We start from the raw sequence: 72089 nt of genomic DNA on the forward strand, positions 1-72089 counted from the left end.
ATTTTAGAGATTAATCTCATGTCAGTCACTTCATTTACAAATATTTTCACACATTCTGTATTTTGTGTTTTTGTTTTATTTATGGTTTTGACAAGGTTTCAAGTCATAAGGATGATAAGAAAGAAAGCTAAGTTTGGGATCTACTTTAGAAGTTGCCTGTGGAGGATTCATGTTGATGTACGGCAAAACCAATACAATATTGTAAAGTAATTAACCTCCATTAAAATAAATAAATTTATAGTAAAAAAAAAAAAAAGAAGTTGCAGACAATTGTGGTAAGTTTTTAGGGAGTTCTATAGCTGAGTGTCATTCAATAGGTATTTATCTAGAGCCTGTATTGTGCTGCTGCTGCTGCTAAGTCACTTCAGTCATGTCCGACTCTGTGTGACCCCATAGATGACCGCCCACCAGGGTCCTCTGTCCCTGGGATTCTCCAAGCAAGAATACTGGAGAGGGTTGCCATTTCCTTCTCCAATGCATGAAAGTGAAAAGTGAAAGTGAAGTCGTTCAGTTGTGCCGACTCTTCGAGACCCCATGGACTATGGCCTATCAGGCTCCTCTGTCCATGGGATTTTCTAGGCAAGAGTACTAGAGTGGGTTGCCATTGCCTTCTCCTGTCTAGATCAAAACACTAGCCATATGTAGTCTGCCATAATGTTCTGGGCACTTTTCCAAGTTGATAGTGTTATAATAGGTTTTAATCAGCACTACAGAAGGAGAAGTCAGGGAGCATGGCTTCCAACACTGAAGTAAATGAAATGTAAGAGAAGACTCAAAAGAGTCTTAAGGGAGATTGTCTCTTCCAGAACTGGCTATGATCCAGTTAAGGGAAGGAAACAATTAGGCAATGCTTTTAGATAGTGTTAATGATGTAGGGATGGTATTGATTACAAAAAGGAGTCCAAAATTACACAATAAAATATTTGACAGAGAGAAGTAGAGTTTGACCTAAGATGAGAAATACAGAATGTTAGGAATGAAGAGAAAGAGGATATATAAAGAAGGAATACAGAACTCAAAACTAGAACAGGAATAGGAATAGTTTGACACAAATTGTACTTATATTCCCATTTGTGCTTTGAGCTTTGGATTCCTTCTTTATATATCCTCTGTCTCTTCATTCCTGTGTGTGTGCTAGGTCACTTCAGTCATGTCCGACACTTTGCGACCCTATGGACTGTAGCCCTCATTCCTAACATTCTGTATTTCTCATCTTAGTTCAAATCCCACTTCTGATAATCCCACTTCTATGGCCATTAAATGTATGCAATTTATTACAAGAATAAAAGTGAATGGACATTTCTAAAGATGGTATATGGACATTGCCGGCTCCCAGGCAAATCTCAGTTCTTTTTAGTGATTGATTTTCTGCAGTCAGAACCAAAATATCCAGTACTGGCTATCACTGGACTCAAAGAAATATAGAATGCTTTCTGGTATGGAAGAATGCAGTATATGCCTTCATTACTTTGAAGTAACATTTTTTCTCTTTTAAGCTCATAAAAGCAAATGTAATCATCTACAGATTTTACTAAAATTATGAACATTCCAGGTCTTGCATTAAAAAATAATAATTACTAAAGAATGATCACACTTCCTGACTTCAACATTGCCAGAGTACTTTGTTGATGTAACTTTGAAAAGTGATGATCTCAGGGTCTCTTGGTCACTTGGTATCCATCTTCCTCAATGCTGAGAGAAATTAAAATAGATTCAAAACATTAAAGCTAGTATTTTCCTGTAACATATGTACTGCAGTGTATGCAAGGTCATGGTCTTCTTGGGTCCATGTTAAACTTTAAAGTCAAAGAAAACAGCAAATAATGTATGCAAGAGCCTCTTCTCTAAATCTTATATGAGTGAAAATCATTTGCAAAACACAAAGAATAATCTATACCATCAATCCATTTTCCATGCCCTTGATTTGATAGCTTCTGACAATACTGAATTATCTCATGAGTTTTCAGTATACAAGTTCAATGATCGTTGCCTATATTTATCATTAGCCTGTTGATATCTTTTACTTCAAAGAGTCTCAGCCTATAGGTTATTTGCCAATATATCATGGATGTCCATACTTAGTGTTTATACATATTTTACTGGCTGCAATAAATTAGTTGTATTGTTTTATTCACACATGACTGCATTGCAATTCAAAGACCTTGGCAGCATTTTAGAATTGCTATTAAATCATTGTAGGACCAGATATTCATTGTCTTATTTCTCCAAACTGTCACTAAGACATAGCAAGAAGATAGGAGCACACACATAAATACATTTATTAAATATAAACTTATTTCATGTTAACTAGGTGGGGATGTTGTAAATGGTGGACTAGCATCTCAGACTGAGTTTTAAGTAGAAATAAAAGTAAACAAATATGATAACCAAACTTTTACAATTAAAACTTTGTAAGTAGATATAGACAGTGGGAATTTAGAAAAAATATTCTATGGTCCTTAAAAAAAAAATGCTGAATGACAGGAGACCATATGTTATTGTTTTTCAGAGATACTTTCACAAAGTGCTCTGGCAATGTTGAAGCTTCAGTTAAAGTTCTGTAAATGTCCTTTGCTGATGATCTATTTTTAATGCTGAGTTTTGAGAATTTTCAAATATTTTCTAGATACTTGCCCCATGTTGGACAAGGGGCTTGTAAATATTTTTGTACACTCTGGATCTTGTTTCCTTCATTCTTAAAAGGGTCTTTCATGAAGGAGGATTTCTTCATTATTGATGGCATTCAATATATCAAATTTTCCTTTTATGGGTCATATTTTTGGTATTGTATCTAAGAACTCTTTTTCTAATCATAAATCCCCAAGACTTTTTTCTTGACTGTTTTAGATTGTTTACATTTTACTTTTATGCCTACTATCCATTTCGAGATACTTCTTGTGCAAATCATGAGGTTGGGGTTGACATTTGTTGTTTATCTGTGGATGTCCACTTGTTCCAGCTCCATTTGCTGAAGACTCCACTCCATCCATTGAATTGCTTTTACATCTTTGTTGACAATCAGGTGGGCTTTTTGTGTGGTTCTCTTTCTGGGTTCTCTAATCTGTTCCACAGGTTTTGTGTCTATCCCTCTGCCCAAACCACACTTTCTAAATATGGAAAATTCTAAAGTGAATATATTGAATATGTAGATGAATGATGGTCAAATGGATGGATGGATGGAAGGATAAATGAATAAATGTAAATGTCCAGTGGCTTTCTAGGATTTTTAAGATCATCTCTAAACTTCTGAATATAGCTTACAAATTCTTACATTATTCTGCATTTATTTTTCACCTTTCCCACTCATATCCTTACTCTGGTACTCCAATTCCCAGATAAAACAACATATCACTTTTCTTCACTATCTTAAATATTTATCTCTGCTATCTCTCTCTGTAATGTTCTGTTGGCCGATTAACTTGATTCTATTCATTAATATGGTCTCCACTTAGAAATCAGTTCCTTCACAAACCTGATGTACCCAACTTTTAGGTTGTATACACTTGTGTAGACCTATGACACACTAACCTGCTCCATTCACAGAATTTATCACAGTGTAAAAGCAAGTAAAAATATCTGTTTATTCTCTGTATTTTATCATGGGGAGAGTGTCCTCTACTAGGCTCTCACAGATAGAATATATGGCCTTGACTGCTTTCTACCCAAGCCATTTCTTGGAATTTGCAAAGAACCTTGAGGAAGGAAGTAATGTCTCTTTCTAGAGCAAAGAGCAGTTCACATGCTGTTTAGTAATGAAAGACAGAGTATTCCAAGCTCAGCAATGTTCTCATATAATATAGCCCACTGGGTGTGCAGACATCCACCATGTCCACACAGGGCACAAATAGTACCAATGCAGATGTGACAGTCATGGTGCTTCCTTTCTTCTTAGTAACAAAGTCATCTGACTCTCACCCATAAGTTTTGGGTCTTCTGCTGCCACGGATGACACAGCAAGAGGCTAACTCTATGCCTTTTGTGTGGGATAAAATCAAAATTCACATTCAACACAATACTATTCAAAAGTAATTTCAAACATTTGATCATTGGGACATAAATACACAGTCTGCATTTAATTAATGATTTAATAATTAGTGTGTAAAATAATTGGGAAACGATTATTACATGTCCTAAAAATACTTGATAAAGTTAAGAAAGGTCCTTAATCTTACAGAGCTTGCCTGCTGCCCAGACCCCCTCATAGCTTCATCTCCTCCATCTGCTACATCTCCTTGTTTGGGCCTTTCTCCCCAGTATTTGATAAATCAGCTTTAACCACTGCAGCTTTTATTCTACCACTTCATGTTAGGTTCTCATTATGTTTCCAATTACTATCTTACTAGACTTTTTCTGACTAGACTATCTGCTCATTATGGTTCTACATACAACTCCATCTGCAGGCTCTCTCCTAGAGTCATTTTCTTAAAATTAAAGCTTGTCTGTGTTTACTAACAGAGGATAACACCCAAAGAAATATTATGATTTCAATCTGACCACTTTTATGTCTCAAGTGATGGCTACAATTTTGACAAAAAATGACGAGAAGACATCAGCAGATAATACACGAAACTGAAAGTTCCCTTAATGTAATAATATTCATAATTGATAACAGTAGTAATATCTAACATATCTTGTTTAGTCTGCATAATTCCTGTTCTAAGCATTTTTAATGATTAAGATATTTATATCTTAAAATCATTCTGCACAGTATTATTTGTAGTAGTAGAAGTGGTGGTGGTGATAGTAATTGTATTTCCTAGAAGAAAAATACTGAGAAGCAATGTGATTTATATGGGTAAATGGTTACATTGTTCAGTAGACACAGTATATTCTTTGTTGGAGGCAAATTTTCCTTTGCCTTAAATTCGTTCCACAGCCCACAGACACACTGAGGGGGATGAGAACTCCATTGGGTGTTTATAAGAACCCCCAACCCCATAGTCTTAAAACCTTGGACAGGAGGGACTTTGTGCTCCCCGGACTATTCCTGTGAGAGTCTTTAGGGATTCTCACTGCTCACTAGCCCCTGTGAGGATGTGTGAGGATGACCTTAATAAGGGTCATCATCAGGTCATGATCATCATCATGAGGTCATTATCAGGAGCCTGATTCTCCATCACGAGTGCATCGTGCCCTGTGGACATTCACATCTATCATTCTAGTGTGAATGATCATCCACACCAGTCCCAGGTTACTCAAAAGCAAAGGCTTCAGCCTGGAATGCTGCAGGTCATCTCAAAATATCCACCAGGGATCTGACATCTTAAAACTAGGAGGGCCCTCAACCTGCCTGATATTCTTATTCCCACAGAACTGAAGTCTTGTCCAGGTGCACCACTCTGAGGCTTCCTCCAACTCTCCTGAGCTTCCCCAGCAAAGGCAGAACCATCATGGTGTGTATTTAAATTCCCTGCTCTTCATTTGGACTTCTGTCTCCTCTTGTCTCCCTAAGAGAGATCTAATTATATTAAGAAGATAGTGCATCCATAATGAGTCAGGCAATTCCTTCTTTGTCTTCCCATAGAATGTTTTATTTTTAATTAATCATGCCCTTTAACATGATGAATTGTAATTAGTACTTCAAGTGTCTTTCTCAAGAACTCAAATAGAATCTCTCCCAGGCAATGGTGATTTCTAATTGGTCTTAGTCCTCTTAATTCTTAGTACAGCTTCTGGCATATTTTAACTTTTTCCTAAATATTTGACTAGTCATTTCATTAATGGATTATTAAACATGATAGAAAATCTGCTAATTATAAATTCAACCATCATGAGCCAGAATATAATTCTGTACATTTTGGCTGAGATTTGGAGGGTTTTTATTTTTTGTTTTTTGTTTTAACCATATTTGTGCCTATATGATTTTTATGATGGTAAAGAGAATTATCAGCAGTGAGGAATCTGCCTACCAATGTAGGAGATGTAGGTTTGATCCCTGGGTCAGAAAGATCCCCTGGAGAAGGAAATGACAACCTGCTCCAGGATTTTTGCCTGGGAAATCCCATGGTCAGAGTATTCTGACAGATAACAGTCCATGAGATTGCAAAGAGTCAGATACAACTTAGCAACAAAACAATAGCAAAAGATAATTAAATAAAAGAAAATTTTAATAAATTATAAAGTATAAATAAACAACATAATTAAAAATATAATGCCTTTAAATGTAGTATGCATTATTTAAAATTACTTAATCTGTGGAAAGTTGGTTGCAGTTTTAAATTTTTTAAGTAAAACAGTTAACATTAAAAATGTAGGAAGAGAGCATTCCTGACTGTGACTTAAATCGGTTTGACTCTAGATCCATTCATCCTGACAGCATAAAGTTTCATAAGTATAAATATCCTTCGAAAATTAAAAATTTGTGCAACAACTTCTGTTATAAACCTCTAATCATATTGGATAACAAAGTCTATCAGGAATATTTTCCTATTTTAATCAACCTCTTCCCCTGAATTATTTCTCACACCAGTCTCAAGATAATATATCTAACTAAAGTCATCTTATCTATTTGGAAAGAGAGGAATTTGAAAGATTAACTGGAGTGGCTGGAATTTGACACAGGATTGGATAGAAATTAGTTTACTTTTAAAAAGATGCCATTGGGGAGTCTGTTTCTGAATAACAGATCTAAACACTGCTCTCTGAATTATGTTAGGTGTTTCAGCCTGCCCGTTATGACATGATAACTTCATAGCATTAGAAAGTACCCTTTTGATCAGGATTAGTAGTTTAACATCCATGGAGTACCTGACCTGATTGGAGAAGGGGTATGATTCAATGGTTAAGAACTTGGGCTCAGGCATAACATAAATTGAGTTCAAATACTGAGCTCTGAAGAACCTTTTGAAAGATACATATTTCTGTAAATGTTTTCCTATTTGTAAAAACAATATTCTTCTTAGTATTTTATTAACAATGGTGATTAATATTAATTGAGGACTAATTGAATCTCAATTTCATTTTAATCATGTGAAGTTGGCACTATTAGAGTTTTGCCAACAGAACACACTGGTCATTGCAAACACCCTTTTCCAATAACACAAAAGAAGACTCTACACATGAATATCAACAGGTGGTCATACCAAAATCAGATTGATTGTATTCTTTGCAGCCAAAGATGGAGAAGTTCTATATAGTCAGCAAAGAAAAAAAGACAGGGAACTGACTGTGGCTCAGATCATGAACTCCTTATTGCCAAATTCAGACTTAAATAGAAGAAAGTAGGGAAAAACACTAGACCATTCATGTATGGCCTAAATCAAACCCTTACAATTAAACAGTGAAGGTGACAAATAGATTCAAGGGATTAGATCTGATAGACGAGCGCTGGAAGAACTATGGATGAAGGTTCGTGACACTGTAAAAGAGGTAGTGATCAAGACCACCCCAAGAAAAAGAAATACAAGAAGACAAAATGATTGTCTGAGGAGGCCTTACAAATAGCTATGAAAAGAAGAGAAGCAAAAGGCAAAGGAGAAAAGGAAAGATATACCCACTTGAATGCAGAGTTCCAAAGAATAGCAAGGATAGATAAGAAAGCCTTCCTCAGTGATCAGTGCAAAGATATAGCAGAAAACAATAGAATGGGAATGACTATAGATCTCTTCAAGAAAGCATTGGGATGATCCAGAGGAATGGGATGAGGAAGGAGGTGGGAGGGAGGTTCAGGATGGGGAACACATGTAAACCCGTGGCTTATTCATGTCAATGTATGGCAAAAGCCACTACAATATTGTAAAGTAATTAGCCTCCAATTAAAATAAACAAATTAAAAAAAATAGAGATACCAAGGGAAATTTTCATGCAAAGATGGGCATAATAATAGACAGAAATGGTATGGACCTAATAGAAGCAGAAGATATTAAGAAGAGGTGGCAAGAATACACAGAAGAACTGTACAAAAAAGATCTTCATGACCCAGATAATGGTGTGGTCACTCACCTAGAGCCAGACATCCTGGAATGCGAAGTCAAGTGGGTCTTAGAAAGCATCACTGCGAACAAAGCTAGTGAAAGTGATGGAATTCCAGTTGAGGTACTTCAAATCCTAAAAGATGATGCTGTGAAAGTGCTGCACTCAATATGCCAGCAAATTTGGAAAAGTCAGCAGTGGCCACAGGACTGGAAAAGGTCAGTTTTCACTCCAATCCCAAAGAAAGGCAATGCCAAAGAAAGCTCAAACTACCTCACAATTGCACTCATCTCACAAGCTAGCAAAGTAATGCTCAAAATTCTTCAAGCCAGGTTTCAACAGTATATGAACTGTAAACTTCCAGATGCTCAAACTAGATTTAGAAAAGGCAGAGGAACCAGAGATCAAATTGCCAACATCCGTCGGTTTATCAAATAAGCAAGAGAGTTCCAGAAAAATGTCTATTTCTGCTTTATTGACTTTGTCAACACTTTTGACTGTGTAGATCACAGCAAATTGTGGAAAATTCTTCCAGAGATGGGAATACCAGACCACCTGACATGCCTCCTGAGAAATCTGTATGCAGGTCAAGAAGCAACAGTTAGAACTGGACATGGAACAACAGGCTGGTTCCAAATTGGGAAAGGAGTATGTCAAGGCTGTATATTGTCACCCTACTTATTTAACTTATATGTAGAATACATTATGAGAAATGCTGGTCTGGATGGAGCACAAGCTGGAATCAAGATTGCAGGGAGAAATATCAATAACCTTAGATATGCAGATGGCATCACCCTTATGGCAGAAAGTGAAGAAGCACTAAAGAGCCTCTTGATGAAAGTGAAAGAGGAGAGTGAAGAAGTTGGCTTTAAGCTCAACATTCAGAAAACTAAGATCATGTCATCTAGTCCCATCACTTCATGGCAATAGATGGGGAAACAGTGGCGGACTTTATTTTTGGGGGGCTCTAAGGCAATGGCACCCCACTCCAGTTCTCTCGCCTGGAAAATCCCATGGATGGAGGAGCCTGGTGGGCTGCAGTCCATGGGGTCGCACAGAGTCGGACACGACTGAGCGACTTCACTTTGACTTTTCCTTTCATGCATTGGAGAAGGAAATGGCAACCCACTCCAGTGTTCTTGCCTGGAGAATCCCAGGGATGGGGGAGCCTGGTGGGCTGCCATCTACGGAGTCACACAGAGTCGGACACGACTGAAGTGACTTAGCAGCAGCAGCAGCAGCAAAATCAATACAGGTGGTGACTACAGCCATGAAATTAAAAGATGCTTGCTCCTTAGAAAAAAAGTTATGACCAAACTTTAGACAGCATATTAAAAGGCAGAGACATTACATTGCCAACAAAGTCCGTCTAGTCAAAGCTATGTTTTTTCCAGTAATCATGTACACATTTCAAAGTTGGACCATAAAGAAAGCTGAGTGTTGAGGAATTAATGCTTTTTAACTGTAGCATTGGAGAAGACTCTTGAGAGTCCCTTGGACAACAAGGAGATCCAACCAGTCCTTCCTAAAGGAAATCAATCCTGAATATTCATTTGAAGGACTGATGCTGAAGCTGAAACTCCAATGCTTTGACCACCAGATGCAAAGAATTGACTCATTTGAAAAGACCCTGGTGCTATGAAAGATTGAAGGTGGGAGGAGAAGGAGGACGTCAGAGAATGAGATGGTGGGATGTCATCACCACCTCAGTGGACTTGAGTTGGAGTAAACGCCAGGAGTTGGCGACAGACAGGGACGCCTGGTGTGCCGCAGTCCATGGTGTCCCACAGAGTTGGACATGACTGAACAACTGAACTGAACTATTGGCATTATTAATATTCTCATTTAGAGAAGAGTAAGCTGAGGAATTTATACATTTAAAGCCATCTGTTTAAGGTTATGTAACTGATAACAAAATGAATGGGATGGGAACCTAGAGCATTTGCATATAACACATTTTAAAAATTGAAGACATTTGTCTAGTAAGCATTCAAAGTAATATATTTTTTACTTAGTATTTGGCTTCCATTATAGCTCAGATGGTAATGAATCTACCTGAGATGCAAAAGACCCAGGTTCAATCCCTGGGTCAGGAATATCTCCTGGAGAAGGGAATGGGAACTCACTCCAGTATTCTTGTCTGGAGAATCCGATGGACAAAGGAGCCAGGCAGACTACAGTTCATGGGGTTACACAAAGTTGGACACAACTGAACATGCATGCATAATTCATGTCTATTGTTCTCATGTTACTCCAGTAACCAGTCTGTTTAAATTGAAACTCAGTAAGACAAAATATCAAGCGATCTTTCTTTCCTACTACTGTTTACAGTTTTGGGACAGAGGCACTTGGCCACTTCATAGACGATCTCTGCTCTGGCATCTGTGTCTCAAAAAGGCTACCTGTTACCAGATCCAGCACATGACACCGTGCTGTGGCCAGAACTCTTTTAAGCCTTGTCTGGCAGACAGGCTGCAGGAGACACTCTGGATTCGAATTCCTCCTCCTAGCACACTGAGAGCCAACAAATATTGTCAACACCACTTGAGATGCTCTGAGCTCAAACGATGTTTGCATTCAATCTGTGTCTCCATCAGTTTTAAAAGTCTACCATGAAGAAGTAAAACTCACTGTTTGCAGATGACATGATCCTCTCCATACAAAACCCTGAAGACTCCACCAAAAAATTACTAGAGCTAATCAATGAATATAGTAAATAATGGGAAAATAGAGAAATTAAGGAAGCAATTCCATTCACCATTGCAATGCAAGGAATAAAATACTTAGGAATATGTCTACCTAAAGAAACTAAAGACCTATATATAGAAAACTATAAACCACTGGTGAAAGAAATCAAAGAGAACACTAATAGATGGAGAAATATGCCATGTTCATGGATCAGAAGAATCAATATAGTGAAAATGAATATACTACCCAAAGCAATCTATAGATTCAATGCAATCTCTATCAAGCTACCAACGGTATTTTTCACAGAGCTAGAACAAATAACTTCACAATTTGTATGGAAATAGAAAAAACCTCAAATAGCCAAAGCAATCTTGAGAAAGAAGAATGGAACTGGAGGAATCAACCTGCCTGACTTCAGGCTCTACTACAAAACCACCATCATCAAGGCAGTATAGTACTGGCACAAAGACAGAAATATAGATCAATGGAACAAAATAGAAAGCCTAGAGATAAGTCCACACACCTATGGACACCTTATCTTTCACAAAGGAGGCAAGAATATACAATGGAGAAAATACAATCTCTTTAACAAGTGGTGCTGGGAAAACTGGTCAGCCACTTGTAAAAGAATGAAACTAGAACACTTTCTAACACCATACACAAAAATAAACTCAAAATGGATTAAAGAGCTAAATGTAAGACCAGAAACTATAAAACTCCTAGAGGAGAACATAGGCAAAACACTCTCCAACATACATCACAGCAGGATCCTCTATGACCCACCTCACAAAATATTGTAAATAAAAGCAAAAATAAACAAATGTGACCTAAGCTTCTCCACAACAAAGGAAACTATAAGCAAGGTGAAAAGACAGCCTTCAGAATGGGAGAAAATAATAGCAAGTGAAGCAACTGACAAAGAATTAATCTTTGTCAGCTCAATTCCAGAAAAATAAACAACTCAGTCAAAAAAATGGGCCAAAGAACTAAACAGACATTTCTCCAAAGAAGACATACAGATGGCTAACAAACACATGAAAAGATGCTCAACATCACTCATTATCAGAGAAATGCAAACACATGAAAAGATGCTCAAAATCACTCATTATCATAGAAATGCAAATCAAAACCACAGTGAGGTACCATTTCACGCCAGATGGCTGCTATCCAAAAATCTACAAGCAGTAAATGCTGGAGAGGGTGTGGAGAAAAGGGAACCTTCTTATACTGTTGGTGGGAATGCAAACTAGTACAGCCACTATAGAGAACAGTGTGGAGTTTTCTTAAAAATTTGAAAATAGAACTGCCTTATAACCCAGCAATCCCACTACTGGGCATACACACCAAGGAAACCAGAATTGAAAGAGACACATGTACCCCAATGTTCATCACAGCACTGTTTATAATAGCCAGGACATGGAAGCAACCTAGATGTCCATCAGCAGATGAATGGATAAGAAAGCAGTGGTACATATACACAATGGAATATTACTCAGCCATTAAAAAGAATACATTTGAATCAGTTCTAATGAGGTGGATGAAACTGGAACCTATTACACAGAGTGAAGTAAGCCAGAAAGAAAAACACCAATACAGTATAATAACACATATATATGGAATTAAGAAAGATGGTAACAATAACCTTGTATGCGAGACAGCAAAAGTGACACAGATGTATAGAACAGTCTTCTGGACTCTGTGGGAGACGGAGAGGGTGGGATGATTTGGGAGAATGGCATTGAAACATGTATATTATCATATGTGAAATGAATCGCCAGTCCAGTTTCAATGCATGATACAGGGTTCTTGGGGCAGGTGCAATGGGATGACCCAGAGGGATGAGATGGGGAGGGAGGTAGGAGGGGGTTCAGGATGGGGAACACATGTACACCCATGGTGGAGTTATGTCAATGTATGGCAAAAACCACTATAATATTGTAAAGTAATTAGCCTCCAATTAAAATAAATAAATTTATATTTAAATAAAAAGTCCACCATGCAAAGAAGCATCTTTACTGAAGCTATAGATACCAAATGAAAGCAAGAATTCATATAGGGAGGGAAGTAGAGATAGATGCAGAGATGAGAGAGAGATCGAGATCGATCTGGACCTCTGTCAAAGAGAAGTAAATCAAAATGAAGTTCTACAGGAAGCTACGAAGATTTCTCTAGGACTATGCAACTTGTAGCTGATAGATTCCATTATTACCCATACTCGGTCTCCAAGTCATTGGGTTTGAAAACATCCCAGTGGAAGATGGTAATAAAAAGATGGTGTATCTGTTATCCTGTTTCCATCAGTTACTCACTTGTTAGTAGTTACTGCTCAAATTGGGTCAACTTGAGCTTGAAAGCAAGTCTCAAACACACATAGTTCTTTCTTCCAATGGACATTCTAGCATTAGTCTTTGCCCTAGTGATTTTTTATTTCAAATCTTTGAAACAGATGTCACAGGGGTCCTTGTTCCTAAGGCTCAAAAATCTGGTGTCTGACCAGGTTGAAGTGTTGGCACAACAGCTTTAGTGAGCTCTTTGCTTACATTTTCTGAGATGATTTTTGAAAAATGTGTGTTTGGGTTGGTGGGATATGTATCATCAAATCTATACATACTCTTGAAAGTAATGACATCCCTGTGGCTTGAAAATAGAAGCAACTGATTCAGTTTTATTGGGTCATTATCATTTGTCACATGATACAAGATATTATATCAAAGTATTTAATATGAAAATAATAAAGAAAAGAACAAAGCACAGTTCTCTAGGAATATAGTTAGTTGTTAGGATGGAAGAACTGGATCAGAATTTTGAAGTGAGAAAACAGCTGAGTTCCATTGGCCAATGAAACTTCTACCAGCTTGTTTGCCTACATAGTCATGTCACAGTATTTACAGACTCACTGGTTATACTGCAAGAACCACTTCTGGGATCCACAAGAAATATATGATACTTCCCTATACTTTGCCATGGGGCTTCCCAGGTGGCCCAGTGGTAAAGAATCTGCCTGATAATGCAGGAAACACAAAGGATGCAAGTTCAATCCCCAGATGAGGAAGATCCCTTGGAGAAGGAAATGGATACCCATCCCAGTATTCTTCCCTGGGAAATCTTATGGACATAGAAGCCTAGTAGGGTATGAGTTGCATGAGATTGCAAGAGTCAGACATGACTGAGCACAAACACGCTATTCTTTGCCAGAGTAGAAATTACACTAAATCATCAAGAAAGCCTCCTTCAGATATTTATCTCTATCCTTATGTAATTTTTCCATGGATGAAAAGATACAGGGCAAAATAATCTTTATTTTACAACTTTATTTTTAATTGTGGATTTTTAATTGTGGATTTTGAGAAGAGCATATTATTATTTATTTATTTAAAATATTTGTCAAATTTTGCCAAGTTTTTCTGCATCTACTGAGATTATCATATGACTTATTCCTCGATTTGTTGGTATAGTGTATCACATTAATTGATTTGAAGGTTTTGAAAAATCCTTGCCTCACTAAGATAAATCCCACTTGACCATGGTATATGACCCTATAATGTATTGTTGGATTCTGTTTGCTATAATTTTGTTGAGGATTTTTGCATTTATGCTCATCAATGATATTTTCCTGTACTTTACATTTTTGTGCTACCTTTGTCTGGCATTGTTATCAGGGTGATGGTGGCTTCATAGAATAGACTAGGAAGTGTTCCTTACTCAGCAATTTTTGGAATAGTTTCAGAAATATAGGATTAATTTTCAAAATATATAATGACTCATTCAACTAAATATAAAAACAGACAGCCCAAACAAAAATGTGCAGATCTAAATAGACATTTCTCCAAAGAAGACATACAGATGGCCAACTGGCACATAAAAAGATGCTCAACATTGCTAATTACCAGAAAAGTGAAAATCAAAACTGCAATGGGGTAGAGTTATATTTAATATGCTATTTAGCCTATTATTAACAAAAAACTGTGTTCTAGTTTATTTTGTCTATATCTTATTCAAACAATTGCTTAAATATGAAATGAATTACTGTTGTGTACTCTGTAGCAAATAAAAAAAAAGTCTGTCATCAATTTACATCATGCAATTTGTAATTTGCATTTGCATCCCTGCAAATTCAGTGGCTGTTAAAACTGTGCCAAAATGTCTTGTACTTACACATAAAATAACATTTTATTATACTGGTCTGGAAGGTTCCCTGAGTAGTTGCCAGTTATTTAAATATTATGTGGGAACTACAACAAATCTTTGATTTGGAGAGAGTTTCCATAGCTTGGAAATTTTCTAGCTTCCCTATACACAGATGTGTAAACCAAGAGATGTCCCCCAAAAATATCTATACAAATTTCTGAAGTGTTTGTTATAAGGCAGTTTTCTGCTGAGGTCCATTATGCTGTAGAATATCTACTTCTCTTCTAATCATGATGGTTGCTTATGTTCTGTAAACACATTTTACTAGAAAATGTTCCTAATCAGAGCCTCAGGTCTGTCAATTCACCTCCAGGTTTCACGATCAAAAAAAGGAAGCTGCTTCTGGTGATATGAGATACCCCAGATAATCAGTAGTTTCTGGAGATCCCAATAAGTATAGGTTTTCACGTATAATCTTTCTTTCTGCATACGTTCAATTTGCTCTAAGTTTGAAATTTGGGGTTATTTCAACATTTTAGGTGAAGTCAAATATAGGTTACTTTCAGGAGAAACTTTATTTTTGTAAATAATGCATAAGCTTTATTTACTCTCCCTGCATGCTCCCTCCACACACACACCAAGATCCTTCACCCCAGAAGTAACCCTAAAGTGCCTCTAATTTTCTGAGACTGTGTAGACAAACTTGTCTCTTGTCAGAAACCAGTAGTATTGTAGGGTGTTGGGGCAGATTGGATTTACTACTATGTATGTACGTATATATAACTAAAATTTTGATATAAGAAGAATTTAGGATTCTATTAAAATTTCTCCAACTATTTGGTAGAACATTAGCAGTTCTGTGCAATGTCTTCATCTTTTCAAAAGAAAATCAGAGCACTATGATGTGGTTTTGCTCTAAAATTTAGAATATTTTACAATTACACATACAGTGAATTTTTACACCACTGGAGATTCATATTTGTAATTTAAGGGTTCTTAGTAGTAACTAGGAGAAGGAAATGGCAACCCACTCCAGGTTGTTCTTGCCTGGAGAATCCCAGGGATGGGGGAGCCTTGTGGGCTGCCATCTATGGGGTCGCACAGAGTCGGATACGACTGAAGCGACTTAGCAGCAGTGCCAGAAGCAGTAGTAACTTAGCATGTTTAAAATAAAACTTATTTTCATAAACTAGAAGATCATAAAATACAATTTAGGTCATACACCATTAATATTTTACTTAACCTATAGAGAAAGATGTTTAGAGGTCAAATATAATTTCTAAAGAGAATTGACTCATTCCCAACATATAACTTGTTAATAATGGAAACTAAAGGTTGTGATTTCCTGAAAGGAAGATTTTTTTTTTTTTTTTTTTTTGCACAATTGAAAAGCAGAATTGTTTTCATGTATCTTGTTGCCTTTTTGTGATTCTACTGTGAAAATAATATAATATACTGGTTCACAGGTATATATTCATGTAAGTACTTTCATTAAAAGTAAAGTTATCTTCAAATAAATGAGGTAATTGTACAACTAGTGTATTCTGTTGGTAAACTACTTTACCGATTGTTATGTATGCTTGGTATTGGAGAAGGAAATGGCAACCCACTCCAGTGTTCTTGCCTAGAGAATCCCAGGGATGAGGGAGCCTGGTGGGCTGCCGTCTACGGGGTCAGACAGAGTCGGACACTACTGAAGCGATTTAGCAGCAGCAGCAGCAGCAGCAGATATATGGAACCAAATTTATTTATGCTCAGAATAACCTTGGTTTTTTAAATCATTTTATATCTTAGCAAGTATTTGACTTACAGTAATGAATATAGTATGTTAGATTTACATTTAAAATATTTAAGGTGAAATAGTCAAATTAGTGGTTAAACACAGTAATATACTTTAATAATTTCCTCAATTCAAATGTCTTTAATTGATTTGCATGTTAAACATCCAATGTAAATATAATAATACAAAATAGTAAAGCTATTTATATAATTGCTGATTTAAACTAAAATCCACCTAAAATAATACATAAATAAAAATTATTTCAATAATCCTGTAAATATAAAAAATGCCTGAAGTTACTTATTTTCCTAAAAACAATGCATCACACCTAAAATGAATTCATGTTATGACAATAGATACATGAAAAATTGCAAAAAGATAAAATGTTTTTTTCTTTTCTAATTTCTGCTTCCATTCATTTTATTTAGAATGACCAAAATAACTCATTACTTGAGAGGGTGGTGTCTTTCGCCTCAGCTCATTCACTCCGCCATGTCTGACTCTGATCCCATGGACTGCAGCATGCCAGGCTTCATTCACTCCGTCATGTCTGACTCTGATCCCATGGACTGCAGCGTGCCAGGCTTCCCTGTCCATCACCACTCCCTCAGCTTGCTCAAACTCACGTCCATCGAGTTGGTGATGTCATCCAACCATCTCATCCTCTTTCATCCCCTTTTCATCTTGCCTTCAATCTTCCCAGCATCAGGGTCTTTTCCAAAGTGTCAGTTCTTCTCATCAGGTGGCCAAAATATTGGAGTTTCAGCTTCAGCATCAGTCCTTCCAATGAATATTCAGGACTGATTTCATTTAGAACTGACTGGTTTGATCTCCTTGCAGTCCAAGGGACTCTCAAGAGTTTTCTCCAACACCACAGTTCAAAAGCATCAATTCTTCGATGCTCAGTTGAGGTCCAACTCTCACATCCATTCATGACTACTGGAAAAACCATACCTTTGGGTGGACGGACTTTTGTTGGCAAAGTAATGTCTCTGCTTTTTAACATGCTGTCTAGGTTTGTCATAGCCTTTCTTCCAAAGAGCAAGCATGTTTTAATTTCATGGCTGCAGTCACCATCTGCATTGATTTTGGAGCCCCCCAAAATAAAGTCTGTCACAGTTTCCATTGTTTCCCCATCTATTTGCCATGAAGTGACGGGACTGGATGCCATGATCTTAGTTTTCTGAATGTTGAGTTTTAAGCCAGCTTCTTCATTATCCTCTTTCACTTCAAGAGACTTCACTTCAAGAGACTCTTTAGTTCTTCTTTGCTTTCTTCCATAAGGGTGGTGTCATATTGTGCCACTATAAAGGCGGTCTCTCTCCTAGAGGGGTTTATTAATATTTTTTATAACACAGTGGCTCAAAGTGCAAGAGAATTTATATATCAACTACTGTTGTGAAACCTGAACAAATTATTTAAACTCTATGGGGTTTCCACTTTATCCACACTGTCATTGATGTGGATTTTATCCGTGAATATCAAAAATATATCCACTGACACAATAACAGGCTTCTTGTGCTGAAAACATGAGACAAATTACCAAATTTTGTTGAAACTACCAACAGAAAACAACAGAAAAAAGGTGAAGCACTGGCAGTAAGAAGTTTGAAGAAAGAAAGTTTGCTTATAGTATAAGGGATAAAGGAGAAATGTATCATTTTCAGCCTTGGCTGGTAAGGTGTACTTAGGGCAGCTCAGAGATTTTGTCCATCTGTGCATGTCCAAGAATAACCCTGGAGACACTCCAAGTGTTGATTTGGTTTTACAAATAAATTTTAACAAATAGATGAATTTGCAAATATGTAATCTTCAAATAATTAAGATCCATTGTTTTTTTTTTTTTGTAGGAGCACGAGGCTTAATATTAATATATACATATGTCTAAGTTACCCAAATCTAAAAAATAAGAAAGTAGAAAAATAACTAGAAAGATTGTTCCTAGTATTATTTCATCTGCTATTTACACTTATTAATTTTCTAGTTGATGGTAATAAATCCCAAATCTGAGTTTTAGTTCTATATAGGCGCCACTGTTCTGGAGGCAAAGTTCATTGGAAACAGTATTACCTTTATGTCTTTTAACCGAAGATGCAACCAAGAACATTGGAATCTTCACTAGATGCTGCTGCTGCTGAGTTACTTCCATCATGTCTGACTCTGTGTGAACCTACGGACTGTAGGCCACCAGGCTTCTCTATCTATGGGATTCTCTAGGCATGAGTTCTAGAGTGGGTTGCCATTCCCTCCTCTAGGGGATCTTCCCACCCAGGGATCAAACCTGGGTATCTTGCATTACAGGCAGATTCTTCACTGCTGAGCCACCAGGGAATCCCCAGTTTTCACTAGAAGGCCCCTCACACCATTATAAATTGACCAAACTTCCCCCCGAGCCTTTGGAAAAAGTTAATGTTGACATTGTCTGCTTATGAGGATATTTTGCACTCTTTGACAGTTGAGCAAAACTAGACCTGTGGTAGAACAGAATCTTTTTCACCTTCAAGTATGGGATGTTACTTCAACAAAAAATTTGTTTTCTTGGTTTCTTAAATGAATAATGAATTTGCCTTTTTTTTTTTTTCTATTTAACTTGATGGAAGAAAAACAGGCATTCCAAAATAAGACAGCACTGAATATTTGTAGTTGGAGAAAAATAGTGGAAGCTTCAACAAAATAATTAATTTAGTTTTGTACTTTAGGGCTTCCCAGGTGGTAAAGAATCTGCCTGCAATGCAGGAAACCCAGGTTGATCCCTGGGTTGGGAAGATCCCCTGTAGAAGGGCATGGCAACCCACTCCAGAATTCTTGCATGGAGAATTTCATGGACAGAGGGGCCTAATGGACTACAGTCCATGGGGTCGCAAAGAGTCAGACACAACTGAGCAACTAACATTTTCACTTTCAATGAGATTTTAAGTGTGGCCTAATCCATAGGAAAAAAAAAATGATGTTGAAATTTTGAAAGACTCTATTAAGAGAAAGATGCAAGTGACATTGGTTGAACCCCTAGGTTGGGAAGATCTCCTGGAAGAGGAAATGGCAACCCACTCCAGTGTTCTTGCTTGCCTGGAAATCCCATAGACAGAGGAGCCTATGGGCTCCCAAAGAGCTGGACATGATTGAGTGACTGATCAGAGAGCACATTAACAGAAAGGAAAGATGCAACCTAGGTAAAAATATTTGCAAGATGCCCATTTGGTAAAGAGGTAGTATTCAAAGTATTCACCAGCACCACAAGTGGCTGAGGCACTGAGATGATGGGTGTGGTGGAGCTGGGAATGTTGATAGCTGAAGATGAAGGTGGTGGCTGTTGGGATTTCAAGAGGCTTGCTGGGACCAATCTTCCCTTTGGCACTGTCTGCCAACAACAGGCCTGTGGAGCTCCAGGGGATGATATTAACCTGGGTAGGTAGCTGGGTCCAGGCGGTATTGCCTGAATGGTCACCTGGTTTCTGGATCTTTTCCTCACTGCACTTCTTCCAGTTGGCTATCTCCTCTACACCAAAGATGCTCAGAAAACTGTCTCAAGCTGCTCTCAGTTTCTGGACCTGGTTCTTACATGTCATCATTCCTCTTATCAAGGATGGAGCAGTCTCACTGCTGCAGCCAGAGGGGATCTGGAGTCCAGAGATCATGAATTTCTGCACTTTGCTGCTGGAATCTTCTCCCTCATGATGGGGACACAGTTTGTTTATCCAGAGCAGAGGCTGGAGGCAGGGGCTTGGAAGGTTTTCATTTTTCAATATTAAAAAGGCTCTGTGTACATGGTGGGCTATTCTTTTTAGTGTATGCACTTTATGTTATAATATTTCTCTCAAGGCTGCTTTACCCTTGTCTCTTTGATATATTTACACTACCTTTTATTTCAAAGCATTTCATGTGTAATTAATTAGTTGGTCAGTCATGTCCAAATCTTTGCAACCCCATGGACTGTAGCCCTCCCAGGCTCCTCTGTCCATAGGATTCTCCAGGCAAGAATACTGGAGTGGGTAGCCATTCCCTCCTCCAGGGGATCTTCCTGACCCAGGGATCAAACCTGAGTCTCCTGAATTGCAGGTGGATTCTTTACCATCTAAGCCACCAGGGAAACCCCTAACATACTTCCCTAAATATTTTCTCTTTGATACATGAATGGATTAAGCCTGTTGTTTAGTGTTTGATATTTTCTTATTATCTTTTTGTTATTGATTAGTAACTAATTCAACTGTAGGTAGAGAACACATTTTGTATGATTTCAATTTTTGTACATGTTTTGAAGTTATGTCCCAGGATACAGTGTATATCTTGTTTTAAGTTTGTCAACACTTGGATACATCTACTGCTCCTTTTCATGGAGGGTTGTATGAATTTTGACTGAATCCTGGAGACAAATGTTCTTCTTGAGTTCTTCTGTACTTACTAATCTCTCTCTAGTTGTCGTACCAATTTTTTGAAATGAGTATCAAAATCTTTCAGTTCAGTGCAGTTCAGGTGCTCAGTCGTGTCCTACTCTTGTGACCCCATGAATCTCAGCACGCCAGGCCTCCCTGTCCATCACCAACTCCCCGAGTCTATCCAAAACCATGTCCATTGTGTCAGTGATGCCATTCAACCATCTCATTCTCTGTCATCCCCTTCTCCTCATGCCCTCAATCTTTCTCAACATCAGAGTATTTTCAGAGGAGTCAGCTCTCCACACCAGGTGGCCAAAGTATTGGAGTTTCAGCTTCAACATCAGTACCGCCAATGAACACCCAAGACTAATCTCCTTTAGGATGGACTGGTTAGATCTCCTTGCAGTCCAAGAGACTCTCAAGAGTCTTCTCCAGTACCACAGTTCAAAAGCATCAATTGTTTGGCACTCAGATTTCTTTATAGTCCAACTCTCACATCCATACATGACTACTGGAAAATCCATATCCTTGACTATATGGACTTTTGTTGGCATAGTAATGTCTCTGCTTTTTAATATGCTGTCTAGGTTGGTCATAACTTTCCTTCCAAGGAGTAAGTGTCTCTTAATTTCATGGCTGCAATCACCATCTGCAGTGATTTTGGAGCCCAGAAAAATAAAGTTAGTCACTGTTTCTCCATCTATTTGCCATGAAGTGATGGGACTGGATGCCATGATCTTAGTTTTCTGAATGTTGAGTTTTTAGCCAACATTTTCACTCTCCTCTTTCAATCTCACCAAGAGGCTCTTTAGTTCTTCTTCACTTTCTGACATAAGGGCTGTGTCATCTGCATATCTGAAGTTATTGATATTTCTCCCAGCAATCTTGATTCCAGCTTGTGCTTCTTCCAGTTCAGCGTTTCTCATGATGTACTCTGCATATAAGTTAAATAAGCAGGGTGATAATATACAGCCTTGACATACTCCTTTTCCTATTTGGAACCAGTTTGTTGTTCCATATCCAGTTCTAACTGTTGCTTCCTGACCTGCATAAAGGTTTCTCAAGAGGAAGGTCAGGTGGTGTGGTATTCCCATCTCTTTCAGAATTGTCCACAATTTATTGTGATCCACGCAGTCAAAGGCTTTGGCATAGTCAATAAAGCAGAAGTAGATGTTTTTCTGGAACTCTCTTGCTTTTTTGATGATCCCTCGGATGTTGGCAATTTGATCTCTGGTTCTTCTGCCTTTTCTAAAAACAGCTTGAACATCTGGAATTTCATGGTTCACATATTGCTAAAGCCTGGCTTGGAGAATTTTGAATATTACTTTATTAGTGTGTGAGATGAGTGCAATTGTGTGGTAGTCTGAGCATTCTTTGGCATTACCTTTCTTTGGGATTGGAATGAAAACTGACTTTCCTGTGGCCACTGCTGAGTTTTCCAAATTTGCTGACGTATTGAGTGCAGCAGTTTCAGAGTATCATCTTTTAAAATTTGAAATAGCTCAACTGGAATTCCATCACTTCCACTAGCTTTGTTCGTAGTAATGCTACCTAAGACCCACTTGACTTCACATTCCAGGATGTCCTGCTGTAGGTGAGTGTGAGTGATCACAGGTCATTAAGATTCTTTTATTTTTGTACTGTTCTTCTGTGTATTCTTGCCACCTCTTCTTAATATCTTCTGCTTCTGTTAGGTCCATACCATTTCTGTCCTTTATTGAGCCCATCTTTGTATGATATGTTCCCTTGGTATCTCTAATCTAAAGTTAATCAAATCTAAATCAAGTCTAATCTTAAGTTAATCACAATCTTTACCTTTAACCAAATATGGATATCTGTATTTCTCCTTCAGTTTGATTAGATTTTACTTTGTATAGTTTTCATCTCTATAGCTAAGTGCATGCCCACGTATGTGTTCTCTGTTTTTAAGATGGATTGACAGTTACGATGCAATCCCTCTCCCTACCTAGTGACTTTCTTTGCTCTGAAGTTGAATTTATTTGATATTAATATAGTCACTTTGGCTTTCCTTTGATTAATATTTGCATAAGATTTTTTCGTTATCTTATTTCAACCTCCTATATAATTATATTTGAAGAGAGTTACTTGCCACTGGCATATTATTGGGTCATATTTTTTGATCCACCTTATTAATAGCTGTATTCTATCTGATACATTCAGATCATTTTCCATTTCATGTGATTTTTGATAAATTAGAACTTAATTCTGCATTTTTTACATATATACAATATAATATATACAATATGTATATATATATATAATAACTTCTGTTATTCCTCTCTAGGCTTTCTTTTTCCTAACTTTGAACTACTTACTTGAACCAATTTTTAGAATTCTATTTTGATTTATCTATAGTGCTTCTGAGTGTTTTTCTTTGTACAGCTTTATTGATGATTTTTTATGTATTACACTATTTATATACTTCAATTTTCACAGTCTATTGCTGTCATTTCATCAGCTTGTTTGAAAAGTTGAAGGCTTTCTTCCATTTATGGGCTTTTACTCTCCTTTAAAAAAAATAATTTTCTTAACTGTATCCTGTGTATATACATAGAATCACACCAGTCAGTATTGTAATTTTTACTTCTGCCACCAAAAATAATTTAGAAGACTCATGAGAAAGTTTTCTATTGTATTCATTACTCTTTTGCTAACTGTCTTTCTCCTTTCCTGATATCCCAGTTTCTTTTTTATCATTCTTTTCCTGTTAGAAAACTTCCAGCCATTCTTTTAGGGTAAGTTTGTTGGTAACTAATTCTCTTAGTTTTCCTTATCTGAGAATATCTTGATTTCCCCTCTAGTCCAAAAGGATATTTTCACTATGCATGAGATTGTTGACAGTTCTATTATTTCAGCACTTAAATACTTTTCTTCTGGCCTCAATGTTTGGAGATGAGAAGTCTACTGTCTTCTAATTTAATTCTCATTTAGGCAAAATGTCATTTTTCTTTGACTATATTCAAGACTGTTTTTCTCTTTAGTTGTTGGGAGCTTAATTATAAAGGATCTTGTTAAGTATGTTTTAGGTTTATTCTGTTTGGAATAACATAATTCACTCAACTTCTTAAACTTGTAGGTTTATAAGATTTTTTTTCCCCCAAATTGGAAAGTTTTTTTCCATTATTATTTGCAATCCTTTATTATTGCCTTTTTTCTCCTTTTCATTTGGAATATATGAAGTAAAAAGAAAACTCAGAGAACTCATCATCATGTTATTCTGTAGATCCTCAAGTTTTTTGCACCTTTTAGAGTAGTCTTATGTTTGATTTCTATATAACTGTTCAAGACTTTTCATTGTACTTATGAAGAAAGGTATAACATTTCATCTTTTCAGAAGTAGAAGTTCATCTCTTTACTTTTAGTCTATTTTAGTCTTTATATTTTAAATTAGTTTTTTTATAGACCTCACACAGTTGTTTATATAAATTCAATCTCTTTCTTTTATTTTTTTTCTTCTAATTTTATTTTATTTTTAAACTTTACATAATTGTATTAGTTTTGCCAAATATCTTTTAATTAGTATCTTTAGGCCATTCATATTTAATGTTGGATAAACATAAATATGTTTGTAATTGTTTTATATTTATTGACAGAGGCATTTTTTGCTCTTTTATCTAGTTTTAATTGAGCATTTTATAGGATTCCATTTTAGCTCCTTTCTAGCATATCAGTTGCCTAGACTTTACAATATTCATTTTCATTTTTTAACTAATGTAACATTATTTCCTGTGTAATTGAGATACTTTACAACAGAATGTTCCCAATCTTTCCCTCCCATTCTTTGAGTCATTGTTGTCATTCATTTTATTAATACTTTCCATGTGCTATAATCACCAATTGTTTCTATTTATGATTTAGAATAATATTGTATTCATTGGAATACCTACTTAGAACCAACAGGATTTTTTGTTTGTCTGTTTGTTTTTTTACTACCTAAGCTTTGGAAATGTTCCTCCAAATTATTTTTGAATTTTATTTTGATAAGTGTTTGGGGATATTATTGACCTTTGACAAATACTATAATTGTTAATGATTTTGTTTTTATCATGCAAACTCTGAATAATTTGAGTAGTTTCTGTTGGTTCTCGCTCCTATCATTTATCCAGGAAGAATATCAACTTCATTGTTTGATCATTGTGCATGAACACAAGGATGGCAATTTATTAGCAAGATGCTATAGTTCTTAGTCTTCACTGTGGTCTCACAAATTATTTGTTAGTCACTCAGCTGCATCCGGCTCCCATGAACTGTAGCCTGCCAGGGTCCTCTATCCCTGGGATTCTCCAGACAAGAGTATTGGAGTGGGTTTCCATTCCCTTCTTCAAATTATAATCCTTAACAGAACATCTTCCTAAGGACTTCAAGCCTAAAAAGATGATTCCCCTGCAGAATCTAATGATCTGTCAATCATGGTCATTCTGCTGGCTGAGTAACACAGGAGAAAGGGAAGATGAGTGGACACTCCGAGTGCCATCTCCTCCATACCACTTTTAAAACATGTTTATTAGTAAAGATTTGTGTAAATCAAAATTATATTTGAAAGGTGAAAATTATTTATAATTTATAAAATTTCAGATACATAATTATATTCAATCATGTAATGTGTAAGTGGCATTGAAAATAATCCTCTAGTTTTATCTTCAAAGTATTTATTTTCATGTTTAAAAAGAGCCAGTTATTTGAGAGAAATTATTTAAAAAACTAATTTCATTACAGGAGAAACTATCCTAGTTATAGTATGTCCTCTAATTTTGCGAGAAATCAGCCTTCAGATTTTCATTCCCTTTAGGCAATCAGGATCTCATTATTGAGACCACCTATGGATGGTGTGATTGAAATTTTGCATCTGTGCATAATCACCTCATTATGTTGATCTTTCAATGTAAATCTCTAGACCATCATGGACATTAAAAAAGCTTAGGAAGTTCTATTTTAGCCCTGAATTGCTCATATTTCGTTTTAGCCCCAAATAAATCTGAAACACTACTAAGATATCTATTTTCTCTCAAAGTTTAAAATATTGTACTCTGAAGTTCCTATGATTGACACATGAAGCTAGAGTATCAGGTAATGTCATACTTGGAAAATTTTGGTTTTAAATAATGTGTTATCTTGCTTATTGATTTTAAGGTCTTAACATTTTGCAGTTCATACCATCCTATGTTATTTTGTCAGTGTGTCATTAGTTTGCAAATTAGTGGGATTTTTCTTCATTACCCTCTGAGATGAGAATATTATTGAACATAAGAATTCAGTTTTATATCAAACAAAATTAGTTTTATAGTAAAAGAATTGAGTTCCACCACTTAACATGCTAAAATATTGTATTAAATGAGGAAAATCATCTTTAATGGGCACCATAACTACTCTCTCATTTGTTGTAATTTCATTTAATTATTATAGATAGTATTGTAAATTTTTATATTTACATTTTTAAAAATTACTTTTAAAACAATCATCAAACCTTGGTTTGTTAAGAAGCATTTTTTAAATTGGCAATTAGATATACAAAAGATATAACTTCCCTGAACAAAAGTTCATGGAAGTTGCATTATAAGTTTAATTACATTTCAATTAAAACTCAGAATTGTTTACTATAATAAAGTCTATATTATAAATATAACATTAGTGATAGCAGTTTTAAAAATAATTATTAAGATAAAATAACTAACTCAATTTAATAAATACCTTTCCTGTTGGCTCAGTGGTAAACAATCCTCCTCCCAGTGCAGGAGAGTTGGCTTTGATCTCTGGGTTGGGAAGATCCCAAATAGTAGTAACTGCTGTTCTTCCCTAGGAATTCTAGGAATTCCCAGTATTCTTCCCTAGGAAATCCCATGGACTGAGGAGCGTACAATGTACGTGAACTGAGAACTTTCAGATGTACAAGCTGCATTTAGAAAAGGCAGGGGAAACAGAGATCAAATTCCCAACATCTGTCAGATAACACAAAAAGCAAGAGAATTCCAGAAAAAAGCATCTACTCTGCTTCACTGACTATATTAAAGCCTTTGACTGTATGGATCATAACAAACTGTGGAAAATTCTTCAAGAAATTGGAATAACAGACCACCTTTCCTGCCTCCTGAGAAAACTGGTCAAGAAGCAATAGTTAGTACCAGACAAGGAACAACAGATTGGTCCAAAATTGGGAAAGGAGTATGTCAAGGCTGTATATTGTCATCCTACTTACTTAATTTCTGTGTAGAGTACATCATGCCAAATGCAGGGCTTGATGAAGCACAAGCTGGAATCAAGATTGCCAGGAGATATATCAGTAGGCTCAAATATGCAGAGGACACCACCCTTATGACAGAAAGCTAAGAGGCAGTAAAGAACCCTTTTGATGAAGGTGAAAAAGGAGAGTGAAAAATCTGGCTTAAAACTCCACATTCAAAAAAATAAGATCGTGACATCTAATCCCATCATTTCATTGTAATTAGATGAGGAAACAATGGAAACTGTGACAGACTTTATTTTCTTGGGATCCAAAATCACTATAGACAGTGACTGCAGCCATGAAAATAAAAGACACTTGCTCCTTGGGAAAAAAGTTATGACAAACATAGACAGGGCATTGCAAAGCAGAAACATCGCTTTGCCAACAAAGATCCATTTAGTTAAAGCTATGGTTTTTCCAGGAGTCATTATGGATGTGAAAGTTGGACCATAAAAAAGCCTGAGCACCGAAGAATGTATGCTTTGGAACTGTGGTGCTGGAAAAGACTCTTGAGAGTCCCTTGAACAGCATGAAGATCAAACCAGTCAATGCTAAAGGAAATCAGTCCGAGTGTTCATGGAAAGGACTGATGCTGAAACTGAAGCTCCAATACTTTGGCCACCTGACTCATTGGAAAATACCCTGATGCTAGGAAAAATTGAGGGCAGGAGGAGAAGGGGGGCAACAAGGTATAAAATGGTTGGATGGCATCAACAATTTAATGCACAGAAGTTTGAGCAAATTCTAGGAGATAGTTAATGAAGGACAGGCAAGCCTGATTTGCTGCAGCTCTTGGGGTCACAAAGTGTGGGACACAACTGAACAACAGCAACAACATGTGAGGACTTAGCTCCCTAACCAGAGATGGAATCTACACTACTGCGTTGGAAAGGGAAGGCTTAACCACTGGAACACCAGAGAAGCCCCCATTTTGAGTTAATTTTTTGTGAAAGGTATAAGGTCTGTTTCTAAATTCATTGCTTTTCATGTGGATATCAAGTTGTCCCAATTTAAAGAAACTTTCTTTGCTCCATTTTACTGCCTTTGAAATGAAAGTGAAAGTATTACTGGCTTAGTACTGACTCTTACAGATCCCAAGGACTGTAGCTCACCAGGCTCCTCTGTCCATGGAATTCTCTAGGCAAGAATATTGGAGTGGGTAGCCATTCGCTTCTCCACAGGAGTTTCCTAACACAGTGATTGAACTCAAGTCTCCTATATTACAGGCAGATTCTTTACCATCTGAGCCACCAGTAAAAGATCAGTAGTCTATATTTATCAGGGTTTATTTCTGTACTTCCTATTCTGTATCATTGATCTGTTAGTCCTTTCTATTGCCAGTACCACACTGTCTTGATTACTGTAGCTTTGTATTAATCCTGAAATTGGTTAGTGTCACACTTCCAACTTTATTCTTCTTTAATATTGCGTTGGCTAATCTTGGTCTTTTGCCTCTCCATACACATGTTGGTGGAGCAGTGGTAAGGAACCCACCTGCCAATGCAGGAGACACAAAAGACACTTCTATCCCTGGGCCAGAAAGATTCCCTGGAATAGGAAATGGCAACCCAGTCCAGTGTTCTGGCCCAAAAAATTCCACAGACAGGAGACTGGCAGGCTACAGTCCATGAGGTCTCAAAGAGTCAGACATGACTGAGCATGAGCACATATGTGCTATAAGTGGTATTGGACTTTTACTTAAAATTCCACTTGATGAAACATAGAAAACCATTGACTTTTGTATATTAATCTTTATTCTGCCATGTTGCTATAACTGCTTATTAGTTTCTGAAATTTTCTGTCATCCTTTCAGTTATTCTAAATCGACAATTATGTCATCTGTGACCAAAGACAGTTTTACTTCCTCCTTCCCAATCACAAAAATATTTTTTCTTCTTGTTTTATTATAATATCTAGGACTTCCATATGATGTTAAAAAGGAGTGGTGAGAAGGCAAATCCTTATCTTTATACTTGATCATATTAGAGAACTTCAAGTATCTCATGATTAAGCATGATATTAGCTATATATTTTTTGCAAATAATCTTTATCAGGTTGACAAAGTATTCCTGAATTCCTAGCTTGCTGAATGTTTTTATCATAAGTGGTGTTTGATTTTTTTTCAAATTCTTTTCTTCATCTATTATATAAGAATTTATTTTTCTTTCTCAGCTTATTGATATAAGAGGTTATATTAATTAATATTTAAAAATGGAATTAGCCTTTAATACCTGGGATGAATCCCACTTGGTCATGGTGTATAATTATTTTTATACATCATTAGACTCTATTTCACATAGGACATTTGACACAGAGCATTGACATGAAACCACCCTTATGGCAGAAAGTGAAGAGCAACTAAAGAGCCTGTTGATAAAAGTGAAAGAGAAGAGTGAAGAAGCTGGCTTAAAACTCAACATTCAAAAAACTATGATTATGGCATCCAATCCCATCTCATCAAATCAATGGGGAAACAATGGAAACTGTGACAGACTTTATTTTCTTGGGCCCCAAAATCACTGCACATGGTGACTGCAGCCATGAAAAGAAAACACCCTTGCTCCTTGGAAGAAAAGGCATGACAAACCTAAACAGCATATTAAAAAGCAGAGACATTACTTTGCCATTAAAGGTCCATATAGTCAAAGCTATGGTTTTTCTAGTAGTCATGTATATATGTGAGAGTTGGACTACTGTCACCCTGCTTATTTAACTTATATGCAGAGTAAATCATGAGAAACGCTGGGCTGGAAGAAACACAAGCTGGAGTCAAGATTGCCAGGAGAAATATCAATAACCTCAGATATGCATATGACACCACCCTTATGGCAGAAAGTGAAGAGGAACTCAAAAGCCTCTTGATGGAAATGAAAGTGGAGAGTGAAAAAGTTGGCTTAAAACTCAACATTCAGAAAACGAAGATCATGGCACCCGGTCCCACCACTTCATGGGAAATAGATGGGGAAACAGTGAAAACAGAGTCAGACTTTATTTTTCTGGGCTCCAAAATCACTACAGATGGTGACTGCAGCCATGAAATTAAAAGACGCTTACTCCTTGGAAGGAAAGTTATGACCAACCTAGATAGCTTACTGAAAAGGAGAGACATTGCTTTGCCAACAAAGGTTCATCTAGTCAAGGCTATGGTTTTTCCAGTGATCATGTATGGATGTGAGAGTTGGACTGTGAAGAAGGCTGAGTGCTGAAGAATTGATGCTTTTGAACTGTGGTGTTGGAGAAGACTCTTGAGAGTCCCTTTGACTGCAAGGAGATCCAACCAGTCCATTCTGAAGGAGATCAGCCCTGGGATTTCTTTGGAAGGAATGATGCTAAAGCTGAACCTCCAGTACTTTGGCCACCTCATGCGAAGAGTTGATTCATTGGAAAAGACCCTGATGCTGGGAGGGATTGGGGGCAGGAGGAGAAGGGGACGACAGAGGATGACATGGCTGGATGGCATCACTGGCTCAATGGATGTGAGTCTGAGTGAACTCCGGGAGTTGGTGATGGACAGGGAGGCCTGGCGTTCTGCAATGCATGAGGTCGCAAAGAGTCGAACACGACTGAGCGACTGATCTGATCTGATCTGGACTATAAAGAAAGCTGAGCACCAAGAATTGACACTTTTGAACTGTGGTGTTGGAGAAGACTCCTGAGAGTCCCTTGGATTGCACAGAGAAAATAGTCAATCCAAAGGAAATCAACCCTGAATATTCATGGGAAGGACTGATGCTGAAGCTGAAGCTCCAACACTTTGGCCACCTGATATGAAGAGCAGATTTGTTCGAAAAGACCCTGATGCTGGAAACGACTGAAGGGAGGAGAAGGGGAGGACAGGATGAGATGGTTGAAAGGCATCACTAACTCAATGGACATGAGTTTGAGCAAGCTCCAGAAAATGGCGAAGGATAGGGAAGCCTGGTGAGCTGCAGTCCATGGGGTCTCAAAGAGTTGGACACAATTGAGCAATGGAACAACAGTAACAACAGATTCTATTTGCTGACAGTTGTGTTTAGAATTTTATATCTATGTTCATGAAAGACATTGGTCTGTATTTCTCTGGTAAAATTTGTAATTTTAGTGTAATGCTGACCTCATAGAATGTGCTAAAAGTAGTTTTTATGTTTCTATCCTCTGAAAAAAATGAGGTAGAATTGCTATAATTTCTTCCTTAAGTGTTTAATAGAATTCATCAACGAATCCAATTGTTTTTTGTGCTCTCTGTTTTGTAAGGTTGTTAATTACCGATTCATTTTAAATGATTTAGGCCTAATTCAACACATCTACATATTCTTGGGTGTGTTATGGCAGATTGTCTTTCTAGGAATTAGTCCATTTCATCCATATTATCAACTATGTAGGCATAGTTATTTCATTTCTTTATTATCCTTTTCATTTCCATGGTATCTGCAGTAAATTTCCTTCTTTCACTTTTGATATTATCAACAGCAGTTTGCGTCTGCTTTCTTTTTTTCTTTGTTATCCTAGTTAAAAGCTAAGTTGCTTCAGTTGTGTCTGACTCTTTGTGACCCTATGGACAGTAGCCTGCCAGGCCCCTCTGTCCATGGGATTTTCTAAACAAAAATACTGAAATGGATTGCCATTTCCCTCTCCAGGTTAAGAGATTATTAATTTTATCAGTTTTTTTCAAAGTATCACCTTTTTGTTCTGATGATTTTCTGTACTGATTTTTTGTTTTCAACTTATGCTTATTTTGAATTTATTTATTTTTTAAATTTTATTTTACTTTTTAACTTTACAATATTGTATTGGTTTTGCCATATATCAACATGAATCTGCCACAGGTATACACGTGTTCCCCATCCTGAACCCTCCTCCCTCCCCATTTAATTTGCTCTTATTTTGCCATTTTTTTATGGTGGAAAATTCTTCTATTGTTGGAATTTAGATCTTTTGTCTTTTTTACTATGTACATTTAATGCTATAAAAGTTCCTCTAGCACTTCTTTTGCTGTATTCCTCAAATTCTGATAAATTGCTTTTACTTTTTCATTCAAAAGTATATATATTTTTAATTTTTCTTGAAATTTTATTTGACCCATGTGTCATTTGGAAGTGTGTTGTTTAATCTCCTTGTATTTGGGACTTTTCCAGTTATCTTCATATAACTAATTATTTTTGGTTTAATTTCTTGTAGTTTGAGAGCAGACATTGCATTATTTCTATTCTTTTAAATTTGCTGTGTTCTGTGGCTCACAGTGTGGTCTATCTTTGTGAATGTCTCATGTGTGCTTGAGAAAAATGTGCATTCTGCTATAGTTGGATGAAGTGCTTTCTAGATGTCAATTTTATCCATTTAATTGGGAGTGTTGGTTTTTTTTTTTTTTTTGCAATTGCCCTATAGTTGCTTTATAATGTTGTGTTAGTTTTTGCTGTACAACAAAGTGAGTCAGCTGTATGTATACATATATCCCCTCTTTTTTTTGGATTTCCATCCCATTCGGGTCACCACAGGGCATTGAATATAATTCCCTATGCTATACAATAGGCCCTCATTAGTTATCTATTTTATACTTAGTATCAATAGTGTATAGTGTTTGGTGGTTTCAGCTGTATCTTACTGATTTTCTGGCTGCTAGATCTGTGCATCTGGCAGAGGGGTGTTAACGTTTCTAACTATGACAGTGGGTTCATCTGTTTCTCTGTAAGTCCTACCTGGTTTTCACTCACATTGTTTGATACTCTGTTGTTAGGCATATGCATGTTAAGAATTGTCATGTCTTAAAAATTAATCCCTTTATCATTATGTAAGTCCTGTGTCTCTGACTTTCCTTGGTGTCAGTTCTGTCTGAAATTATAAATGAATATATAACTGAAAGTATAACTACTCTTGCTTTCTCTTTATTTGTGCTGTTGCTCAGTCATGTTAGACTCTGTGACCCCATGGACTGCATTACGCCAGGCTTCCCTGCCCTTCACCATCTCTCGGAGTTTGCTCAAACTCATGTCCATTGAGTCAGTGTTGCCATGCAACCATCTCATCCTTTGTCATCCCTTCTCCTTCTGCCTTCAATCTTTCCCAGCATCAGGATCTTTTCTAATGAGTGGCTCTTCACGGCAGATGACCAGAGTATTGGGCTTCAGCATCAGTCCTTCCAATAAATATTCAGAATGGATTTCCTTTAGGATTGACTGGTTTGATCTCCTTTCATTTGTGTTAGTATGGTATTTTTTCTCCATCCATTTGCTCTTAATCTATGTATATCTGTATTTAAAGTGTGTTTCCTATAGACATATGGTTGAGTCATGGTTTTTGATCCTCTGTGGCAATATCTGTCTTAACTGGTACAGTTAGGCCATTGACATTCAAAGTGATTATTAATACAGCTGGACTAGTACCTACCGTATTAGTTCTTGTTTCCTCTTTGTTCCCTTGTTCTTTGTTACTGCTTTTGTTTGTCACTCCTTTTGGGCCTTTTGTGATTTTATATGATTCCATTTCTCTCCTAGGGCTTCCCTGATAGCTCAGTTGGTAAAGAACCTGCCTGCAATTAAACCAAAATGTTGTCTCCTTAGTCACCTGTATTTATGAGCATGTAATATGATTCTATTTTCTCTTTTTAGTATTTCAGTTATATTTATTTTTTCACTTTCTTAGTGGTTGTTTTAGAGTTTTCAGGATACATTTATGACATCCCAATCTACTTTCAACTAGGACTGTACAACTTCCCAGGTAATGTGCACATCTTTTGAGACTAACCCTAATTTCCTTTCATTCCTTATACCATTGTTGTCATCATTTCACTTATAATAAGGATAAATTACCATATATATGACATATACATAAGCATACATAGTTGAATATCATATTGCTGTTTTTATTTTCAACAGACTGTTATCTATTAAATCTATTAAAAATAAGAAAAATGAAAGTCTTTTTTTTTTTTAATTTTATCTTCATATATATTCCTCTTTCATGCTCTTCCTGTATGTAGATCCGGGGTTATAACTTATTTTCCTTCTTTCTTTTGAACTTATTTTAACTTTTCTCTCAAGGCAAGTCTACTAGGAACAAATTCTTTCAATTTTTGTTGGTCAGAGAAAGTCTATTTTTCCTTCACCTTTGAAAGATAATTGCCTAGCATACAGAATCTAATTTGGTGGTTGTTGTCTACCAACACTGTAAATATTTCTGTTTATTCTCTTCTTGTTTTCATGTTTTCCAAAGAGAAGTTGTATGTTATTCTTTGTTCTTCTCTAGGGAAAGTGCATTTTTCCTCTACCTTGTTTTAGAAGATTTTTGTTTATTTTTGATTTTGTATAATTTGAAAAACATGTACTGTGCTGAGGTGTAATTTATTTTATTATTATTTTTAAATTTATCCTTCTTAGTATTCTCTTGTTACTGAATTGAGCCTAAGGGACCTTATTCTCAGGTCTAGCCCAGCCTCTGAGTGGGAAAGTTCTTTTCTCATTCTAGTTTGAGGAAGTAAATAACAAAACAAAAACTGAGATCAATACAGCACAAACTTTATTCAGTGGTCAAAGAATGGAGAAGTAGAAACTAAGTTCACAGATAAACTTCTCCCACCTGGAGAGAGAAATTTAATTATAAAGAGTAGAGACAAAGGGTGGAAGAGTAAGAGTGAAGCTAATGATGGGGAGACATGATAATTAGTCTGTGCGGAAGGGGCAGGGCTTTTTCTAGGAACAGGGTGTCCCTCAGTTTTTGCCTTTTTGTGATACTTAGTGTCTGGTCCTGGCTACTGGTATGTGTGTCATTTAATATGCAAATATAGTAGCACCGTGTATAAAGAGACTCAGGATCTGTTGCAGGTCTGATTTGTTGCCATCTTGGTCCCAGCTGGTCCTGTATGGTGTGGGCTTTTTGTAGATACCTTTCTTGTCTGTGTACCCCTTCCTTAAAGATTTACGTTAAACTCTGGAGAAGGCTGGGGTTTTAAACAAATAATTGGAGAAGTTCTGGCAACACTGTGAGCTTCTTGGATCGTTGGTCTTGTGTCAGATATTAATTTGGAGAAATTATCAATTTTTGTTTCAAATATTTCTTCTGTTTTTCTTTTTGTTTTCCCTTTTTCTTCTCTTCCTGGAGTTTACATGCATATCTGTTGTAGTTGTCCCACAATCCTTGGAGTCTCTCATCAGTTTTGTCAGTCATTGTTCTCTTTGCTGTTCAGTTTCTGAGGAGTCTAGTGATACATTCTCAAGCTCAGAGAGTCTATCCTCACCCATGCACAGTCACCAAACGAGCCCATCATAGACAGTCTTTATTTCTGTTCCCCTCTTTTTTTTCTATCTCTGTCATTTATTTTGGGTCTGTTCTTATAATTTCCATTCCCCTGCTTATATTTTTATCTGTTTTTGCATGCATCTGCTCTATCCATTAGAGTGTTTAGAATATTAACTGTATTCCTTTCCAATTCACAGTCTAATCATATCAGTACCCCTGCCATGCCTGGTTCTGATGCTTGCTCTGTCTCTTTAATTTTTTTTTTTTTTTTTGCCTTTTAGTATGTATTGTATTTTTTTCATGATAGCCAGATGTGATGTACTGGTCAAAAGAAACTTCTGTAAATAGACCTTTAGTAAAGTGGTAATGAGGTATGAGAGGAGAGAAAGCATCCTGTAGTCCTAGTTAGTAAGTCGTGTCCGATTCTTTGTGACCCCATGGACTATAGCCTGCAGGGCTGCTTGATCCATGGGATTTCCCAGGCAAGAATACTGGACTGGGTTGCCATTTCTTTCTCTGGGGGGTCTTCCCCACCCAGAGATTGAATCTATGTCTCTAGTATTGGCAGGTGGATTCTTTACTGCTAAACCACCAGGAAAGACCCTCCAAATCAGTTTAGGTCTGATCAAACTCTCAGAGGATTAGGCTCTGGTTAACTAGTTTCTCCTGCAAACAGGCCTTATTAACCAGACAGAATGTTCTGGCATCTCTCAAAATGGTTCCTTTCCTCAGCTTCATGACAGAAACTGGAAAGGATTTTTCTCTGATATTTACAATGAGAACCTGGCTAAGCTCCTAGAGGTAAATTTCACCATCTTGTGCTGTTTGTAGCTCTGAGACTTGTCTGCAGTCAGCCTCCAGCAATTCACCAATTACAGTACAGATTTTCCTATGTTGGCTCTGATTCCTGCAGTGGTTCATCTCCCTAGATTCTGCTCTAGTAAGACGTGCCTGCCTCTGTTCATTTGCCTGTCTGTCTCTCCTGTCCTGAAGGTAGTAGTTTTTCCTGTGTTTGTCTTTTTACCCAAGAAGAGTTGTTGATTTCCAGTCTGTTCAGTATTTTACCTGTTAGGGTAGTGTGATGATTTCCAAGCTATTTATAGCAGAACGGGAAACTGAAAATCCATCTGTTGTTTTTGAAAAAAAAAAAAATCTGTGCAACAACTGAAAAATTAATTCCATTAATGGTGTACTTCGAATGAGTTTGGGGAAAAGTAAGTATTTTTCTTAATTTATCATAGAAAACTGTAACAACATCAAAAAAAAAGCTTTTATTTCTTACATTGGAAACCAAAAAGACATATATACATTGACATAAAAATAGATATGGTGTTTCAAACAAGTTTACAAGAATAATAATAAATGAGAATTTACTTTCAGTAGAACAAATTATGAAATTTTCTGTAAACTTCTAAGTCAAGCATAGCCAAAGTGGAATAGGAAAAATGCACTGGGGATAATATTTTTTGAAGCTTATTATCCTGTTGGGTTATAAACCAGACCCTCTTTAGCTAATTAAAAATTAATAATTTAATATTCAAAACACCTTGAGAGTACATGCTTTTATTTGAATTATAGGCTATGTAACAAAGGCAGGATAAATTCACAGTTTATTAATATAATGTGATACAGCATCTTATCCCAGATGGTCTGATTTGAAGAGGGAAACTTTACAAAATATAAACATATTTATGAGACATGCTCCTAATAATTACTTTGCAAAACAAATATTTGTAAGTATTATTTCAGAAGATGTTAAGCCTGAATAGAGGCAGGTAGCTAGCAGTATTTCTATCACTGTATGCAAAATGAAATATATCTTTGACATCATTGACAAATATATGCTTGAGATCCAAGCATTAATTAATATTTGTTGACTTTTTTGTCCTTTAGCAAGGCTTTAATTTTCTATTCTATTATTTTGTTTTCTCGATGTGATGTATGTATGCACTGTTAGTTTCAAATCCTTGAGCAGATATGAGTAGACCAAAATTTCCTTCTGTTTTAATATTTAATCCAGTGGACTAATGTTTGAATTTTTGTAGCAGTATATCACGTACAAGCATGTCCAACTCTTTGTAACCCATGGACTGTAGCCACCAGGCTCCACTGTCCATGGGGATTCTCCAGGCAAGAATATTGGAGTGGGTGGCCATGTTCTCCTCCAAGGGATCTTCCCAACCCAGGGATCGAACCCAGGTATCCTACATTGCAGGCAGATTCTTTATTGTCTGAGCCACTAGGGAAGCCCAAGAATACTGGAGTGGGTAGTCTATCCCTTCACCATGGGAACTTCCCAACCCAGGATTCAAACTGGGGTCTCCTGTATTGCAGGTGGATTCTTTACCAGCTAAGCCACCCAGGAAGCCCCAACAGTATATCATAAACCATACATGACTCTCAGTTCAGTGTTTCTGACTAATGCTTACATGAAAGCATTTATATTTTGTCTCATTGTATTAATGAAATATTAATATTAACTATATATGGACAAAAACTCTAGAATTGTATTCTAAATTCTGTTGATAACAAGTGATAATTGTATGGAGCTATTTGAGAAACTAATTATGTATCCTCAAAGGTTTGTCTGTCTTGGATGTTGTTGACTTTAAGAAAAGCATCACAGTATCATACTCTGTGTCATGATTTTTGCAACTGTGTGTATCAGAATGTATCTCCACCTTGCCTCCTATATTTAATCCATACTTTTGTCTTTGTATAGTGAGTATCACAAGACTCAAATGTGCTGAATAAACTTGTGAAGAAGAGAAAAATTAAGAGAGAAATGTAATAAATACACAAAGCAGTTGTTAAGAGCATATTGATACTAGAGAAAGCACAGTAGATTGCTTTTTGGAAATACATGTGTCTGTTTGCCTCTTTGCTATTTTAGTTGCATTTTGGGGAAACAGATTGGAGATTTGGTGTCAGTGTTAAAATTACCTAATTTACAGAAAGTATTCTAATTAGTATTTTTATATATAAATCTGAATTGTCAGGAGCAGTTTGCTGGTGTTCATCAGGAAATGCCTGCTATGTTATTTTTAGAATCCCAGTGGGCCAGTAGCTTTCTTTTTGGCTTATACATATTCCTCTCATTTTTTTCAGACTAATTCATGAAAAAAATACTGTTGTTCTCTAACATCCTATGAAATCAAATTGGTAAGTGGATAATTTGGCAATTCTATTATTTTTGAAGTGGTAAATATTTTCATGTTTCTGGACCTATAATCTATCAAATTGTCAGTGTTTACCAAAATGACTCATGCATCCCTTCATTTTTATCTATACATGAATAGTAAAATAGTGTTTTACTTTATCATGATAAGTATAACAAGAATTAAAAAGACCTCAAAACTGAAACATAAAGATATTAAATTTAATATTTGTAAGGGAATGACCTTCAAAGTCTTGCAGTCTTGTATTGTTATCTGTATATATTTGTGTGGGAGATTTAGTGTGATATGGACATTATAGTATAATCAATATTCTAGAAGATGACTTAGATTTTCTTATAAAGCCAAAAATATTAATAGAATGCATTGTCTTGAAATGAGTATAATTTAAGTCTTTTCATGGGACTGAAATAGGCTGAAATATACTCAGCTATATATTTTTTTAATGCATTGAAAAAATTCTATATGTTGACTTTGACAAACATCTTCTGTATAATATTAAGAAAGTTTTCTATTACTAGTAGGAAAAATATGCATAAATGTGTTAAGGAAAAATATATATGTTATTGCAAACAAATGCACACACGTATAGGTTTGCAGTGCTAAATGTAACTTCTGGTTTGGAAGTTTGTTGTGTTATATTTTGGTTTTATGAATTTTCATCACATTTGAGACTCAGTTCTGACTTCACATTTGTGTAATGTATGTTGACTGTTTAAACTATTAGCTTTTTTTTCCTCACAACTTTCGATTATGGTACTTGAGAATAAAAGCAACACAGTCATCTTATTTTTCTTCTGTTAGTATTGTAATTGAAAGAGTTTCACTGTAAATGTATTATCATTTTGAGATAAAGTATTTAATTATTTTTATTAGAGCACTTTAAAAGTTTTTTATATTATCTGCTATAATACTTAATTTAATATCTGATGATATTTATTTTGCATGCTTTGTGATTTTTCTTTGGTTCAAATATTGTCAAGGTGACAAAAGTCAAAAAAGATATGAAAAGAATTATTTAAAAGTTATTTAGATCAAAATTTTAAAGAAGACGCCTCTAGGAGTTTTATAGTTTCTGGTCTTACGTTTAGATCTTTAATCCATTTTGAGTTTACTATAAAACTCCTAGAGGAGAACATAGGCAAAACACTCTCCGACATACGTCACAGCAGGATCCTCTATGACCCACCTCCCAGAATATTGGAAATAAAAGCAAAAATAAACAAATGGGACCTAATTAACCTTAAAAGCTTCTGCACATCAAAGGAAACTATTAGCAAGGTGAAAAGACAGCCTTCAGAATGGGAGAAAATAATAGCAAATGAAGCAACTGACAAACAACTAATCTCAAAAATATACAAGCAACTCCTACAGCTCAATTCCAGAAAAATAAACGACCCAATCAAAAAATGGGCCAAAGAACTAAATAGACATTTCTCCAAAGAAGACATACAGATGGCTAACAAACACATGAAAAGATGCTCAACATCACTCATTATCAGAGAAATGCAAATCAAAACCACTATGAGGTACCATTTCACACCAGTCAGAATGGCTGAGATCCAAAAGTCTACAAATAATAAATGCTGGAGAGGGTGTGGAGAAAAGGGAACCCTCTTACACTGTTGGTGGGAATGCAAACTAGTACAGCCACTATAGAGAACAGTGTGGAGATTCCTTAAAAAACTGGAAATAGAACTGCCTTATGATCCAGCAATCCCACTGCTGGGCATACACACTGAGGAAACCAGAAGGGAAAGAGACACGTGTACCCCAATGTTCATCGCAGCACTGTTTATAATAGCCAGGACATGGAAGCAACCTAGATGTCCATCAGCAGATAAATGGATAAGAAAGCTGTGGTACATATACACAATGGAGTATTACTCAGCCATTAAAAAGAATACCTTTGAATCAGTTCTAATGAGGTGGATGAAACTGGAGCCTATTATACAGAGTGAAGTAAGCCAGAAGGAAAAACATAAATACAGTATACTAACGCATATATATGGAATTTAGAAAGATGGTAACAATAACCCGGTGTACGAGACAGCAAAAGAGACACTGATGTATAGAACAGTCTTATGGACTCTGTGGGAGAGGGAGAGGGTGGGAAGATTTGGGAGAATGGCAATTAAACATGTAAAATATCATGTAGGAAATGAGTTGCCAGTCCAGGTTCGATGCACGATGCTGGATGCTTGGGGCTGGTGCACTGGGACGGCCCAGAGGGATGGTATGGGGAGGGAGGAGGGAGGAGGGTTCGGGATGGGGAACACATGTATACCTGTGGCAGATACATTTTGATATTTGGCAAAACTAATACAATTATGTAAAGTTTAAAAATAAAATAAAATTAGAAAAAAAATAAAATAAAATAAAAGTCAGCTCAAAAAAAAAAAAAAATAAAAAAAAAAAAATAAAGAAGACGCCAAAGTCCAAAACTGTAATTAAAAATAAAAGTAATTTAGACTCACCAGGTGCCAAATAGAACAAGCCAACATCACATTAAAATTTTATGTAAAGGGAAAGAAATGCATGTGGATGTTTTACATAACTCTACATGAGTTTGACTTGTCAATGAAATAAGGAAAATGCGATAATATACAGAAGAATGAAATTATGTGAAATATTAAATGGTTAATGTGTTGATATATTTAAGTGTTTTGACCACTGTTTTATTCCCTTATTCTGAAACTAGTGTTATGCCTTCTCAATTACTGACTTTTTATAATAACTCCTTTTGTAAAATACATCAATATTTTAACAGTATTGAAAATCTTGCTCTTGTGTAAGTTCCTAACCAAGTGGTGTCGTGTAAGATGATACATGGTAGACTTTGGAAGCATTCTACCCCTTCTCTAGTTCCTGCTGCTAATTTCAGTTATTCATTTACGCCTTCCTTGACTGTTTATTATAAAATACTGAAACATAGTAAAGGAAAAAAATTAGCCAAAGTTATCTTGGATGTAGTCTGGGTAAAAGAAAAAGTAATGGTTGAAATGTGATTAACATTCAAAGATTAAGAAAACCTATCTAGTGGTTTAAGTAGGCAATCTTTCCTCATTACAGTTAATCCATGATTATTAAAAGATACAGATGTAAAATTTTGGTTTACAACTTGAACTCTGTGCAGCCCTTCTCAAAATTTGCTGTGAGACATATTGGAATGTACTCTACTTGTAGAACATAAAACTGACACAATCCGGTCTTCTCCTTGGTGTTGATAAACTTTAAAAAATGGTGGTTTAAAGACTTGTACTCTTTTCAAGGTGGTCTTAATTTTAGTTTACTACCCATCAGAGAACATGCCTGGGACTTACTTAACCCTTTTCATTCTTTAACATGAAAATATGTAACTGTGGTATAGTAGTAAATATATTAAATGGTATGGCCCTAAGTCACTTTATGGTCTCTCATTTGGTCAGTGATATACAAAATTAAGCTTGCAAGTCTAGACTCTTCTGATTTGATAAAATGACTGATTCTGCATAGTTCAAACTGATTGACTCTATAGGAAAATCTAAAAACTAGGAGATGATTAAAGTCTCATATAACCTAAATTCTTATAACTTATCATATGATTTTGAGCTGATTTGGGGGAGGCGAGTTGACTTTTAAGGTCAAAATACCTGTTCATATACTAGATTGTTTCTAGAGGCACATTTTAAAAAAATTTGCTATATTCAATGATATTTATTGTATTCTAGAAGTTTTGTGAAAGTGTAAATGTACTTGGAAGAAGTCCAGGATATAGAAAATAAAGACTTTTTTTTTTTTAGTGCCTGTGGTTGGCACCAAGAGTTCATAGCATTAATGTAGAAAAAGGGTCTTTTCTTTAATTCACATTAACTTTTGGAAATAATACGTACAAACCAAGAGCTCTAGGTACCAGAGACCCTAAACACCCTAAGATTGTTTCAACCTCTGTTACTGTGATGCCTTGAAACGGTCTCCAGAAAATAAATGGGCCCCTGGCATCTATTTCCAACATTTAGCTACCAAAATAGCAAACAATACTAGAGATAAAATACATGTGGGTGATGTCAGTGTCTATGAGTATGTTTAAATAATTTTATATTTTGGGTTAGTGAGAAAACTTGAAGAAAGTTCCTATAAAATATATTGCTCAAGTAATATCACTTGTCAGTTACATTTATGCCTAGCAAATACACAACATACATACATAAATAAAAATCTAACAATTTAATACTAGAAGTATAAAATATAAGACACAATAAGGTAATAAAAGAAAAGTACAAAATATATAACAAATAATGTTTAAATCAAAACTGAAACCTAAAGCTATGCTCAGTTAGAGATGAAGAGACCTAGTTTGTTAAATAGTCCACAAATTTTTTTTAAGTTAACTAATAATTTGCTTCAAATAAATAAAAGAAATGTAGATAAATTATAGATGGAAATTAATACACAAAAATAAAGCAAATAAAATCTGTAAAATGGATTAAATAATTCAGGAACCGATAGCTTTAAAAAAGATGAAATGATTACTGATAAATCTATACAACGTTGAAAAGAGAAAAAGAATAACTAAAATGGAATAGCTAAAATGTATGTGTGCAACTGTGGGTGTGCATGTGTTTGTATGTGTATGACTAGATGTGTGATGGTGAGTCAATGAATTTGAAAGCCTTATAAGAAATTATACTCAAGCAGAGCCAGAATTTCATAAAATTAATCTAATTAAGTACAGATAACTTAATGACTCAATATTCAGAGTAAATAGTCATCAAATCAAAAATTAAGAAAACAAAAGCACCAAATAATGGTTTCTGAAAGTTAGTAAAATTCAAATTAAGTTTATGGACTCTTCCTTATTTCTATGATAAATAACAATTTTCATTTTATAAAGCAGACACATCATGGAAAAATATAGGCTGCATTAAGTTTCAGTTCAGTTCAGCCACTCAGCTGTGTCCAACCCTTTGGAACCCAGTGGACTTCAACATGCCAGGCTTTCCTGTCCATCACCAACACTTGGAGCTTGCTCAAACTCATGTCCATGGAGTCAGTGCTGTCATCCAAGCATTTCATCCTCTGTCATCCCCTACTCCTCCTGCCTTCAATCTTTCCCAACATCAGGGTCTTTTCCATACAGTCAGTTCTTTGCATCAGGTGGCCAAAGTATTGGAGCTTCAGCATCAGTCCCAATGAATATTCAGGATTAATTTTCTTTAGGGTTGACTCGTTTGATCTCCTTGCAGTCCAAGGGACTCCCAAGAGTCTTCTCCAACATGACAGTTCAAAAGCATCAATTTTTTGGTGCTCAGCTTTTTTATGGTCCAACTCTCACATCCATACCTGACTACTAGAAAAAACATAGCGTTGACTAGATGGACCTTTGTTGGCAAAGTAATGTCTCTGCTTTTTAATATGCTATCTAGGTTGGTCATAGGTTTTCTTCCAAGAAGCAAGTGTCTTAATTTCATGGCTTCAGTCACCATCTGCAGTGACTTCGGAGCCCAAGAAAGTAAAGTCTGTCACAGTTTCCAATGTTTCCCCATCTATTTTTCATGATGTGATAGGACCAGACGACATGATCTTCTTTTTTTGAATGCTGAGTTTTAAACCAGCTTTTTCCCCTCATTTTTCCCTTTCATCAAGAGATTCTTTAGTTCTTTGCTTTCTGCCATAAGGGCAATGTCATCTGCATATCTGAGGTTATTGATATTTCTACGGACAATCTTGATTCCAGCTTGTGCTTCATCCAGCCTGGCATTTCACATGATATAATCTTCATATAAGTTAAATGAGCAGGGTGACAATATACATCATTGACATACTCCTTTCCCAATTTGGAACCAGGCTGTTTTTCCATGTCCGGTTCTACCTGTTGCTTCTTGACGTGCATACACATTTCTCAGGAGGCAGGTAAGGTGGTCTGATTTTCCCATCTTTTGAAGAATTTTCCACAGTTTGTTGTGATCCAAGCAGTCAAAGGCTTTGGCATAGCCAATAAAGCAGAAGTAGATGTTTTTCTGGAACTCTATTGCTTTCTCTATGGTCCAGTGGATGTTAGCAATTTGATCTCTGGTTTTTCTGCCTTTTCTAAGTCCAGCTTGAACATCTGGAAAATCTCAGTTTACAGAATATTAAAGCCTAGCTTGGAGAATTTTGACATTACTTTGCTAGCATGTGAGATTAGTGCAATTGTGCGATGGTTTGAATATTCTTTGCCATTGCCTTTCTTTGGGACTGGAATGAAACCTCACCTTTTCCAGTCTTGTCACTGCTGAGTTTTGCAAATTTTCTGGCATACTGAGTGCAACACTTTCACAGACCATCTTCTAGGATTTGAAACAGCTTAGTTTGAATTCCATAACCGCCACTAGCTTTGTTCATAGTGATGTTTCCTAAGGCCCACTTGACTTTGCACTCCAGGATGTCTGGCTCTAGGTGAGTGATCACATCATCATGGTTATCTGGGTCATGAAGATATTTTTTGTATAGTATTTCTGTGCACTCTTGCCACCTCTTCTTAATAACTTCTGCTTCTGTTAGGTCCATACTGTTTCTATTATTTATTGTGCCCATCTTTGCATGAAATATTCCCTTCGTAACTCTGATTTTCTTGAAAAGATCTCTAGTCTTTCCCATTCTATTGTTTCCCTCTATTTCTTTGCATTGATCACTGAGGAAGTCTTTCCTATCTCTCCTTATTCTTTGGAACTCTTCATTCGGATGGGTATATCTTTCCTTTTCTCCTCTGCTTTTAGATTCTCTTTTCTCAGATATTTTTTAAGGCCTCCTCAGACAACCATTTTGCCTTTTTGCATTCTTTTTCTTGTGGATTGTCTTAATCACTGCCTCCTATACAATATCCTGAACCTCCATCCATAGGTCTTCAGGCACTCTGTCTATTAGATCTAATCCCTTGAATCTGTTTGTCACTTCCACTGTGTTATCTCCAAGGGATTTGATTTAGGTCATACATGAATAATCTAGTGTTTTCCCCTACTTTCTTCAATTTAAGTCTGAAATTTGCAGTAAGGAGTTCATGATTTGAGTCAGAGTCAGCCCCTGGTCTTGTTTTTGCTGACAGCATAGAGCTTCTCCATCTTTGACTACAAATAATATAATCAATCTGATTTTGTTATTAACCATCTGGTGATGTCCATGTGTAGAGTTGTCTCTTGTGTGAAGAGGGTGCTTGCTCTGACCAGTGCATTCTCTTGGCAAAATTCTGTTAGCCTTTGACCTGCTTCATTTTGTACTCCAAGGCCAAACATGCCTGTTACACCAGGTATGCCTTATATTTCTACTTTTGCATTCCAGGCCCCAATGATGAAAAGGACATCTTATTTTTGGTTTTAGTTATAGAAGATCTTGCAGGTCATCATAGAACCGTTCAACTTCAGCTTCTTTGGCATTTATGGTTTTGCCATAGACTTGGATTAGTGTGATATTTAATGGTTTGCTTTGGAACCGAACAGAGATCATTCTGTAATTTTTGTGATTGCACCCAAGTTCTGCACTTTGAACTCTTTTGTTGACTATGAGGGCTACTCCATTTCTTCTAAGGGATTCTTGCCCACTGTAATAGATATAATGGTTATCTCAACTAAATTTGTTTTTCCAGTGCATTTTACTTCACTGATTCCTAAAATATTGATATTCACTCTCACCATCTCCTGTTTGACCACTTCCAATATACCTTGTTATGGACCTCACATTTCAGGTACCTATGCCATGTTGTTCTTTGCAGCATTAATTTTAAGCAATCTTAATTCTAAGCTGAATAACTCTAAAATAATTAAGCTAAGTCATATTTATGAATATAGATATTGTCTTACAAAATATTAGCAAGCAAATTTCAGATGGCTATAAGAGAATTATGACCTATATTCAAATTTTCTTTAAAATGGAATAAATTTTGATGTTAATACTGTTCATAATTCCAATAAGTTAAAGCTATACATTTGGATTTAAACTTTCATGAAAAAAAAATTACACAAAATTTCACTTGATTAAATCAACCAACCAACCTCTTACAAGTTTTTAATTATATTAATAAGGAATTTATGTATGGCATACATATTAACCATAAAGATATACATATTATCCATACCAGGACTAAGGAAAAAATGCATACAAATGCCACAGACTGACTTACACAAGAGAAATGTGTTTTCTCATAATTCTGGAAGCTGGAAATCTAAGATCGAGGTGCTGTCAATATTGATTTCTGATACAACTTCTCCCCTTGGCTTAAAGATACTTTTTACTGTAATGACATATAGCCTTTGCTCAGTGTGTGCTCATGATGTCTCTCTCCCTCTTCTTATATGACAGCAATGCTATTAGATTAGGGGCTCCACCCTTTGACCTCTTTCATTTGATTACTACCTTCAAGGCGTTATGTCCAAATACAATCATAATGGGAGACAGGGCTTCAGCATATAAATTTTTGTTTTGGGCACACTCTCTACAAAATGTTCAGCCACAGCACTTTTATTTCATTTGGTTTGCTTGTATTTAAAATACTAAGAAATGTAACAGAAAAAAATGTTTATTTTTATTTATTTTATTTTATTTTTTTTGTCTACCCGGGTCTGGCGTGATATATCCTGTTTCATTCTTTTTTTTTTTTTTAATTATTATTATTTTTTTTATTCAATTTTAATTTTAAAAAAATTATACATGTGTTCCCCATCCTGAACCCTCCTCCCTCCTCCCTCCCCATACCATCCCTCTGGGCCGTCCCAGTGCACCAGCCCCAAGCATCCAGCATCGTGCATTGAACCTGGACTGGTGACTCGTTTCATACATGACATTTCACATGTTTCAATGCCATTCTCCCAAATCTTCCCACCCTCTCCCTCTCCCACAGAGTCCATAAGCCTGTTCTATACATCAGTGTCTCTTTTGCTGTCTCGTATACAGGGTTATCGTTACCATCTTTCTAAATTCCATATATATGCGTTAGTATACTGTATTGGTGTTTGTCCTTCTGGCTTACTTCACTCTGTGTAATAGGCTCCAGTTTCATCCACCTCATTAGAACTGATTCAAATGTATTCTTTTTAATGGCTGAGTAATACTCCATTGTGTATATGTACCACAGCTTTCTTATCCATTCATCTGCTGATGGACATCTAGGTTGCTTCCATGTCCTGGCTATTATAAACAGTGCTGCGATGAACATTGGGGTACACGTGTCTCTTTCCCTTCTGGTTTCCTCAGTGTGTATGCCTAGCATTGGGATTGCTGGATCATATGGCAGTTCTATTTCCAGTTTTTAAAGGAATCTCCACACTGTTCTCCATAGTGGCTGTACTAGTTTGCATTCCCACCAACAGTGTAAGAGGGTTCCCTTTTCTCCACACCCTCTCCAGCATTTATTATTTGTAGACTTTTGGATTGCAGCCATTCTGACTGGTGTGAGATGGTATCTCATAGTGGTTTTGATTTGCTAGTGGTTTTGATACTAGAACTAATCAATGATTATAGTAAAGTTGCAGGATATAAAATCAACACACAGAAATCCCTTGCATTCCTATACACTAATAATGAGAAAACAGAAAGAGAAATTAAGGAAACAATTCCATTCACCATTGCAACGAAAAGAATAAAATACTTAGGAATATATCTACCTAAAGAAACTAAAGACCTATATATAGAAAACTATAAAACACTGGTGAAAGAAATCAAAGAGGACACTAATAGATGGAGAAATATACCATGTTCATGGATTGGAAGAATCAGTAGAGTGAAAATGAGTATACTACCCAAAGCAATTTATAGATTCAATGCAATCCCTATCAAGCTACCAACAGTATTCTTCACAGAGCTAGAACAAATAATTTCACAATTTGTATGGAAATACAAAAAACCTCAAATAGCCAAAGCGATCTTGAGAAAGAAAAATGGAACTGGAGGAATCAACCTACCTGACTTCAGGCTCTACTACAAAGCCACAGTTATCAAGACAGTATGGTATTGGCACAAAGACAGAAATATAGATCAATGGAACAAAATAGAAAGCCCAGAGATAAATCCATGCACATATGGACACCTTATCTTTGACAAAGGAAGCAAGAATATACAATGGATTAAAGACAATCTCTTTAACAAGTGGTGTGGGGAAATCTGGTCAACCACTTGTAAAAGAATGAAACTAGAACACTTTCTAACACCATATACAAAAATAAACTCAAAATGGATTAAAGATCTCAATGTAAGACCAGAAACTATAAAACTCCTAGAGGAGAACATAGGCAAAACACTCTCTGACATACATCACAGCAGGATCCTCTATGACCCACCTCCCAGAATATTGGAAATAAAAGCAAAAATAAACAAATGGGACCTAATTAACCTTAAAAGCTTCTGTACATCAAAGGAAACTATTAGCAAGGTGAAAACACAGCCTTCAGAATGGGAGAAAATAATAGCAAATGAAGCAACTGACAAACAACTAATCTCAAAAATATACAAGCAACTCCTACAGCTCAACTCTAGAAAAATAAATGACCCAATCAAAAAATGGGCCAAAGATCTAAATAGACATTTCTCCAAAGAAGACATACAGATGGCTAACAAACACATGAAAAGATGCTCAACATCACTCATTACCAGAGAAAAATGTTTATTTTTATCACTCAAAAAATATTTATATTTTCAAACAATTGATATGGATAAAATATAAAGTATTGACTGAAGGGAATTTCAAAATTCAAAAGTTGCAATTCTTGAGTATCTTTTTGTTATTAGATGCATATACACTTGTCATATATTTTTGATAAATTGACACCTTTATAAATGTATGATGTCCTTTATTCTACTTCTTATGATACTGGTATAGCCTGTCTGGCTCTCATTTAGTTACTATATGTATGTAATATTGTTTTTCAACCTTTCACTTTCCATTTATTTTGTGTCTTTAAATAAAATATGAGTCATTTGAACACAGAAAATAGTCAGGCCATGCTTATTTTGTTTTTTAATCCATTTCAATAATCTCGGCCTATATTGGAGATTTTTATCCTTTACATTTAATCACTGATATGGAAATACTTCTGCCATTTTGTTATTGGTTTTCTATATATATCATATAATTTGTTGCTTTCCAATTCCTAAATTATTTTCTCCTTTTGTGTTTATTTGTGTAGTGTACAATTTTGTTTTTCATTTCCTTTCATATATATATTAAAATTATTTTCTAGTGGCTATGTTAGAGATTACAATTATCTTCTTACATTTATAATAAATTATTTGGTTTAATAGCACCCTAGCTTCAGTGGTATATGAAAACTGAACTCTTATACAAATGCATGATTCTTGACTTTTTTTTTGTCATCATGAATTACATATTTATACATTATATACCCATTAAAATAAGTTTATATCTATTTTATCCATTGGTCCTTTAAATCATATAGGTACAAGTGGAGCGATTTTAAACAAGAAATATTATAATGATTGATTTTGACTTAGTTACGTAATTTTCTCCGCCAGTATTCTTTACTTCTTTGTATGGCTTCAAGTTACCATAAAGTGTACTTGTATTTATACCCTAAAGGCTCCCTTTTGCATTCTTGTATGATAGGTCTGCTGCTGCTGCTGCTGCTAAGTCGCTAAGACACACACAGAGTTGTGTCCGACTCTGTGCAACCCCATAGACAGCAGCCCACCATGATAGGTCTACAAACAACTAATTCTTTAAACTTTTGTTATCTGGAATTTTTTTTTTTAATTGAAATGATGTCTGAGGAGGGCTTACAAAAAGTGGAGAAAAGAAGAGAGGGTAAAGGTAAAGGATAAAAAGAAAGATATACCCATCTGAATGTAGAGTTTCAAAGAACAGCAAGGAGAGAGAAGAAAGATCAATTCCTCAGTGATCAATGCAAAGAAATAGAGGGAAAAAAAATAGAATGGGAAAGAGTAGAGATCTCTCAAGAAAATCAGAGATACCAAGGGAACATTTCATACAAAGATGGGCACAATAAAGGACAGAAACGGTATGGACCTAACAGAAGCAGAAAGTATCAAGAAGAGGTGGCAAGAATATAGAAGGACTGTACAAAAAGATCTTAATGACCCAGATAACCATGATGGTGTGATCACTCACCTACAGCCGGACATCCTGGAGTCAAGTCAGCTGGGCCTTAAGAAGTGGCTAGTGGAGGTGATGGAATTTGAGCTGAGCTATTTCAAGTCCTAAAAGATGATGCTGTGAAAGGGCTGCACTCAATATGCCAGCAAATTTGGAAAACTCAGCAGTGGCCACAGGACTAGAAAAAGTCAGTTTTCATCCCAACCCCAAAGACAGGCAATGCCAATGAATGTTCAAACTACTGCACAATTGCACTCATCTCCCAAGCTAGGAAACTAGTGTTCAAAATTCTCCAAGCAAGGCTTCAACAGTTCATGAACTGAGAAATTCCAGATATTCAAGCTGGATTTAAAAAAGGCAGAGGAACCAGAAATCAAATCGCCACATCTGTTAGATCATAGACAAAGCAAGAGAGTTCCAGAAAAACACCTATTTCTGCTTTATCGACTCTGCCAAAGCCTTTGACTGCATGGATCACAACAAACTGTGGAAAATTCTTCAAGAGATAGGAATACCAGACCACCTTGCCTGCCTCCTGAGAAATCTGTATCCAGGTCAAGAAGCAACAGTTAGAACTGGACATAGAACAACAGACTGGTTCAAAATTGGGAAAAAAGTATGTCACCCCACATATTTAACTATACACAGAGTGCCTCATGTGAAATGCTGGGCTGGATGTAGCACAAGCTGGAATCAAGATTGCTGGGGGAAATATCAGTAACCTCAGATATGCAGATATGACACCACCCTTATGACAGAAAGTGAAGAAGAACTAAAGAGCCTCTTGATGAAAGTGAAAGAGGAGAGTGGAAAAGCTGCTTTAAAACTCGACAGTCAAAAAACAAAAATCATGGCATCCAGTCCCATCATTTTATGGCAAATAGATGGGGAAACAGTGACAGACTTTATTTTCTTAGGCTCCAAAATCACTGCAGATGGTGACTAAAGCCATGAAATTAAAAGATTCCTTCTTGCTCCTTGGAAGAAAAGCTATGACCAACCTAGACAGCCTATTAAAAAATAGAGACATTACTTTGCCAACAAAGGTCCATCTAGTCAAAGCTATGGTTTTTCCAGTAATCACGTATGGGTGTGCGAGTTGGACCATAACAAAAGCTGAATACCAAAGAACTGATGCTTTGAACTGTGATGTTGAAGATGACTCTTAAGAATCCCTTGGACTGCAAGGAGATCAAGCTAGTTAATTCTAAAGTAAATCAGTCCTGAATAGTCTTTGGAAGGATTGATGCTGAAAGTGAATCTACAGTACTTTGGCTACATGATAAGAAGAGCTGACTCTGGAAAAGACCCTGATGCTGGGAAAGATTGAAGGCAGGAGGAGAAGGGAGTGACAGAGGATGAGATGATTGGACGGCATCACCAACTATATGGGCATGAGTTTGAGCAAACTCCGGGAGTTGGTGTTGCACAGGGAATCCTGCTCTGCTGCAGTCCATGGAGTTACACAGAGTCAGACATAACTGAGTGACTGAATCGAACTGATATATATATATATATATCAGTTATATATATATATATATATCAGCCTATATATATATATATATATATATAGGCTTCATATAATATATGAAGTGAAGTGAAGTCGCTCAGTTCTGTCAGACTCATTTGTGACCCCATGGATTGTAGCCCACCAGGCTCCTCGGTCCATGGGATTTTCTAGGCATGATTACCGGATTGGATTGCTGTTTCCTTCTCCAGAGGATCTTCCTGACCCAGGGATCAAACCCACGGCTCCTGCAGATGCTTTACTGTCTGAGCTACCAAGGAAGCCCATATATAGATATATACATATATGTATATATGTGTGTATATATATATATGTGTGTGTGTGTATATATATATATATATATATATTCTTTTTCAGATTATTTTTCACAACAAGTTATTGCAAGATATTGAGTATAGTTCCATATGCTATAAACTGTTTTAATTTCTTGTTGATTTTTAAATTTTGTTCATCCGATATGGAATCCATTCAGTTATTTTGTTGTTATTGTTAGTTTTCCACAGTTTAGGAATGCCACCCCACAACTTTCTTGGCTCCGTAATTTTTGCTAAGAAATTTACACTTAATGTTGGCAACAAATTTTTTAATAATAAGTAGCTTCTCTTCTTTTGATTTCAGGGTGCTCTCTTTTTCTTTAGACAGTTCAATTATCATGTATCTCATTGTGGATACTGTTTTATTCATTTTTCTTGGAAATCATCACGTATCCTTTTTGTGTAAAATCATGTCTTCCATCACATTTGGGAAGTTTTTAGCTATTGTATCTTCACATACTCTGTCAGTTTCTCCTCTCCCACTGAGACTCCTACTTTTCATATATCAGTAAATGTGATGATGTCTTACAGGCCTTTTATTGCTCTGTGTATATGTGTGTGTGTATGTTTTTTTCTCCATACATCTCACCTTTTTCTTTCTTTCTTTTTTTTTAAATCTCTATTAGTTTTTGTTTCTGCTCCTATGACTGGATAGCTCCAATTGATCTCTCTTATATATAAATTTTTGTGTTACTTAAATCTCCTGTTGAAATTCTCTAGTGATTTTTATTTATTTTACTAAATAATATTTCAAAGTGCTCCAACTATTTTTAAGTTTCCTTCTTGATTTGATATTTATTTGATTACTATAAGCCTTTGACTTTTTTCAAGAGTTAAAAAATTCTGATACTTTTTGTTTCCTATTACTTTGTAGAGAGAAAAATCTATGCCACCATTTTGTACATTTTATTCTTTACAGCTGCAGAATTTTGGTTCAGTTCGTTTTTTATAGTTTCTGTGTCTTTATTGATGTCATATGATTCCTGCGGCATTAATTGCATGATATCCTTTAGCTATGTGCATAGTTCCATTTACGTCTGTGACTGACACAGTAGAGACTTAGAGTCCGTTTCTAGTAAATCCAATGTCTATGCTTCCCACAGAGACAATTTTGGTTAAATTTCCTGTGTGTGGGGCATACTTTTTTTTTTTTTTACATGCTTCATTATTTTTTTTGTTGAAACCTGAACACTGTAAATAGTATGACTTGTGAATTCTGGAGATTAGATTCTTCTGCCACCTTAAAATTTCTTGTTCTTGGTTTTTCTGCTTTGTAATTGGTTGGATTTTTAGTGAGTTTTCTAGTCTATGATTGTAAAGAACGTATTCATTGATATGTGTGGCCTGCAGTCTCTCTTCTTTTATCTTCTGATTTGACAGATGCCTTTGAATGTTTAGAGACAAAAATAAAACCCCAAATTCTCTTAGTCTTTGCAGATTGGCTCTGTGTTGCAACACTCCTTTAACACTTGGATGGCCAGTTACAGACCTTGCTTAGTTTTCATTTCATTTGTGCAGAGCCTGAGCTAAAAGTTTACGGTCTTCCCAGGTTCTTTTGTTTTTAACAAAAAACTTCCCCTGGGTTTGCACTTGGCTTTCCTATGCACTTGGCTTCCTATATTCCCCAATACTCATGTGATATTTTCAATTCTATAATTCTTCAAAGACCCTTTCTCCACAGATTTTCCTCTCAGGCTTTTGGCAGTCTTTTATTGTCCCTCAAATTGCAATCATGTGCTCTAGGCAGCAGTGGGTTCTTTACTTGCCTTCCATGGTTTTTGAGAAATACCCTCTGTGTAGCCACTTTTCTGCCCTGAGAAAGTTCTTGATCAGGTGAAGCAGAGGCAAGTGCTTTCACCATTCCTACAAGTAAGTGTTAGACTAAAACAGATAAAAATAACTATTTGAGAACAAGATCAGCTTTCCTTCCTCCAGAGTAAGGGACCAGAATGCCAAACTGGAATACTGGTTGTCATTTTAAGACCATCTTGGAGACAGGAGAGAGGTAGGACAAAGGCAAGTACTTCAAAACTCCCCAACTTGGCTGCTATACGTCTTTGTTGCTTCCCTGGTGGCTCAGTGGTAAAGAATCTGCCTGCAATTGGAGAGGCAGGTTTGATCCTTCAGATGGAAAGATCCCCTGGAGAAGGAAATGGCAACCCATTCCAGTATTCTTGCCTGGGAAATCTCATGGACAGAGGACCCTGGTGGGCTATAGTCCACAGGGTTGCAAAAGAGTCAGACATTACTTAGTGACTAACAACAAAAATAAGCCTTTGACTTCTTCTTCTTCTTTTTTTTTTTTTTTTCATTAAGAGTTAAAAAAAAGTAAATCTGACAGTTTTCATTCACTTTGATTGTGTTTGTAGAGGGACAACCCCTTTGGAACTACCTACTCCTCCATATTCACTCACATCAAACACAAACTGCTAGCATATTTTTACATTAGAAATAAATCTAATATTATTTGAATGAAACTGTAATACATTCTCTAATATTTATGTGAGATGTATGTGTGTGTCTGTTTGTATATGTGTGTTATCAGGTTTCTTTTTCAGTCTTCATTTTCTAATGTATTCCTAGAGAATTATTTTACTTGGACATATTTCTTTCCTGAAAGTAACTATATCAAAGAATAAATAGAATGTCAGATTATATAATTTTTCTTTATTAATTTTTATTAGAGTATAGTTGATTTACAATGTTGTATAAGTTTCTGCTGTACAGCAAAGTGAATCAATTATATATATATATATATATATATATATATATATATATATCCACTTTTTAAAGATAACTTTTCCCATATAGGTCATTACCAAGTATTGAACAGAGTTCCCTGTACTATAGAGTAGGTTCTTATTAGTTGTCAGTTCTATATATAGTAGTGTGTGCATGTCAATCCCAGTCTCCCAATTTATCCCTCCTTCTTCCTTTTGCCCTTGGTAATCATATTTGCTTTCTACACCTGTGAATCTCTGTTTCATAAACAAATTCATTTGTAACATATTTTTAGATTCTACATATATGTGATATCATAGGACATTTACTTTTCTCTGTCTGACTTATTTCACTCAGTATGACAATCTCTAGATCCCTCCATGTCACTGCAAATGACACTATTTTGTTCTTTTTTATGGCTTAGTAATATGCCATTATATATAACATGTACATCTTTATCCATTCATCCATCAATGGTCATTTTTGCTGCTTTCATGTTCTGGTTATTGTAAATAGTGCCTCAGTGAACAGTTAGGGTACATTTAAATTATTTCTGGAGCAATATATTTATAATCTCACATTTTCACTTGAGCATAGGTTTGTTCAACATAGAACTGAATTTTCATAAAGTTTACTTTGCTTCACAGTCTATGCCAAAGTCTAGATAATTAAAATAAAGAAATAGGTATAAGAAAAGAGGATGTTCACTTTTTTTAATTAATTTTATTTTATTTTTTAACTTTACAATATTGTATTGGTTTTGCCATACATCAACATGAATCCACCACAGGTATACCTGTGTTCCCCATCCTGAACCCTCCTCCCTCCTCCCTCCCCATACCATTCATCTGGGTCGTTCCAGTGCACCAGCCCCAAGCATCCAGTATCGTGCGTCGAACCTGGACTTGGTGACTCGTTTCATATATGATAATATACATGTTTCAATGACATTCTCCCAAATCATCCCACCCACTCCCTCTCCCACAGAGTCTGAAAGACTGTTCTATACATCAGTGTATCTTTTGCTGTCTCGTACACAGGGTTATTGTTACCATCTTTCTAAATTCCATATATATGCATTAGTATACTGTATTGGTGTTTTTCTTTATGGCTTACTTCACTCTGTATAATAGGCTCCAGTTTCATCCACCTCATTAGAACTGATTCAAATGCATTCTTTTTAATGGCTGAGTAGTACTCCATTGTGTATATGTACCACTGCTTTCTTATCCATTCATCTGCTGATGGACATCTAGGTTGCTTCCATGTCCTGGCTATTAACATCTGAGGAATTCCATAATTTGAAATTCTAAGTCCCAGTTTTATTTTCTTGTTTATCTTTCCTGGCTTATTTTCAAGTATACCAATTTATTTCTTGCAATTTTCCTAAGGTAGCCAGACTGTTGAGGACAAAATACAAAACTAATACAATTTGTAAAGTTTAAAAATAAAATAAAATTAAAAAAAAATAAAAAATAAATAAAAATAAATAAGTAAATATAAAAATATAGAATGTAATAATTTGCAATGTCTATTATTATGAAATTCAAATGTAGGGGGAAAGCACACAAAGAGATTTATTTCCATATAGTATTGTGAGCAATACAGATAGATATATGTACAGGATTCTATGGAACCACAGATCAACACTTTACATAACATGATATTTAAAGCAATAGTGATTAATAGAGTACTTTAAAGGTGATAACTTGGATTATTGAAATGTCCTTATAGGCAATGGCATGAGAAAAGGCATAGAGGTACAAATAAAATTAGTTTTATATAAAAAGAAACTATCATTGAGAGAGAATCAAAAGTGGACCATTGCTAGTGGGTATAAAAAGAATGAGAACTGTATAGATAGTAGAACTTCCCAGATAGCACAGTGGTAAAGAATTTCCCTGCCAATACAGGAGACACAGGAGACTCAAGTTCGATCTCTGGATGGGGAAGATTCTCTGGAGGAGGAAATAGCAACCCGCTCCAGTATTTTTGCCTGGATAACCCCATGGACAGAGGTTCCTGGCAGACTACAGTCCCTGCATTTGCAAAGAGTCAGACACAACTGAGTGACTAAGCATGCATGCTTGTCCTCTAGACAGTTATTATCAGAGGAAAAATAATACTTCAGAAAGATTCTTTATGTTTTCCTAAATCAACCTTGTTTATCTGTTACTTGAAGTGCAGATTCAGAATGGTAATTATTGGAGAAATGAGAACTGAGACATAAAGGTCATTGTCTGCTTTAATTTTAACACGACATGCTCACTAGAGCTCTGGATAAAGATAACTTCCTCATCAGGATTTGCTAGAGAATTACTGCAATTATGTGTCTGAGGAGGCACAATTGAGTGGCAGCTTTGGTCATTGACACAGAGTGAGAGCATGAGAGCTCATTACTGTGTGTTATCATATGTGTGATTCTATCTTTCTTTCCATTTGTTTAAGAAAAAAAAATGATTCATTTTTACTTTTGGATTTTTACTTTGAGATCTTTGGTATAATTTCACTTAAATTTCCCCTTTAAATTACTGAAGATAACACAGGAGTAAAATACAATATTGAATGTGTATAAGAGGACAAAAAGACATATAATGAAAAATAAAACATTTTATCAACTACATTTCTTATAATAACTTACAATTAAGAATAATACCTTTATCTTATAATTATTCCTGGTGATTTTCATTCTATTTCTTGTGGATATTCTATATTTTGAACCATGTATGTGAGAATAAAAAAGTACATGACTGGCTGGCCAGCAGGTAAGAATTTGCTGAGACAAGGCATACAATCCACAGCCATCCATTCAGGCCATGTTGCCTCTTGACCCCAGTGCCCCAGTACTGTTTTTGTAGCCACAGAGGGGCCAGGGTGGTCTTGGCCTTTCCTCTAGCACCACCAGCCAGAGGTAAGAGGGTTTTGACACTTGGAAATCTGAGCTGAGCTGAAGGGGAGGGAAGTCTATGGCGATGGAGTCTAGTCTGGGCAGAGTAGTTTCTTAAAGAATGGTCTTGGCATACTTTCTTGGTAAAACTTTCAGGCCTCACTGGCCATTGGAAGATTTTTGGACCCAAGTTCTGTGCATTTTCTGGGTTCTAGATATAGGGCCCGATTTCATTCATTTTGAAGGGGGTTTACTCTGTTCACGCTCCATTTCATAGATTCAAATGGTCAGAAGAGTCAAATCTCTTTGTGATTTCTGACCTAAGCAAGAACCAAAAAACACATTTCAATGCTCCTTCCCACATTCACAGGAAAATTATGTCTTCTTCTCTTTCTAAAGAGCTGAGACAGAAGTACAAGGTTCAGTCCTTGCCCATCTAAAAGGATAGTGAAGTTTTCAGAAAGTACAAGTTGTAGGAGGGCACTACAAAGGGCAGCAAATTAGCAAAGCAGTCCAGGTTTACACGAAGAAATGTGTCAACTACACTGAAGAAATGCAGCAGAAGAAGGCTAATGGTACAACTCTCTATGTGGGCATTCACCCCAGCAAGGTGGTTAACACTAGACTAAAACCAAAGACTGCATAAAGATCCTGGAAGGGAGAGCCAAATCTGACCAAGTAGGAAAAGAAAAGGGCAAATATAAGGAAGAAACAATGGAGAAGATGCAGGAATAAAGTCATCTTGTCAACAGCTTTCATTAAAAACTGTTAAAATTATTTAAAAACATACATGACTGTCCTTTTCATTAGAAATAATTAAATTTTAGTTCAGTTCAGTCACTCAGTCGTATACAACTATTTGCATCATAATGGATGGCAGCATGCCAGGCTTCCCTGTCCATCACCAATGACTGGAGCTGTCTCAGACTCATGTCCATTGAGTGGGTAATGCCATCCAACATCTCATCCTCTGTTGTCCCCTTCTCTACCTGCCTTAAATCTTTCCCAGCATCAGTGTGTTTTCCGAAGAGTCAGATCTTTGCGTTAGGTGGCCAAAGCATTGGAGCTTCAGCTTCAGCATCAGTCCTTCCAGTGAATATTCAGGACTTTTAGGATGGACTGGTTAGATCTTCTTGCAGTCCAAGGGATCCCAAGACTCTTCAACAACACAGTTCAAAAGCATCAATTTTTTTTGATTTCTTTATGGTCCAACTCTCACATCCATACGTGACTATGGTAAAAACCATAGCTTTGACTAGACAGACATTTCTTGGCAAAATAATGTCTCTGCTTTTTAATAAGGTGTCGAGGCTGGTCATAACTTTTCTTTCAAGGAACAAGCACCTTTAATTTGATGGCTGCAGTCACCATTTGCAGTGACTTTGGAGCCAAAAAAAATAAAATAAAATAAAGTCTCTCACTGTTTCTATTGTTTCTCCATCTATTTGCCATGAAGTGAGAGGACCAGATGCCATGATTTAGTTTTCTGAATATTGAGTTTTAAGTCAACTTTTTCACTCTCCTCTTTCACTTTCATCAAGAGGCTCTTTAGTTCTTCTTCACTTTCTGTCATAAGGGTGGTGTCATCTGCATATCTGAGGTTATTGATATTTCTCCTGGCAATCTTGATTCCAGCTTGTACTTCCTCCAGCCCGGCATTTCACATGATGTAATCTGCATATAAGTTAAATAAGCAGGGTGACAATATACAGCCTTGATATACTCCTTTTCCTATTAGGAACCAGTCTGTTGTTCCATGATCAGTTTTATCTGTTGCTTCTTGACCTGCATACAGATTTCTCAGGAGACAGGTAAGGTGGTCTGATATTCCCATTTCTTGGAGAATTTTCCACAGTTTGTTGTGATCCACCCAGTCAAAGGCTTTGGTATAGTCAATAAAGCAGAAATAGATGATTTTCTGGAACTCTTTCTTTGCCTGTGATCCAGAAGTTGTTGGCAATTTGACATCTGGTTCCTCTGCCTTTTCTAAATCTACCTTGAACATCTGGAAGTGCACAATTCACGTACTGTTGAAGCCTGGCTTGGAGAATTTTGAGCATTACTTTGATAGCATGTGAGATGAGTGCAATTGTGTGGTAGTTTGAGCATTCTTTGGCATTGCCTTTCTTTGGGATTGGAATGAAAACTGACCTTTTCCAGCTCTGTGGCCACTGCTGATTGGCCACAATTTGCTGGCATATTGAGTGCAGCACTTTTACAGCATCATCTTTTAGGATTTGAGATAGTTCAACTGGAATTCCATCACCTCCACTAGTTTTGTTTGTACTGATGCTTCTTAAGGCCCATTTGACTTTGCATTCCAGGATGTCTGATTGTAGATGAGTGATCACTCCATCATGGTTGTCTGGGTCATTAAGATATTTTTTGTATAGTTCTTCTCTATTCTTGCCACCATTTCTTAATATCTTCTGCTTCTGTCATTTCCATACTGTTTCTGTCCTTTATTGTGCCCATCTTTGCATGAAATGTTCCCTTGCTATCTCTAATTTTCTTGAAGAGATCTTTAGTCTTTCCCATTCTAGTTTTTTTCTTTTTTTCTTGCATTGATCACGGAGGAAGGCTTTTTTTTTTTTTTTTTTTTTAATCTCTCCTTGCTATTCTTTGGAACTCTGCTCTCAAATAGGTATGTCTTTCCTTTTCTCCTTTGCCTTCACTTCTCTTCTTTTGTCAGTTATTTGTAAGGCCTCCTCAGACAACCATTTTGCCTTTTTACATTTTTCACTCCTTGGAGATGGTCTTGATCACTGCATCTGGTACAATATCTGAAACTCCATCCATAGTTCTTCAGGCAGTCTGTCTATGAGATCTAATCTTTTGAATCTGTCACTTCCACTGTATAATCATAAGGGATTTGATGTGGGTCATATCTTAATGGTCTAGTGGTTTTCCCTACTTTCTTCAATTTCAGTCTGTATTTTGCAATAAGGAGTTCATGATCTGAGTTACAGTCAGCCCATGGTCTTTTTTTTTTTTTTTTCCTGACTATATAGAGCTTCTCCACCTTTGGCTGCAAATAATGTGATCAATCTGATTTCAGTATTGACCCTCTGGTGATGTCCACGTGTAAAGTCTTCTCTCATGATGTTGGAAGAGTATGTTTACTATGACCAGATCATTCTCTTGGCAATACTCTGTTAATATTTGCCCTGTTTCATTTTGTTCTCCAAGGCCAAATTTGTCTGTTACTCCAGGTATCTCTTGACTTCCTACATTTGCATTCGAGTCCCCTATAATGAACAAGATGTGTGTGTGTGTGTGTGTGTGTTAGTTCTAGAAGATCTTGTAGGTATTCATAGAACCATTAAAATTCAGCTTTTTCAGCATTACTGGTTGGAGCATAGATTTGGATTACTGTTATATGAATGGTTTGCCTTGGAAACAGTGATCATTCTGTCACTTTTGAGATTGCATCCAAGTATTGCATTTCAGACTTTTTTGTTGACTATGAGGGCTACTCCATTTCTCCTAAGGGATTTTTGCCCACAGTAGTAGATACAATGGTCATCTGAGTTAAAGTGACCCATCCCAGTCCATTTTAGCTCACTGCTTCCTTAAATGTCATTGTTTACTCTTGCCATCTCTTGTTTGACCACTTTCAACATACCTTGATTCATGGGCCTAACATTCCAGGTTTCTATGCAATATTGTTCTTTACAGTACTGGACTTTACTTCCATCACCAGTCACATCCACAACTGGGTGTTGTTTTGCTTTGGCTCCATCTCTTCATTCTTTCTGGAGTTATTTCTCCACTGATCTCTATTAGCATATTGGGCACCTACTGACCTAGGGAGTTCATCTTTCAGTATCCTATCTTTTTGCCATTTCATACTGTTCATGGGGTTCTCAAGGAAAGAATACTGAAGTGGTTTGCCATTCCTTTCTCCAGTGGATCATGTTATTTCAGAACTCTCCACCATGACCTGTATGTCTTGGGTCGCCCTACAGAGCATGTCTCATTGTTTCATTGAGTTAGACAAGGCTGAGGTCCAGCCTTGTGATCAGTTTGATTAGTTTTCTGTGATTGTGGTTTTCATTCTGTCAGAATTAAATTTTAACAACCTCAAAATTTTTTGTTTGAATCAAAAAGCACAAAATGGATAAATAATTTATATATCTCAAAGTAAGACCTGAGGACAATTCTATTAATATATTCCATATAAACATGGAATACAAATAAAATATGATTATAATATTTGGATTATATCCACAGTATTTATGATTTGGGGGAAAATATGCAATGTATTCTAAAGTATATAGTACATTCTATCAGTACCTATAATCTTAGTGCGAGGAGAAATTCCTCATGATTATTTTGTTTTTACATTTTGTTCTACTGTTCTTTCAATACTTGATATGTTCTTCATCCACTCCTAAAATCTTATAGCCCTTCATTTCTCATTTAATCTTGTCTTCTGCTTTTCACCAAATCCTGTCATGTTCAAATTTTCAGTTATTCCTCAGCATGTGTAGCCTCCTCTTGTTTTTTTTTTTTTTTATCCTAGAGACAGCATTTCACAAATATCAATACTATAAATTTGAAGATTTGGTAGTTCTAATCTGTCACATTTTTATGTACTGGCATGTGTTCTCAAGTTATTCCATGCTGTATCTTGTCTAAATTTGTTAGCTTCTGTATGTGTTAGAATTATGTTAAGTAAATGGATCCAAAAACAACAAAAAATTATCTTAAAAAATAGGTTTACTTTGACTCAGAAGAGGGACAGTCTAGAGTGATGACTGAAGCTGTGACTGGTCAGTGTATCATCTTCAAGCTCTTCTCATAGTTTTACGTTGTCATCTACAACACTGGCTTTATGCTCTAATTCTACTCATAATTATGGGATATTTATTGGGTTGAGATGGGCCCAAGTTTTTCATTCATGGTGTTTAAGATTATTTGTCTTGGTGCATTTAGATTGCTGTAACAAAATATTGTAAACTGGGTGAATTATAAACAACAGAAATTTATTTCTCATAGTTCTGGAAGTTGAAAATCCAAGAACAAGATGGGGAGATTTGATAAAATCTACTTCTTGGTTCATACAAGTATGGCAGCTTCCTGCTGTGTCTTGACATGGAAGGAGGGGAAATGGAGCTCTCCTGAGCTTTCTGATAAGGACATCATCGAAATGTGCTAATCATTTTCCAAAGACTTTGCCTCCTAATTCTATGACTTTAAAGGGTAAGATTTTAGCCTGTGAATTTTGGGGGTACATAAATATTCAGACCCTAGCACTATTAATTATTTTAGTATGGAGGAAAGTTTCTTATATCTCATTTACTGTGTTGGACTATATCTATTCATGGACCAGTCTCCGCTGACTGAAGAATATTATTGAAGAATAATAGTAGGCCCACATTCTTCACAAAATACAAAACAGAACAAAAAACAAGAAAATAAAAAGAAAGACCTGTCAAGGGATAAATGTCCCTAAGCATCAAAGACCAAACAGATTCTTCAGACACCTGATGTGAAGAGCCAACTCATTGAAAAAGACCCTGATACTGGCAAAGATTGAAGGCAGGAGTAGAAGAGAATAACAGAGGATGAGATGGTTGGATGGCATTACCAACTCAATGGATATGAAGTTCAGCAAACTCTGGGAAATAATGAAGGACAGGGAAGCCTGGCTTGCTGCAGACCATGTGGTCACAAAGAGTTAGACATGTTTAGTGACAAAAACAACAGGATGGTGTAAATTTAGGTAATCATCTACAATGTTCTCTTCCACTGCCTCAAATACCAGAGCTGGTTAAGGTGATATGTTGAGCTTTCTTCTAGCTTAACGTTTCCTAATCTTTGAGATACAGTATATATTGCCCAGATAAAACTGCTGAGTTTTGCCAATTCAACATAACATCAATGACCAAAAATTTTTGTGAAAATTAAAAGTATGTAATTATTTAAATGGTAATGATATTTACATTAGAAATACATTATTACAGTAAACTGTATGTTACAAAGGATTGGAAGAGATGTAATCACTGAACTTTGCCTAAAGCACTATAGAAACTGAATTTGGAAGGGAAACTGCTTTTCTGGAAAAATGACAGAATGAACTTCAGACTACTTCTTGGCTAAAAATAAACCTGATGTGAATGAACACCAGTGGAGAAGGAAATGGCTACCCACTCCAGGGTTCTTACCTGGAAAATCCCATGGACAGAGGAGCCTGGAGAGCTACAGTCCATGGGGTCTCAAAAAGTGAGACATGACTTGGCGACTGAGCAAGCAGCATGAATGAACAGCAAAAGCAAAAAGCCAAATGATTATATGTTCTTACTTAAATATGCCCTCATTTAGAGCCTGGTTCCTCTATGATTATATTATCTTAATGGTTACATACAAATTAAAGACTGCTCCTTACCTGGTCTTTATTTATCATTAGGGAATTGTGCTGTTTCAGCCTGTTTTATCAGGTGGATGATGGTGCTAGGAGTTGAGGGAGCAGCTTGAACATTCTGGATATATAGAGAAAAAAGAACTGAAAGAGAGCAGGAAGACAACATACTATGTTAAAATGAGAATTAATAATTTTAGGAGGGTGGTGCAAAACTTTATTTAAAAACCAAAATTTGATAATGTAGCTATTATCATACTATTTTGAGTAACCACGAAGATAATATTTAATATAGTCTCCTTAGTTTGATTCCTCTTCCTAAGTATGCATTGTTGTTCAGTAACTCAGTCATATCTGACCCTGTGGCCCCATAGATTGCAGCATTCCAGACTTCCCTGCCTTTCACCATCTTCTGGAGCTTGTTCAAACTCACATCCATTGAGTCAATGATGCCATACAACCATCTCATCCTCTGTCATCCCCTTCTCCTCCTGCCTTCAAATTTTCCCAGAATCAGGGGCTTTTCTAATGAGTCAGCTCTTTGCATTAGTTGGCCAAAGTATTGGAGTTTCAGCTTCAGCATCAGTCCTTCCAAAGAATATTCAGGATTGATTTCCTTTAGGACTGACTGGTTTGATCTCCTTGTAGTCCAAAAGACTCTGAATCGTCTTCTCCAACACCACAGTTCAAAAACATAAATTCTTCAGTGCTCAGCCTTTTTTATGGTCCATTTCTCACATCTGTACCTGACTACTGGAAAAACCATCGCTTTGACTATATGGACTTTTGTCAGTAAAGTGATAGCTCTGCTTTTTAATATGCTATCTAGCATATTATTTTGCCATAACTTTCCTTCCAAGAAGCAAGCATCTTTTAATTTCATGGCTTCAGTCATCATCCACAGTGATTTTAGAGCCCAAGAAGAGAAAATCTGTCACTGGTTTTACTTTTTCCCCTTCTATTTGCCATGCATTGATGTGACCTGTTGTCACCATTTTAGTTTTTTGAATGCTGAGTTTCAAACAAGCTTTTTCACTTTCCTCTTTCACCATTATCCAGAGGCTCCACTAGTTGCAGAAGACATAGTTATTTACGTAGAAAATACCAAGGAATCTACCAAAAATAATTCTAGAATCCTTGACAAATAAGTAAGTTAGGCAAGGTTTCAGGACACATAGTAAATAACTAAAAGCAGTTTTTTTCTATATACTGAAAAATACAAGGGAAAACCAAATTTGAAAACACAGCAACTTTAGTCATCACTCACCCTAAAAAATGAAGTATGCAGGGATAAGTATATCCAAACATCTATAGTAGCTGAATGTTAAAAAATATTAATACCTAGTGAAAAAAATCCAGGAAAATCTAAGTAAATGGAGAGATATAACATGTTTGTGAATTGGAATACTAAACTAGCAAGTGTCAACTCTCCTTAAATTGATCTATATTGATTGATCTATATTTTTAAGCAATTCCTATTAATACAAAGTTACTTGCATACTATGAAACTAAATCATTGGTCATATGTGATTTGCAAATAATTTGCCTCAGTTTGCATTGTCTTTAATCTACTTAACATATTCTTTATGAAGAACAAAACCTTTTATTATTAAGCAAGTTAGTTTATATATTTTAAAATTTTTATTGGTCATGCTTTTGGGGTCTTGAGTAAGAGGTGCCTTTTGTTTGTTTTTAATTTTACCTCAGGTACCAATGTTTTTTTTTCTTACACTTCTAATTTTTTATTTTGTTTTACATTTAAGTCTACTATGCATTTGGTTAAGCTTTTTTTTTTTTTTTTTGCTCTTCTTTTAACTTATTTTTTATTAGACTTTTTATTTTGCATGGGCTTTCCAGGTGACTCAGTGGTAAAGAATCACCTGCCAATGCAGAAGACATGGGCTTGATCCTGGTTCAGGAAGATTCCCTAGAGAAGGAAATGGCAACCCACTTTAGGATATTCTTGTCTGGGAAACCTTACGGACAGAGGAGCCTGGTGGGCTACAGTCCGTAGGGTCACAAAAACCTGGGTATGATGTAGCAACTAAACAACAACAATAACAAATAGCTTATTAGCAATGTTGTGATAGTTTTAGGTAGAAAGCAAATTAGCTCAGTCATACACATACATGTACACATTCTCCCCCAAACTCCCCTCCCGTCCAGGCTGCCACATGGCAATGAGCAGTGTTCCCTGTGCTATCCATAGTTCCTTGTTGGTATCCATTTTAAACACAGTAGTGTGTACCTGTCCATCCCAAACTCCTTAACTATCCCATCTGCCCCCATTTTCCTCCCTGGCAATCAAAAGTCTTTTCTCTAAGTCTGTGAGTCTGTTTCTCTTTTGTAAATAAGTTCATTTGTATCATGTCTTTTTAGATTCTATATATAAAGCATGTCATAAGATAATTCTCCTTCTCTGACTTACTTCATTCATTATGACAGTGTCTAGTTCCATCTATGTTGCTGCAAATGACATTATTTCATTCTCTTTTTGATGACTATGTAATGTTCTATTGAATATATGTACCACATCTTCTTTATCTATTCCTCTGTTGATCAATTTAGGTTTCTTCCATGTCTTGGCTATTGTACAATGAAGATTGGGGTGCATTCTTACTTTGGGGACATGTTTTCCTTGGTTATATGCCCAGGAGCAGGACTGATTGGTAATATGGCAGTTCTATTTTTATTTTTTTAAAGAGTCTCCATACTGTTCTCCACAGTTGCTGTAGCAATTTCCATTCCTATTAACAATATAGGAAGGTTCTGTTCTCTTCCCACTCTCTCTAGCATTTATTGTTTGTGGATTTTTTGATGAGAGCCATTTTGACTGCTATGAGGTGATATCTCACTGTAGTTTTGATTTGAATTTCTTTTATAATTAGTGATTAGTGATGTTGAACACCTTTTTTCATGTGCCTTTTGGCAATCTGTATGTCTTTGGAGAAATGTCTGTTTAGATCTTCTGCCCATTTTTTAGATTGGACTGTTTGTTTTGATGATATTGAGCTTCATGAGCTGTTTGTATATTTTGGAGACTAATCCTTTGTTGGTCACATCATTTGCAAATATTTTCTCCCAATCTGGAGGTGTCTTTTGTTTTGTTTATTGTTTCCTTTGCTGTGCTGCTGCTGCTGCTGCTAAGTCGCTTCAGTCATGTCCGACTCTGTGCGATCTCATAGATGGCAGCCCACCAGGATCCCCCGTCCCTGGGATTCTCCAGGCAAGAACACTGGAATGGGTTGCCATTGCCTTCTCCAATGCATGAAAGTGAAAAGTGAAAGTGAAGTCATTCAGTCGTGTCCGACTCTTAGCGACCCCATGGACTGCAGCCCACCAGGCTCCTCTGTCCATGGGACTCTCTAGGCAAGAGTACTGGAGTGGGGTGCCATTGCCTTCTCCACCTTTGCTGTGCACAAGATTTTAAGTTTAAGTAGGTCCCATTTGTTTATTTTTTGTTTTATTTCCATTTTTCTGGGAGACAAAAAAATGTTGGTATGATTTATGTCAGAGAGTGGTATGCCTATATTTTCCTCTAGGAGGTTTACAGTGTCTGGTCTCACATTTGGGTCTTCAATCTATTTTGAGCTTATTTTTGTGTATCATGTTAAACAATAATCTAATTTCCTTTACACATAGATATACAGTTTTCCCAGAGCCATTTGTTGAAGAGACTGTCATTCTAACACTGTGTAGTCTTGCAGTCTTTGTTGAGTAAGCTTTGCATAAGATGTGAAATTTAGGTTGAGTTTTAATTATCCAATATCATTTGTTGATAAGATCATTCCTATTCCACTTATTTGCTTTGACACACTTGTCGAAAATTAGCTGACTGTTTCTGGGTGGGTCAGTTTCTGGCTTCTTGATTCTGTTCCTTTAATCCATGTGTCCTTAACCCTGCCAATAGTACATTTTTTTTTTTTAACTTAGCTATATGTTGTCTTAAAATCAGATGGTATAATTCTTTCAATTTTTTTCTTTTTCAAAATTGTTTTGGTTTCCTTGGATTTTTTTTTTAATGAGTAACTAAATTAGGTACATGTACAAAGAATACTGTTGGGATTTTAGTAGGAATTGTGCTCTACTGCATATGCAAGGAGCAGGAAGTCAGAAAAAAATTTACACTATTTTTTTTTTTATTAATACAATCCGAACACTTCAATGTTAAAGTACATTCATCCTGCTTATCTTTTATCCCCCTAAAAATTGGATCATTTTCCCCTAAGATTTAGGAAAAACTTTCTCTTCCCTCATTTGCTTCTTTGAGATCATGTCTTGTCTTGACCTTGAATCTTTCATAAATTGAAATGCTCTAGTCCTTTTTCTGGAGCACTGATGCCTATCATTTGATCTCATATATTAGTACAACCACTAAGTACTTATTCTGCATCACAAGAAGCATTTAGAAATATTTGACTAGGTATGAAATGTGCAGGGTCAAATACACAAAGCAGTATCATTATTAAAAGTTGCTTGGCACTTAGAATGAATTCTGAGTTTAAAATGTCTGTTGTAATTCTTTCATCTTCCTAGATAGGCCCTGTAAAGTGTCTGAGACTCCTATCTGGCTGCACAGCAGCATCTTCAGGTGGGAGCCCGACCTTGTTATCATCCCTCCCCAGAACCCATGACTTCTGAAGGAGAGAAGTCAGTACTCATGCACCTTTATACTTGAGAGGTCAGATTCACTCTGCACTTCAATCCTTCCTTATGTAGACAGTACATTCTGAGGGACCAGGTTAATATTTCCTTCCTTAGTAACTCAAGAGGGCAAACTCTACAAGGTGAGATTGAATTCAGACTCATCCATTTACTATGTGACCCTATAAATTTGTTTTCTTTCTTGATTTCATTGATCTCAGTGGCATCACCTGTAAAAGCATTACTGTTGTTCTTGTTGCAGCAAAACCAAATTCTATCCTCAGTAAATTGCAATTATTCCCTTGATCTTTTCTGGAATCTACCCTGTATATACATGATCTTCTTGACATGGACAAGTGATAACACTGAGTTATTTTTATGGTAACTCACATTCTTATATGAAAAATAATGTATTAAAAAGCTTATTCAATCTGAATTCCAAATTTTGTCTGGATGACATTTCTTGAAAGGAGAATCTGGACTATTTCTATCCTCATGGGACTCACTGGCGCCTGCATCACCTTTAGTCATCATATTAAGCTTGTTCTTCCAGCATACATATCCCCTTAAGTGTGTGCCATGATAAATAAGGGTAGAGAAAATTAATTCTTCTTCTACTTTAAATTTCTTCTTCACTAAGGGCAACCGTTGTGGGAAGGGAGAGATGAGGGCTAGATGGCAGAATCATGTCTTTTGTGTTGCTTTTCCAGAAATATTTCTAATTAGCCACTCCTGAATTGACTAGTTGTAGCTAGGCCAGTTTTGAAAATTGCTTGGATGACTGACATATTGTCTCTATGATCCATGGAATAAGTATGTTTTTATATTCCTGTTAACAAAAGATCCTAAGACTAATAATACATTGGCTTCTGTCTAAATTACCATATACCCACTTAGATGCTGTCACAAATTCTACCCTAATTTACTGATTTGAGATCATATATAATTCCTATCATACCATTAAACTCATTCACTTCTCTTCCTCCAGTTCCTGGTTAGTTGGTGACATTTCAGCATTGTATAGTAACCACTACTCAAAATCCTTTCTCTAGTTCCCACAAATGTCTCTGGTTTCTTTGCTCTCAACAGAAATTCAACTCTTGCTTGACAGACTGCCACACAATAAGTAAAATCCATTCAAATGTGCACGCCTTTAACCAAATAACAAATTTGGATAAATCCAGTATTCTGCCTAGCCCACAACTGTGTCAATACAGCTGTGTGGCTAAAGAATATTTTTTTTAAATCAGAGTTCTTTCTATTTAAATATGTCACCATGAACATACTGTCCATGGGGTTCTCAAGGCACGACTACTGAAGTAGTTTGCCATTCCCTTCTCCAGTGGACCACATTTTGTCAGAACTCTCCACCATGACCCGTCTGTCTTGGGTGGCCCTACACAGCATGGCTCATAGTTCCATTGAGTTAGACAAGGCTGTGGTCCATGTGATCAGTTTGGTTAGTTTTCTGTGATTGTGGTTTTCATTCTGTCTGCCCTCTGATATATAAGGATAACAGGCTTATGAAATCTTCCTGATGGGAGAGACTGACTGAGGGGAAAACTGGATCTTGTTCTGATAGGCAGAGCTGTGTTCCTTCCCTATTGTTTGACTGAAAGCCAAAGTATAGTGGAGGTAATGAAGATAATGGTGACCTTCTTCAAAAGGTCCCATACGTGCACTGCTGTACTCAGTGCCCATGACCCTGCAGCAGGCCACAACTGATCAACACCTTCACCGGAGACTCCTGGACACTCACAGGCAAGTTTGGGTGTCTCTTGTGGGGTCACTGGTCATTTCTTCCAGGTCCTGATGCACACAGGTTTTTTTGTTTGTTTGTTTGTTTTTTGTGCCCTCCAAGAGTCTGTTTCCCAGTCTTGTGTAAGTTCTGGTGGCTCTATGGTAGGCTTAATGGTGACCTCCTCCAAGAGGGCTTATGCCATACCCAGGTCTGCTGCACGCTGAGCCCCTGCTCCTGCAGCAGGTCACTGCTGACTTGTACTTCCAGAGGACACTGAAGCACAGTTCTGGCTCAGTTTCTGTGGAGTTTCTGGGTCCTAGTGGACACAAGGTTTGTTTGAGCCCTCCAAGCATCACTGGCAGATATGGGCTATGGGGATTTTTGCCAATTTCATTCAGCAATGTATTCCTAGCACCTGGAAGAGTAGCTGGCACATACCAAGTGCTTAATAATGTATTTTGAATTAACTAACATTATATTATTACCTCTTTTCTCTTCCAGAAAGAACTACAATTTCTTAAAGCTCTAGATTTAGTAATTTTGTCTACAATGCAATTCCAAGAGAAAATTTACTTTATAAAGACTTGCTGTCTCTCATTAAGACACATTACACTGTTTAAAATTGACTTTCTCTCTGATCATCTGCTCCCAAGTTCTTAGGCTGTGGTTAGATTGAGCCTAGTGGTTTGGAAGTCCATGAAGAAATGCACTGTTGATTCACTGCTTATATCACTTCAGTGATAACAACTTTATATGATAAGAAAAGGAAAGAAGGTGTTAGTCTCTCAGTTATGTCCGACTCTTTGCAACCTCATGGCCTATAGCCTGCCAGTCTGCTCTGTCCATGAAATTCTCCAAGCAAGAATACTGGAGTGGGTTGCCACTCCCTTCTCCAGGGGATCTTCCTGACCCAGGGATTGATCCTAGGTCTTTTGCATTGCAGGCAGATTTTTTTACTGTCTGAGCCACCAGGAAGCCCATATGTCAAAGAAGGTAAATCACTTTGTAACATGTGATTTAGAAGTCTCATGCTCCCTCATAATTAGGTAAACTTGTGCCAAGACAATGATTTCTCAGTATAAAGAGGCTTTTACTCTTTCCAAAGTTTCAGAAAAAATGTACTATCACATGGCTGTTTTTGAGTCTACATCTCAACAGATCCAGATATGAAACTCTGTCCTCTGTTGGCTAGGAAATATAACCCCACTTTAGATATGAATTTGCTGAAGATGTATGCTATAGTTTTTATTGAAGAGATTTGTTCAATATGACCCACAGGTGACTCTTGCCACCTTTCTGACATCCA

General features: G+C 36.3%; 1 pseudogene; it reads left to right on the plus strand.

The window, feature by feature from the left end:
* The first annotated feature begins 19764 nt into the window (after window positions 1–19764).
* Window positions 19765–58769, plus strand: LOC147356990 (large ribosomal subunit protein uL24 pseudogene; annotated as a pseudogene).
* Window positions 58770–72089: the final 13320 nt, after the last annotated feature.

This window comes from Bos grunniens, chromosome 16 (assembly GCF_055505025.1).
Source record: "Bos grunniens cultivar Pamir isolate PY7600 chromosome 16, Bosgru_T2T1.0, whole genome shotgun sequence".
Lineage (NCBI taxonomy): Eukaryota > Metazoa > Chordata > Mammalia > Artiodactyla > Bovidae > Bos > Bos grunniens.